The sequence below is a fragment of the Protopterus annectens genome, chromosome 2.part1, assembly GCF_019279795.1.
Source record: "Protopterus annectens isolate FY-2018-M chromosome 2.part1, PAN1.0, whole genome shotgun sequence".
Classification (NCBI taxonomy): Eukaryota; Metazoa; Chordata; order Ceratodontiformes; family Protopteridae; genus Protopterus; species Protopterus annectens.
This window is the reverse complement of record NC_056729.1, coordinates 229529160-229601248: the sequence shown is the minus strand read 5'-3', so window position 1 is coordinate 229601248 and position 72089 is coordinate 229529160.

Genomic DNA, 72089 nt, shown 5'->3' with positions numbered 1-72089 from the left:
GGGCTGGGCCAAACATCCCCCCACCATTGCCAAGGCCACCACAGGCAGGGTGACTCGGAGGAGGAACAACCTGACCTTGTCCCAGTAGGCAGAAGGAGGTGTGCCCAGTATGCCCTGGCCTTGGCAAAGAGGCAACGCATAGCACATACGCTTGGTCAGTAGGAACACTGGGACTGATACCCGATCTGACTCACTCATACAGTAACAGGGATGCCTAACATGACACAACCTGCTTCCAAACGTACAGGGAGTGTAGTATGTGTATCCGACAGAGGTGGCCCTGCAGCACCACCTGAGGCATGAATGCCATGTGTTAAGTAATGTAATATCATGTACAATATGCACACCTGAGGACCCCAACTAACATCCATATCCATGCATATGACCCTGCGGAAACAGCTGCACGTCATACAGTGATGTACATGTGCAAAAACATGGAACAAGATACAAAATGAGGGTGACTAGCAATAAATAGCATGGATAACCACACACCCATGTTTGTACCACAACAAGAAGCAACATGGAATAGCCATGGTCAAAACCAATGGCTAAAACCGACTACTACTATATAGCCTGCTGCAGACCACTGTCCTAATAGCAGGAACTGCCCCAGGCCTATGTCCATAGGTTCATAGGTTCATACTAGGCTATCTGCCCTAGGGCATTAATAAGCCTAGCCCAGAGTTTTGTGGCTTCTGCCACCCCTGCAAGTTGATGGATAATATGCCCATTATTTTGCTGTGCCTCTGTCAAGCAGTGATACTGAGGTTATCCCTGGGGTATACCTGCAATCTCCCATCCATTGGTCAAGATCTCACTTGAACAAAGCCAGTGAGGTGCTCAGCCTCACATGTACCAGGATGTTGTTCCACAGCATATGGACTCTCTGGGTGATGAATCTGTCCCTCCAGCACATCCTATTAATATCTGTGTTGAGGTTTAGGTCTCCTGCCCTTGTAGTTCTGATGGATGTAGAGGTCTTGAGGTGAAGCATGTTCATTAATTCTGGGTTGGACATAGCCTTGTATGTCAGGCACAGGTCACCTCTGAGCAGACAGTAAGCGATTGAATACAGCTGGAATTCCTTCAGTCGGGCAGCATAAGAAATATGTTTGAGACCCTTTCACCTCCTGTTGAGGAATTTGTGGGCCCATCCAATCTGAATGGGGCATTGTATGCAATCATTGGTCTGATGAGTGATGAGTACAGGGAACGATGACCTCCCTTGATCTAGATGTGAATCACTGCATGATGAGGTGGCCAATGTAGAAGGCCTTCCAAACTACCCTGGCAATGTGAGTGTCAAACAAAAGGTCACTGTCAACCTGGGTGCCCAGGTCCCTGATAACCTCGTTGTGCTTAGAGGATTGCCACCTAGATGGGAAGTAGTGGTAACCTTGTTCTTCCTGAAGGGTATGGCTATGCATTGTTTAGTGTTTAATGTAAGGCCATGGCCGTGGCACCAGTTATCTGTGTCTATGAGACCCTTCTGAAGGATGTCTGTGTCAGATGGGTTTCCAACTATGCTTCCCAGTTTGCAGTCATCTTCAAACATTGTCAGCCATAATCCTCCTGTGTTTGCTCGTACTTCTGAAAAGTAGATACTGAACAAATGTGGGCCCAGGACTGAGCCCTGTGGGACACCACTTGTGACAGCTCTGGAGTGTGAACTGGCACCAGCAACTTTGACCCTGTGTGTTCTGTCACTTAGGCAGTTTGCAACCCATGCTGTGATGTATGGGTTCACAATTAAGCTGGTGATGTTTTCAATGATACCTGAGTGGGGTATTGTGTCGAAAGCCTTTGCCAGGTCAAGGTAGGCTGTGTGGACTGCCTTGCCCACGTCAATGGCCTGGGTGAGTGTTTTGAAAAAGTCAACCAAGTTTAAAAGGCATGATCTGCCCTTGACAAAGCCAAACTGGATTGGATCCAATGTCTGCAAGTCCCCTATGTCTTAATTTAGAATTCCCATTATGATCCTCTCCATAGCTTAGCAGAACAGGCTTGTCAAGCTGATGGGATGGTAGTTTCTGGGGTTGGTGGAGGCACCTCCTTTGTGAAGTGGGTCCACCATTGCTGTATGCCACTCCTTGGGAACATATCCTGAGGTGAGGCTAAGATTAAACAGCTGCCCTAACTGCGGGTGTAATTACTCATTGAGTTCATGGAGCACACAACTGGGGACACCATCTGGTCCCATGGATAAAGTGTTTTCTGCCTTGGATTGAGCAGTTCCCACCCCAGCAGTGGAGATGTTTGGGGGCTACAATCCTCTGGTGTACATACCCCCAGTTGGGGAGGGAGAAATCTGCACTGAACCTGTCAGCCAGTATGTTGCCAATGTCTGTAGGTGCAGTGATATCAACATCATTCTGAACTAAGTCTGAGCATATCTGGGAGTTTCCTCCCAGGTTTCAAACATAGGTAAAACAACCCTCATGATTCTCCCTGGAGTCCTGAGTCTGTTTACTCTCAAATCATGCCTCGGATGATTGTATGGGGAACCCAGTGTTTTACTCACAATGAGCAGGGGTGTCTTCCCCACGGATTACGCTCTATCTTGTAGTAGCTCCTTCCTTGTGTTGTACAGCTTGTTTATGGCTAGGGTCCACCAGACTGGATGCTTGCCAGTGGTACAAAGAGTCATTATTATTTGGGATTGCCTGAACCATGCAGTCCTGGAGGTGTTGGTAGAAGGCATTTCTAAGTGATACAGTGGCTTGGGTAATGGTGTCCGCTGGCCTGGGGGCCTTGAAAGAGACCACACCAGTCCTCAGAAATGTGAAGTCGGCATTTGAGAAGGTCTTCACCGTTTCTTTTCCCATCTGGGGTGTGGGTGGGATGTGGACTCCCACTGAGAGTAGTCCATGATCTGATCTCACCAATGATGGGTATACGTCTGGTGTTGAACAGTGTGACCCCATGTTTGTGATGATGTGTTCTAGTATGTTGCCTCCACTTGAGGGGATTGGGACCAGTTGTTCCATGGCATTTCAGTGTATGAACTCTTGGAACCTTTGTGTTAGAGTGTTGTGGCATGATTAGTGATCCCAGTCTATATGCAGATAGTTGGAATCACCCAGTAGGATGGTGTTTGGAGATACATTTATCCCCTTCAGTGTTTGCAGGATAGCTGTGTGAGGTACCTGAGTTTGAGCGGGTGGCAAGTAACATGCTACAAACTGCAGAGCAGTCTTGCCTACGGTCACTGGCACCTGGATGGTCTCCGATGCATCGTGTGTTGCCACCAACCATGAGGTGAGGGTGTCCTTGATGAATATGGACACCCACCATCCTTCTTGGTGTTGTCGGGATGCTGGTGCCGGAATGCATGATATGAGGTAACACCCGATAGTGCCGGGGTGCTGTCAGAAGCTGTGAACCAGGTTTCAGGCACAGCACAGACATCAATGTGCTACATACTGAGAAGGGCATAGAGTGTGTGCAGCTTGAGGTTGAGACCTTGGGCATTGAGCAGCATTAGCCTTAGTGTCTTTCCTTTACTGTGTTCTAGGGTGGTAGGTGTAGAATCTGAATCTTGCATAAAAAGGCACAATGGGGTGGCAAGAGCATCATCTGAAATCCGGAAGCCCAGGGGTGACAGGTGCAAGTCGTCCCTTGCAAATCACCGTGGCCTGTCCAGCATGTCATCACAGGCAGACAGACATTGGACCCCCTTAGAATGACACCATAGTCTAATCAAAATACTACAGCTGATCATCTCGTCTCTGTTTATGTGGCATCATACTTGGTGAAGGTAGGATACTGCTGAAGGTCAGGGTCATACCTGCCTGGCCTACATAATCAGAGGGATCCTCTATGTCTCTTTCCATGTAGTCCAGGGAGGTACATCTCAGGTCGTTCACACCAGCATGGATTATGACTGGGTCAGACCTGTACTTGCAGTTTAGTGACCTGAGTGCTTGCATTATGTGGTGGATTCCAGTGCCCGAAAGACAGCTTACTGTGACCTCCTCTGTACCTGATCTGGTGAGTGGGACATCAGTGTGTCTGACTATGGAGTCACCTATGACAAGTGTGTCTGGCATTGTGTTTGGCCTTAAGGGCTGTGACTGTTGGCACACCGACTCTGTGGTCAATGTGTTGCATGTGCTGTGCCCTGTGGAGGCAGTTGTGTGAGTGTCTGCTGTGGTGGCCACCGCCATTCTGGTAGACTTCTGATCAGAGCCTCCGAGAGTGTCTCTGTGTGTCTATGTGTATGATCTTAAGTTGTGACAGTGCCATGTGAGACTGGATTAAAGATGTGTGTGTGGTTACCTTCACCTCTCTCTGGTCTTGCTAGTCCTATGTTGAGAGAGCTCAGCCTCCACTTTGGCTATATAGTTGCATCTCTCACATGTATGTGTGTTTTATGGCAGAAGGAGAGGGTTGTCAGTGTACATGAGGCAACTGTAACAGTGCCTTAATATTCCCAGGTTCACCAGCTGAGCAGGAGAGGACACTAGCAACTGATCCCTAGACATGCTAGAAGGAATAGACAAAACAATGTTGGAATACAGGGAGATATCAAGCCCCCCAAGCCACATCATACTGTTTGATTGACAATAGCTACACATACACCGGTGTTTCATAGTGTCATAGTGTACTACTAGGCTATCTGCCCTAGTGCATGTATAAGCCTAGCCATAGTGATGTGGCTATTGCCACCCCTTATAGTGGTAATAAGTGTACAGAATAGATTCTGAATATTGTGCCTCTGACTTAGTAGTGACACATTATGACCCCTTACGTAATTGAATAACATGACTGTGTCTCTGTCTAGTCTGTGCCTCCGTCTCATATGCAGTTGTCCAGATGTCTCCTGAAGAGAGTCAGTGAGGGACTCTGTCAAACATGAACTGGGATACTCTGCTAGAGTGTGAGATGCCTCTGAGTTATGACTCTGTCCCTCCAGCATGTCCTATACATGTATGTGCTGAGGTTCAAATACTCAGCTCTCATGGCTCTGGTGGATTTGGATTGCTTGCAGTGGAGCATGTCCACCAAATCCTGATTGGACATGGTCTTGTATGTCAGGCATAGGTCACCTGTAAGTATGCGGTATGACACTGAACAAAGCTGGACTTCCTCTATTCTGGAAGCATATGACATGTGTTGAAGAACCCTGATCTTCATGGTAGGTACTTTTCGGGTGCAAAGGTGCAAAGGCAGGATCTGCCCTGTACAAAGCTGAACTAGGTGGGAACAAGGGTCCGTAGGTCAGTAATGTGTCTGTGTAAGAGCTCCATGACTCCTCCCATATCTTTGCAGACAAGGCTGGTTAAGCCTGTGTGGTGGTAGTTGCCATGGTCTGTGGAGGCATCTCCTTTGTGGAGTGGGCCACTGTTGCCGTATGCCAGTGTTCAGGTACATATCCTGTAGCAAGACTAAGGTTAAATAGCAGTTGTATATATGGGTCCAGCCCCTTCTGGAGTTCACATAGCATGCAAGTGGAGATACCAGCAGGTCCCATGGATGCTGTGTACTTGTCTTTGCTGAGTGTGGCTCTCACATGGACATCCAAGATGACAGTGAGGTTACATACAGCAGTGATAACTATCTTGTTTTGGGGGTGAGGGAGTAGGTAAATCGCACTGAAGCTGTCCGCCGGAATGTTGCCAATATCTGTCAGGTCACTGGAATATATGTTGTTGTGTACCAACTCTGAGCATATCCGAGGGTTCACAACCAGGTGTCTGACATAACTGAAGAAAGCAGTGTGGTTACCTTCATTGTCTTTGGTGATTTATGTCCCCAAGTTGACCTTGCATGTCTTGATGAGATAATGTAGCTTTCTACTAGTGCTGATCACAGCTGTCTTCCCTTTTGGAGATGTAGCTCTGTCTTGCATTAGTAACCCTCATCTGTCATACAGTTTGTTTATGGCTGGGGTCCACCAGACAGGCCACTTTCCCTTTGTGGAGAGGGTCCTGTTTTCAGTTGTGATTGTATGGTCCATGCTGTCTGACATCTAGCTAAGGGAGGTCATTCTGGTTCTGCAGTTATCTTTCATCAGCATTAGAAATGACCACAACAGCCCTGTGGGTGTACCTCATGCACACACATCCAGCACCTGTAAAGTCCACAACAGTACCTCACCAGGAGTATGACAGAGCTGGAACACATGTAATGTGTAGTCTGATTAAACAGAGTGCAGCTCCACACACTGCCATGCTGTCCACCCAGATGCAAGCTGTGCCTGATGTAGAAAGCCATGTCCAAGCTGGAATCAATGCACATGCTGCACCTTGTACAATCTGAATGGCAGGGAGCTATGCACATGAGGGTCCTGAACCCCAGCACTGAAATATATAGAACAGGCTGTACTGCATTATCCAAAACACAGAAGCCACCCCCACACATGAGTAAACTACCAGTACAGGTTGTCCATAGAGACACTGGTTGAGTCCCCTCAACAGGAATCCTAATGAGTGGATGGGAGATGGGAGGTTTACCCTGGGTATCAATGTTATGTCACAGGTAGACAGAGGCACAGTATACTAAACAAGACATATAACATGGCAAACTACGCTTACAATGTGTTGATGGACAAACACATTCTCCGACTAGCATTAGGTCAAGATACCTCTTGAACACAGCCAGCAAGGTGCTCTGCCTCAAATGGACCAGGATTGTATTCCACAGCATAGGGAGTCTCCGAGTGATAACTCCATCCTCCAACATGTCCAACATACATCCCTGCTAAGGTGTAAGTCACCTGCACTAGTGGTTCAGGTGGATCTTCTGAGTCTGAGGTGGAGCATGTCCATTAATCTCTGTTTGGACATGGCCTCGCATGTCAGGCACATGTCACCTCTAAGCAGACGGTATGTGAGTGAATAGAGTGTGAGTGTCTTCAATCTGGCAGCATATGACAGCTGTTGGGGTTCCTTGATCCTTTAGGTGGGGGACAGTCAGGGTGTCTCCAATTGCTGCAGATGTTGGGTGAGATACAGCCAGAATAGGGCATTTGACTCGATCACCGGTCTGATAAGTGAAGAGTACAGGGGAACAATGACCCACTAGATCTGGATGTGAATCCCATCCTGATCAGGTGGGCAATGTAGAAGGTCTTCCTAGCCACTTTAGCAATGTGATTCTCAGAAGAATGGCGACTGTCAACCTGGGTCCCCAGGTCCATGATAACCTCCTCTGTGCTTAGAGGATTGCCACCTATATGGTAGCTTGGGGTCACCTTGCTTTTCCTGAAGGGTATGTCTACACATGTTGTGCACTTTGACTTCAGGCCATGGCCCTGGCACCAGCTATCAGTTACTGTGAGTCCCTTCTGAAGGATATCTGTGTGTGATGCACTGTCCACTATGGTGCCCAGTGTGCAGTCATCTGCTAACATTGTCATCCAAAGTCCTCCCATGTTGGCCTGTACTTCTGGGAAGTACATGACAAACAATGGGGCCAAGGACTGAGCCCTGTGTGACACCACCTGTGACCAGCCTGGAGTCTAACATAGTGCCAGCAACTCTAACCCTGTGGGTCCCGTCCTTAAGCCAGTTTGCAACCCATCTTGTGACATATGGGTTTACATTTCAGTTGTTAGGGTTTTCCACAATACCTGAGTGGGGTATTGTGTTGAAAGTGTTTGCAAGGCCAAGGTAGGCTGTATGGACTGCCTTTCCCAACAATGGCCTAAGTGACCAATTTGAAGATGTCAACCCAGTACAAAAGGCATGATCTGCCCCTGACCAAGCCAAAATGGGATGGGTACAATGTCTGCCTGTCCCCTATATCTTTGTTTATGAGCTCAATTATGATCCTCTCCATAGATTTGCAGACTACACTTGTTAAGCTTATGGGGCAGCAATTAACAGGGTCTGTAGAGGCACTGCCTTTGTGCAGATGTGCACAACTGGACCCTAACCAGGCTGTTGTGCACACTATGGAAATGTAAAGCAGTGATAGGACTAAAGCCCAGGATACTGACCACCACAGTGAAAGTACTGAAACACTACACTAGACAGTGCTACAGTGTTAGGTCAGTATGAACGGATGTTGACAATTGTGTGCAAAGTATCCCATGCAAAACCTGCAGGCACAGTATACTCCCTGTTTTGTTCACACAAAAAGCATTCGGACAGTAACTACACAACATGGCACAGAACACACAACCATAAACTGGAGGTATTTGTTGAAGGTCACACTCATCCACAAATGTGATGGGCTGCAGAGTTCAACATATGTAAAGCCCACACTGGGCATGCTCACACACTTAGATAAATGAGACATCTTTCACACAACATGCCATGGGAAGGCTGAACTGGGCATGCTCACACACTTGGTCCAAATGTTACCCCTAGCAAATGTGAAAACACACCAGAGGATGCTCATCTCCCTTTCTAGACACTGATCATGTAAGCACCCTATAAGTATATTGGAGAAAAGGATTCTCTCAGTAATCCAAATAGAGCTCCGTGCTAATGCGTCTGTCTGTAGTGTCATAACATAGTTAGGTAGGGGTTTGAATCCAGCAGGTGGCAAGTGTGTGTGAAGGGGGGTAAGTGTGTAAGTGTGTATGAAAGAAACATCCCTTTTGGCAACTGGGAAAACACACCAGAGGATGATCATTCCACTTTCTAGACTCTGATGATGTCAGCACCCTATAAGTATATTGGAGAAAAGGATTCTCTCAGTAATCCGAATAGCGTGCCGTGCTAATGTGTCCGTCTGTAGTGTCATAACATCATTAAGTAGGGGTTTGAATCCAGCAGGTGGCAAGTGTGTGTGAAGGGGGGTAAGTGTGTATGAAAGAAACATCCCTTTTGGCAACTGGGAAAACACACCAGAGGATGATCATTCCACTTTCTAAACTCTGATGATGTCAGCACCTTATAAGTATATCAGGGGAAAGGAAAACCTCCAGTAATGCGAATAGCGCACTGTGCTAATGCGTCCGTCTCTAGGGTCTTAACATAGTTAGATAGGGGTTTGAATCCAGCAGGTGGCAAGTGTGTGTGAAGGGGGGTAAGTGTGTATGATTGATATATCCCTTTTGGCAACTGGGAAAACACACTACAGGATGCACATACCCCTTTCTAAACGATATCACAATTATGTATGGCTTTTGATAACAGACATGCCATGTTTGTTGTGCACACACAGAATGCCCATGTGTGTGGGTTGTCCCTCACAATAATGCATGACATTGATTACACCGGTTATGGCAATGAACACATGATGTATGTGTGTGCCAAATACACATATGTACCTGTGACTTTCAATAGTTACCATGTGTGATGCCTACCACATGTGAATACATGGTATTTGCACAGGGTAACATTATGACCGTGGTCTTCTGTGCAGATGCTGCATGTGGGATGTGTATATACAGTGTGAGATGTAGATGCTATCAGCCTAGTAGTGAGGGATGCACACCTGGTCTGGGGCATAAAGTCTACATGTTGTTGATGTACAGGAGCTGCATGTTCTCACCTGTTGTGGGAGTGGTAAGACAGTATTCCATAGCAATGCAGTGACTGCATGCTAAGAACCATTCAGCTAGGGTGTTGTAGCTACACTTATTCATTAGCATTCAGTAACTTGTCGGAATCCCTGGTGAGGGTCTGATGCCAACCAAGGTCAGGGGTCTACCAGCCTGTGTCACTTGCCCAGTGATCCCTTCCATGTTCCCTATCATGTATCCCAGTGAGCGACATCCCACATCAGCTGTGGTGGCATGGACAATGACTGAGTCATATGTGTCCATGCATCTGACTGACTTGTATGTTGTTGTTACAGTTTGGCCATGTGTTTCCATCTCATACATGTGATGTACATCAATGGGTAGGGGATAGGGTTGACTGTGTACATGTGGCAGCTGTGACATTACTACATGACACACATATTCCACAACTGTACCATAGAGGTGACTGACAACTGACCTAGCACATGCTACCGGAGTATTGAGATTACATTGGTGATTGACAGCACATAGGGCCAATGGTGAAAAAGAGACATAGGTCCATAGGTTCGTACAGGGATATCTGCCCAGGGCATGTATCCACCTAGCCAGAATGTGCGTGCCTTTCAACATGCATTGTGAATCTGTCTTGCTATGCCCTTTTCCAAGGTTAGTATACTGTGCCTCTTTCTCACAGTGACACATAAGTGATACCCAGGGTAACCCTACAATGTCACATCCAGTCATTAATATCGCTCTTGAAGATAGTCACTGAGTCAGTCCGCCTAACCTCTATTGGGATAATAATCAGGAATGAAGGGAGCCTCTGAGTTGTGAATGTGCCCTCCACCATGTCCTATGTATATCACTCCTGAGGTTCCAGTATTTCCAGCGTGTATCCTGGTGGGATCTGGATATTCTGAGATGCAGCATGGCCATTACGTGAGGGTATGACCTGGCCTTCTATGTCAGGCACAGATTGCCTATGAAGAGGCAGTATGTCACTGAGTAGAGCTGCTGCTACTTTAACCAGTCAGTATGTGGCATCTGTTTGAGCACTTTGATCCCCTTGTTGAGGTACATATGTGGTAGCTCCAGTTGCTGCAGGTGTCTGGTAAGGTGCATGCCGACAGGTTCATCATAGTCAATTATGGGCATGATGAGGGATGAGTAAAGGCACAATGTCCTCCCCTGGCCTACATGTGGATCCCATGATGATGTGGCCCATATAACATGCTTACCTAACCACTTTGTCCATGTTGTTGTCAAATGGTAGAATGCTATCAACCTCATACCCCAAGGTCCATAATTCCTTGGTCTGCACTTACTGGATTAACACATATGTGGTACATTGTGGTCACTTAGTGTTTGACAAAGGGGATGACTATACTCTTTCTGTCATTCACGTTGAGGCCATGGCTGTGGCACAAGTGTGTTTGCAAGAGTCCCATTTGGAGGATGCGTGTGTTAGCTGTTGAGTTGATTATGGTGTTCGGTCTGCAGTCACCTGCGACTTGCTGAGCCACAGTACTTCCATGTTGGCCTGTACCTATGACAAATATATAATGAACATGACAGCTCCTAGGACTGTGCCTTGTGGGACACCACTTGTACCAGGTTGGAGGCTGACATGGCTCCAGCAATTCTACCATGTGTGTTCTGCCCTTGAGCTACTGTGCAATACCCATAGTGACATAGGGGTTAATATGTACACTGGTGAGCTTCCCTAGAATGCACAAGTGGGGTATTGTATCCAAGGCTTATGCAAGGTCCAGGTAGGCTGTGTGGACCTCCTACCCCTTGACAGTGGCCTTGGTGACTGTTTCAAAGAAAGCAAACAGGTTTGATAGGCAGGATTTGCCATTGACAAAGCCAAACTGTGTATGGTGACATGTCTGTAGGTCCACAATATCTAGATATGTGAGGTTCATGATGATCCTTGCCATAGCTTTGCAGACAAAGCTAGTCAGACATATGGGGCGAGTAGTGTCCAGGATCTGTGACGGCACCACCTGCATGTTGAGGGACCACTGTTGCTGTATGCCACTCTCTGGCCACATATCATGTATTAAGGCTGGGATTGAACAGTGGTGTTATGTCTGGGTGTAGCTCTTCTTGTGGTTCATGTAGGACACAGCCTGGGACACTGTCTGGTCCCATTGATGCAGTGTTTATTGCTTTGGGAAGGGCATCTCTTACCTGAGCATCTGTGATGTCAGGGGGGGAAGCACTGTGCTGCGAGACATATTTTCCCTTTTGGTGTGGTGGGGAGAGAAGGCAGCATTGAACCTGTCCACTAGGATGATGGCAATGTCTGTGTGTTTTATATTTTGTGTGACATATTGGATTACCTCTGAGCATATCTGGGTAGTACCACACAGGTTACTAACATAACTACAGGCAGCCTTGTGATTATCCTCAGTGGCTTGTGGAATCCTCTCTCAAAGATGGTCTTAGACAATCATATGGGTGCCTGTAGTTGTCTTCCAATACTCATCAGTGGTGCCTTCACATTTTGGGAGGTTGTTGTATCATGTAGTGGCGTCATCCTTCTATTGTATAGTGTGTTTATGGCTGGTGTCCGGCACCCAGGACATCTGCCTTTGGAGAATTGGGTCATGCTTTCATATGTGGCTTCATGAGCCATGCATTCCTGAATGTGTCCACAGAATGCCTCTATACAGGTATCTGCAGTCTGGTTCATATTTTCAACAGGCCTTGGGCCTTTGAAGGTTTCCACATCATTTATGAGGGGTGTGCACTTGCTTGACATGAGCTGTTGACAGACGTGCCGCCTCCAGACAGAGCAAGGGGAGGGTCACAGTCAGCTACCTGTTGGGACGTACCTCCCTGGACCACATGGAAAGAGACACAGAGGAGCTCTTACAGCACCCTCTCAAACTCAGAACTCCCACACAGCCTTCATGCTGACACAGGAGAGTTTAGATTACTCTGCAAACACCATCATACTGGGTGATGCCAGCTACCCAAACATAGACTGTGAACATTACACAAGCCACAATACCCAAGCTCTAAGGTTCCCATTGATCAGACATTCTTTGGCTATGGAACAGGTAACCAACCTTCCCACAAGAGGGGCAGATATACTAGAGCTGATCTTTACAAACATGAGTACAAACTGCTCACCACTGGGAGTATATCCCTCATTGTTGCAATCAAACCATATACTAATCACACTGGAGTTCTGGATCCCCCACATATGCAAACCTCCAACACATCGATGTCTGTGTGTGGGAAATGTCCCTATTAGCAACCGTGACAGTATTGTACAGGATGCAGATCCTCCTTTTGAAACACTGATGATGTCAGGACTGTATAACTATATCACCTGTAGTAAAGTCCTCCAGTAATTTGCATAGCACGCTCTGCTAATGTGTCTTTCTTCAGTGTCATAATGTAGTTAGGTAGGGGATTGAATCCTGCAAAGGGAATGTATGAGTGTGGTTTATGTGTGTGCACTATGCTGGGAGGGTTAACTGCCTTTTGCCAACTGGGAGAACACACTACAGGGTGCACATCTCTCCTCCTACACACAGATGATGTCAGCACCCTCTAAGTACAGCATTAGTAAAGATTTCTCCAACTACTGCAAACAGCACACTCTGCTAATGTGTCTGTTTCTACTGTCATTGCACAGTTAGGTATGGGTTTGAATCTTGCAAAAGGAAAGTATGTGTTTTACTGTTGGTGGGGTTAGTGTGTGTGCACAATGATGGGGTGGGATGTGGCTTTTGCCACATGGGGCTATGCACTGCAGGGTGGTCATTACCCTTAACAAGCAGTGATGTTGATAGCACCCTATACAAACAAAACTACAAAACAGAAGGTGGTGGTACTGATAACACATGTAAGGTAACACTTCTTCAAGTAATGTCCACAAAACGGAGTAGGATAATCAAACAATTCTTTATTCTATACAGACAACATGACAACAGACAACTAACTGCCAGTACTCAGTATAGTGTTACATGCTACTGTAACACGCACATGTACCCGAATATACCTACATAGTGTTCTGAAGCCTGAATGTGGCAAGTGTGTGGATGTGGGATGTGTCTGTGTGTGCATTTCCATGGAAACATGTTTGTTGTGGCAATCAGGGTACTACAGTACCTGATGCACATTACATCTTCCAACTGATGAGGTTGCCTGCACCCTGTGAGTACAGGTAGAGAAGGCGATGCCAGTAGTAAACAACATAGTGCACTTCTGAAATGTGTACCTGTCATGTATCAACAGCTACTCATGTAGGGTGATAAATAATGGGAATGGCAGGTGAGCGTGCATGTGTGTGGGTAGCAGGGTGTGTATAAATGCATGTGTGACAGAACAGATACATGTAGCTGAATCTACATAACAACACAAGATGCGCATTGCCATAGTCAATGTTAGCATGTGATGGTGTGCAGCTGGTACACTTTGTTAAGTAGTATGGGTGCAGATAACAATTGAGGACATTCATACAGTTACTGCAGCAGGACTGCTGGGATATACACACATTTATACTGCAACAGTCAACAGTTACCAACATGTTACTACTTATACACATCTATAGTCACCCTGTGCATCAGCAACGTGTTTACCTTTACCTGCACCGATGTTGTAGTATGCAGGAGGTGGCACAGTGTCATCATATGCACAGGGTGTGGGTTAGGTATGCCCAAGCCGGCCACTGGTAACACCAATTGACATGTGTGTGTATGTGTGTTTGTGAGGGGCAGCAGTACAGGGTGGACCGTTGGTGCAGTGTGTGTGTGTATGTGTTTGCCCTAGGTGTTAGGTTTCTGCATGTGTGTAAGCACGCACACAGTCCCACATAATGGCTGCCATGTACAGGGTTTTGTGGACAGCCACAGACTGCACCTGTCAGGTCATCCAGATCAGTGTCTGTGGGCACGGACACGGTACCTGTGCCTGGCAGGTGCTACGGGCCGTATCCGGTACTAACCCAGACTGGGTACTGTCATCGGAAGCAGGGTGTGTTGACTGGACACAGTTCCCTGTTGGGACTGTCCAGAGCCACGTGCACGGGTCTCCTGGGCGTCTGGATGACAGCACAGACCCAGCATTGCTGGGGCTGGTGCTGGCACTTGAGGCGCGCGTGGGCCCGCTGTCGCCCGCGCCACTGCCAGCTTGTGCTCTTGCTGGCATACGGCCACGCCGACGACGCAAAACGCACACCATCGCCCTGGCCCATGAGCGTCTGGTTGTGGAGCAGCTGGTTCTATGCCCCCACAACGTCTGTCAATGACATCTGTGAAGTTACGGATAGCATTCGCAACATCACGCATGCCGCCTGTCATGGCTATGCGACATGCTCTCCAGCTCCCCAGACCCTGTCTGGTGTACCTTCCATACGTGCCTGTGCCTGCATGACAGTTCTAAACATAGTGGAGGTTGACATACCTCCTGGGCACGCCGCCAGAGGCAGTACAGCCACGGATGCCCCCACGAACCCATGGGCGACTGTCTGCGTGGTACCATTGGAGGCCTCTGCACATGGCTGCCTTGTGAGGATGCATGTACCACAGGTACCACATTACCCTGATCTATGCCCACTGCTGACTGTCCATCACCTAGGGACAATGGTGACAAAGGATGTAACGGCAGGATGACTGCATTGACGGGGTTGAAAGCTGTGTACTGTCAACTGGCTGACCAATGGCGGACCCAGACACACCTTCCTGCACCATTACAGACATTTCATCATCATCAGTACCTGGGGCACAAGATTCAGGTTCCCTGCTGCAGGTCACCAGAGCAGCACCAGAACCTACGGGAGGAAAACATGGAACACAGATTACAGTCTCAATACATATTTGAAAGAGATGCACTTCAATACTAATGCACACATTCAGAAATGGACACATGCACTCATGGACACTAACACACATGCACACTTGGGCACAGGCACACTTGCACACATGCACACCCCACAGTAAACACACACATCAGTACCGTGTTACACTACTCAATTTACTACCTGTCAATTACAGTTATTGTGAACACAGTCACCAGCATGTCTACTACAGAGTTACACTACTCTTCCTAGTTTTATAAATTTTTTTACAGATAATGTTAAAAGACTCACCAGCATGTATGGCCTGCCTCATTGCTAGATGGGAGGGACCTGGAAGTGTGAAGAGAGTAATGTCAGTGGGCACATGTGTGCCATTCGTTTTGCACATGATACAGTACAGTAGTACACTAGTTCCCTTATACACATCAGCTGCACATCATGTCTGTATATATATCATGATGACAGATACATACCACATGCACACCTTATGCGTGCATGAAGTAACAGCGTACAGAACAGTCATATGTACATACCAGGTGTTAACTCTAATCTCACCCTTACCTCTCTTCAAACGTCAACTCAAACTGTACTTCCAAAACCACTGGCTTTGTTCTTCTTGGAGTCCAGGCTAACGTCCCTCTCCCTACCCTCTCTTCACCTTTAACCCCTCATTGTGCATAGAAACTAGCTTCTACATTGTTTCTTTCACATTGATGTCCTTCTATGCTCTGACCTACTTCTCCCATCCCTCCCACCTCCTCTTGACTGTCTTCCTTCTTTTCCTCACTTCCCTTCTTGACTCCTGCCTCTTCCATATCATTGTATCTGTCATACTCCTTCTACTTCTCTACCCTTCTGAGCCCTAACTATTATGTATATGGCTTTTGCCTTATTGCATAACCATTATGCTTTAGGTAGGATTGCTTTGAAATCAACGGTACATTGTGTATGACTCTAAACTGTTTGACTTCCTTACATGTATGTTGATTTAATTAACAGGCTGGTGTACAATTCTATTATGTTGGCTGTCTGTATTGACAACTTGTCTGTCTGCCTTTATTACGTTATGTGTGATGCTTTTCTCCACAGGCCTCTACTGAAAATGAACTTATATCCAGCTAGACTATCTGGGTCAACAAATGTAAAAGTAATAACAATAAATGAATATGGCATCTTACCTGCACGCTCGCTGTCTTGCTGCTGTGTGGATCCAGCCTCCATCAGGATGCATGATTGTTGCTGTTGTTCTGGGGCTGGATCCACAACACTTAGCAGTAGCCCCTCCTGCCTGGTGAGGGGGGGATGTGTGGCCACCCCCCCCACCTGTGGCAACCTGTTGCCTGCGGATATCTGCAGCACGCTGGTGGACATTTCTTATCAAATAACTGCAGTGATGTCTCACCTGCTCATATGTCCTATCATGCATGCCAACATCATTTATCCTGCTAACAAGGTTTTGCCACAGTGCAGACCTCTCCTGCTGATTCTGGGTGGTGCGTGAGAACAGGATGGCATAGTCACGCACCAGGGTCTGGTGGATCACGTCATCCTCTGCAGCAGAGTAGGCAGGATTCCTTTTTGGTGCCATGTCTATCTGGAAAGGTACACAAACAGGTTATCAGCATAGTATCTCAATAATACATGGTACACATTCTATACAGGGAGTGTTAACTTCTACTTATTACTGATTGGTTAAAACCTGATTACAGTGTAGCTATCATTCTATGTCATTTGTACTAAGTACTTGGCCTTCAGCCCAGTTGTTTTACATTAGGGAGGTTGGTGGCAAGCACTGTGGTGGCAGGACACATATCTTTCATCCATTGAAGTTGGGAACTGCTGATTGTGGGCCCAGTGTACAAGTGTATTACTTCTGGTATGGGCAGTTGGCCTTCAGGCCAGTTATTTAACATTAACAAGGTTTGTGGTCTGCACTCATGTGTGACAATAGGCTGTACTCTGCCATTCATAGCTGGGGACATCTGGTTTCAGGTTTATAGTGCCTGCATATCTGAGCTGTATCTTACTGACATTGCTACACCTTGTTTGTTGTAGCAAACACTACATCCAGGCCTCCTGGATCTACCTTTGTTTATATGCTTGTTATCTGTTAGCTTGTTATTTTACTGGTATGCTACTTCCACATAGTACACATCTTCTCAACACATCTGTGGCTCACTACTGTTATCTGCATTGCTTACTGTACGTACTTCCATGTTACACATGACAGCAAGTGACTGCTTGTCATTGTTGCATTTACTTCATTGTGACATTGCACTTAGGTTACCTGACATTTGCTCACTGACACTTTTATATCAGTCAGCAGTTGTAGGTAATGTCAGTACACCCTCACTCCCCACTGGACCTTGTTTTCATTCATTAGTGATTACAGAGTTCACAATAGTATTCTAGCATGTCCAGAGGTCAGTTGTCAGTTCCCTCACCAGTCCAGCTGGTGAGTGTGGTACTCCAGAGACAATGTTGGAACCGATGCATGTACACAGACAACCCTCCTCCTAACAACAAATTCAAACTCATGTGAGTGATGCAACCATATACCAGACTGGAGGCTAGGCTCTGTCTACTCAATACCGCCATAACCAGACACGTGGCAACGGGATCACTCACTACACTTCCAGTCTCAATGTAGACCTACCACAACAGCGACCTAACACATGATCACACATGATCATACTTGTAGGCTCAGACCACAGCTCTGCCTATGCAGCAGAGACCTCCTAAGCAGACATCCAGGCAACCACTACCACATAAACGAACATGTGCAACACATATCACACAAAGCCAATGTGCTGAACACACAGCCATTAACAGTTAACAACACACCTCATACACCTGTACTAGGTGCCTCTATCATCAGGCACACTCACATCACGTTCACCAGGCTTAACGAGGTGAGGGTCATGGTGTGCAGCCTGTCAGGCACTATGACCTGCCACATAACACAAACACTCAGGTAACCCCAAGGCAGGTACAGGTATGACTCAGTCAATGTCCATGCTGCTGTGAATGGCCTGACACATTCCTCCCTGGACTACATGACATGAGACATTACAGAGCTCTCTGAGCACGAGCCTGAGACAGTTTGACCCTGACCTTGAGTAGCATCCTACCTCACCTAGAACGATGGCACAGTATCAAGGCACAATGATCCCTTCCAACAATTGACTGACATACTGGTGTCATTCACAGGTGTGCCAATGCCTGCCATCTTGGGGTGGTATGCTTTGTTAGGGACAGCTTGCACCTGTCACCACAGTCCTATTGACATTTGGCGGAGCCTCCTGCTACACCCATAGTGCCTGTATTAGGCAAGGCTCATATGGCAAACCCACATCCATTTGTATCACAAAGGATGAGGAAGTAAGAGTGATACTACTCAACACTGGACGCCTAGACCTAAGGATGCACGACTCAAACCCTACCTAGCATTCTGACATCGATATTCAGCAGTAACATGAACCTGTTTCAGGTTTCACAGGAGCACACCAGTACTACCACGTTATAGCTGTTACCATTCTTGTCGGCCCCAACACTTGAACAAGGGAGGGGAGTATCAGTATTCAATGCAGATTCCCATGCCTCCACATTGGTGGCACAGTACAAACATAGGTGTTAGGCCATTGAGTACAGAAGACGAAGTTGGGGACCTGGGAAGAAACATGGTAGCGGTCTGTCATTTGTCTACCACATGGCCAACGGGGATTGACAGACATGTTATATAGCCCAGCTAATCATGACTGATTCACATGTATGGCAGGGGAGGTCATTGTGCCTCTGTACTCATCCATCATCAGACCTATAATTGCGTACAATGCACCTTTTGGGATGTACCTAACCAGACACCTACAGCAACTGGTACAGGACAACAGTACATCATCAAGGGATGCAATGGCTCACACAGATGTCATATGCTGCCCAGGTAAAGTGAATCCAGCTGGACTCAGTGGCATACTGCCTGTTCAGAGGCAATCTGTGCGCTACATACAGCCATGTCCTACCTAGCAGTAATGAACGGATGCACCTCAGGCAATCAGAGTACCTTACAGCCACATGCTCAGGAGAGCTGGACCTCAGCACTGACATACATGGACATGCTGGAGGGGCATATTCCTAACCGAGAGGCTCCCACTCTGTAATGAGCTCACACTACTGGTTAGGCAGAGTCCCTCATTGACTCTCTTCCATAGGAATCTGGATGAGTGGATGGAGATCATAGTTGTACCCCAGGTATCACTTCTATGTCGCTGTCAGACAGAGGCACAGTATACTAAAGTCGGACAAGGGCATAGCAGCATAACATGTGATTGGGTGGCAAAAGACAAACACATTCTACTAGGCTTACCAATGCCCTAGGGCAAATAGCCTAGTATGAACCTATGAACTGTTCATTCTCAACTGTTTGAGCTCATTACAGAGTGAAGGGAGCCTCTCAGTTAGGAATATGCCCCTCCAGCATGTCCATGTATGTTCTATTCAGTCGCCACCGCTTGCTCAGAGGTGACCTTTGCCTAACATACAAGGCCATGTCAAACCCAGATTTGATGAATATGCTTCACCTCAAAAAATCTAGATCCATCAGAGCCACAAGGGCGGGAGACTTAAACCTTGACACGGCTATTAATAGGACGTGCTGGAGGGATAGATTCATCACCCAAAGACTCCCTATGCTGTGGAACAAAATCACGGTATATGTGAGGCAGAGCACCTCGCTGGCCTTGTTCAAGAGAAATCTTGACCAATGGATGGGAGATCGCAGATATACCCTAGGGATTACCTCAGTGTCACTGCTCGACAGAGGCACAGCAAAATAATGGATATGGTTCCCCATACTAAAGGGTGGCATGAAGCCACAAAATGATGGGCTAGGGCTTGTAAATGCTCCCTCGGGCAGATAGAAGCCTAGTATGAACCTATGAACATGTGTGTACTGCTATAGTACTTCTGCCATATGTTGCATGTGTGTGTGTGTGGGGGATGCACAGGTAATGGCCAGATACTGCTCGCACAGGTGACACGCCTGACACATTCTGTGTTCATCCACATACTGGATGTGTGCTGCCATCCAACCCTGTGAGGTGGACACACACATACTCAGCCTGGATAAAAAACAATTTTTCCCCCAAAACACCACAAGGGGAATTACAAAAACCTTTTTCTATGTTTTGATGTTAAATTAAACACAGTTTTTCAAATTGTTAGACAGTTTTTGGTTTTCCCCCTTTTCCCCACTGGGCCCCGTGGAACCCCCCCCCACACCGGGAAACCCCCCTTTCATTGCAAAAAAAAACATCCCCCTTTTCGAAAAGGGACCCTTTTGGCCACATTTCAACCCCAGGAAACAACTGACAACTTATTAATCCCCGGCCATACTACAAAAATAAAAGGCCCTAAAAATTGGGAAACCCAAAAGGAGGAACCCCACTGACCCGGGCAGATTTAATGACAAGGCCTTGTTTCTGCAAAATGTTAAAATGGCCCCATTCAACCCAAATTCAAGATATTTCAACATTTTTCAACAATTTAGGGCATACCCCCCTTGTCCCAAACTTTATTAAATTACCCAGGATTAACCTCCTTTATTCCTTTTTCACCTTTTTCCAGGGGGGGCCCCCTTCTCTTGCGCCAATTTTCTCCCGGGTTCCAAATTTTTTTTTGGTTTTTTTGTTTTTTCTTCCCTTTCCCCCTGGAGGTTTTTTCCCCCAAAGAAGATTTATATTAATTGGGAACTAAGGTTTTTTATAACTGCCCTAATCCAGTGGGCCCCACCAATTTTAAAGGAGGAAACCTTTTTACTGCCCTGGGGAAAACTGCATAAATATGGAAACTTTCCCCTTTGTTTAAGCTTTTTGGAAGTGTTTTTTTATGGAATTGTACAACCAAAATTTACTTGTTTAATTATTTCATTTTTTTTTGTTCCCAATTTTTCTCTGGGCATACCTATAGATAGTAACTATATAAAAAATTTTAAGGGGTACATATAAAAATTAAATTTTTTATTTCATTACCCGTTTTGGGCAAACTTTTGGCCCGGGGCTGTTTCTGTTTCCCGTTGGGAAAATTTTGGGGTTAAAATCCTAATTTTGGGTTGTTTATTGTTTTTCTTCTTCCCCTTTCTTTCCCTTATTTCCTATTTTGTAAAGAAGTATTGGGTTAGTGGAGGGGTTAAAATGTGGGAACCCAAAGGCTTTTGGGAGGGTACTGATGGTCCCTTTTGGGTTTTTAAAAAAGGGAAGGGCCTTTCAATTCAAAAAGGGTGGGGACCCTTTGCAGTTAAACTTGTGGTTTCCCGGACCCCTGTTTAAAAGGGGTTTTGAATACTTCCCTTTTCCAGGGGTTGTAGGGGGTTTGGGCCAAACCCTTTTTTCTTTTTTAATTTTTTATTAAGGTTAGTTTCATCCTTTCCAAAGCTTCCTTCTTTTTGTAAAAATTCAGGTTGCGGGGTTTTTTCCCGTTCCCTGTAGTAGGGTGTAATTTTCCCTTAAAATCACCTACAACTTTATGTCATTTTATTGCCCTTTTTATATTTATATTTTCTGTTAATTTTTTTACATTTTCTTTGAACAAGGGTGGCTTATTGGGGCAACAACAATTTTCCAAAGGGCCCGGGGTTTCTGAAAATAATTTTTTTTTGGGAAATTTTCCAGTAAGGGGCCTTAAAAAAAGTCTGAGGCCCCCTTTGGGGGTTTGAATAAAAGGGGCCACTTTTCCAATTCAGGGTTCCAATTATTTCACTTTTCCTGTATGAGGTTATGGCTTAGTGGTTTTTTCATAAAATAATTTTTAAATTGGGTTTGTGGTAACCTACCTTAATATGTCATTTTTCTTTTTGAAAATTAAAATAAGGGCCTTTCAATAAAGTTGGGGAACCTTTTGGCCCTTAAAAAGGGCTTTGGTAGGGCTCCCAAGCCAACTGGTTTCCAATTCTGGGTTTATTTATTTTCACTGTTTCCTTTTAAAGGGATGGCTTTTGGAGGCCTACAACTAATTTTTCAATGAATTAATTTATTTTTTAGAAAATTTAAATATACAACCTTCAACAAATGCCCTTTAAACCTTTTAAGCAAATTTTAACCCGGTCGGGCTGTTTTGGGGCACCCCCTGAACTGTAAAAAGGGGGAACCCGTAATTTCCTTTAAAAAAGAAAATGCGGAAAAAGGGGAAAATTTCCAAAAGGGTTTTTTTCTGGGGCCAACTATTTCAGGAATTTTTTTAAGGGCCCCGTGTTCTTTTTGGAAACAAAGGGTGGCTTTATGGGAGGTAACAGGGAAATTTACCCCAAAAGGGGGTCGGGGAAAAATTAAAGTTTTGGGAATTTTTTAAATTTTCAAATTTCAAAACTGGTACAGGACCTTTTAAACAAAGTGGGCGAGGCCCCTTTTTTTAAAAGTTAGAAGGGGGAAGTGGTAACGGGGAGGTGGTTGGGTTAGGTTCGCAAAAGCAAGGCCGAGGGGGTGTATGGCACCTGGGGACCTTACGGGGCATTATTTCCCAAGATTAAAAAAATAAAGTTTTGGAATATAAAACCCCACCCCTAGGCATTCCACTTTTTTACAAACCCCCAAAAGGGTTGGGGGGGCTGTTTCCCTTTTTCCCCACCCCAACTGGGGAGGGGAATCCCGTTTTGGCCCCCCCAAAAACCAAACCGGGCACCGGGGGGGGGTAACCCCCCCCCAATTAAACCGGATTTCCCCACTAATTACAGGGAATTTTTGGGGACTGTGCCGGGGCAGGCCCCTGGGTTAGGGTGGGGCCCTACCGCCTTAAGGGTTCCCGGGTTTTGGGGAATTTTTTAAATTTTGGGTTTATTTTTTCCTTAGAAATTTAAAAAGATCAGGACCCTTTAAACAAACACCCTTTTAACACCTTTAAAAAAGGGTTTTTCCGCTTATTTGGAAATCACATCCCCTGGGGTTTAAATTTCAACAAGGGCCCCCCAATTTCTTTGAAAGGGGAAAAAAAAAAAGGGGGCAGGAAATTTTGAAAAGGGGACAAAGAGGGTTTAAGAAAGTTAAAACCCAAAGGGGGGTTTGAAGGAAATAGGGGGGCCCAAAAAAGGGTGCCCATTCTTTGGACAAAATTGATTTCCCTTTTTAATTTTTTAACAAATTAAATTTACCCCGGGGGGTTTCAAAAATTAAAAATTTTTTTGACCTTTTAATTTAACCCGTTTCAAAAACAACATCCATTTTTTGGACAGTAATTATCCGTAATTTTTTTGACAGGAAGGGGCCCTTTTTTTTTTTCAGGTAATTTATTCATTTAAAAGTTTTTGGGGATACCTATAAAATTTTGGGTAGGTTAACGACAAGAAAAAGGGAAAAGGACCCCCTCAAGGGCTGTAGAAAAACACTGGGGTTTCAATTAGGGGAAAATTTATTTTTCCCAAATGCCCTTTTTACCCACAATTGGGAAACAGTTGGTTTTATTCCCCCCCCATTTTGGCGGGGGTTTTTCCACTTTCCCAAAAGCCCAAACCCGTCTGGGGGGTTCAGGGGACCGGGAAAATTACTTGCCACCCGACCCCAAAACTGGGAGGGGCCCAAGGAACAATTTTCTTTGGAAACTTTTCGCACCACAAAACCGGACACCGCAAGGGGGGAAGTTTGGAACCGAACCCCTCGGCCCCATTAAACCCCAAAACCCCCGCAGGCTGGCCAAAAAACCGGAAGGGGGGGGGGACTAATGCCCGGTGGGGAGGCCCAGCCCAGGTAATTGGGTTTCCGGGGGGAAACCCGCCTTCCCAAAAAAAAATTTTTTTGGATTTAAAATTTATTTTGGTTTTGGGATTTTAAAAACCTTCAAATTAAAAAATTTTAACACTCATTGGGGTTTCCCCTAAACCCCCCCGGGTATTAAAAACCCCTTGGCCCAAAGGGCATTTCAATTCACCCTGCTTAATTTTAACAGGAAATCACAGCCAACTGGCCCCGGGTTGTTTTAAAGGCCCCAAACCGGCCCTCAGATTTGGGGGGTATGGAAAAAGGGCCAGCCCTGAACGGGCCCCCGCCCCAATTTTTGAAAGGCAAATTCCATATTTAATGAAATTTTTCACAATTTTTTCCTTTATTTATGGGGTTTTATATGGTTTTTTTTTGGGTTTTTGGGGGAATTAGAAAAGTTTTTGCCCATTCTATTTTACCCAAATTGATTTTCATTTTGGGATTGGTCACAATTAAGTTTTTTAAAGGGTGGATTGGGGGCAAAATAAAAATTTATTTTTGACGAAAAGTTAACCTGTTCAAAAACAAACATCCAAAAATTTTGAAATTTAAAACCCTCTCCGCTCCTTTGGGGGGTAACAGGCAGGGGGAACTTTGGGGGGGGAGCTGTCCGGGGTAAACCTTAAATTCTATTTCAAATTTTTTACTTGGACACCATTTTACCCGTTTGGGCCCAAAACCGGTTCTTACAACGAAATCAGTTTGGGTTTTTTAAAATTTTCTTTCCCCCCGGGGATTTGTTTTTAAAAACACTTGGGGTATATAATTTTTGGGTTTTTTTTTATTTTTTATTCAAAAATGCCCTTTCTTCCCCTTTTCAAAAAAATTTTTTTGCAATTACGTTTAGGGGTTTTTCTGGGTTTTTCAAAAAAAAAAGTTGTGGGGGTGAATTCCACTTTCCAACCACCCTAACTTTCTTCTTGGTTACTTTCCCAAAATTTTTTCCTTTTATCCTTTTAGATTCTAAACTGTACCTTGAGACACCCCCCCCAAAAACAATTAAAAATTTTGGGTTTAAAAAAAAAGGTTTTTAAATTTAAAAATTTTTTAAATTTTTCCTTCACTTTATACTGATGGAACTTGTTGGTATGGTTTTTTAATTTTCCTGGCCCCTTCCTTTTTACTTTTAATTTTAATCCGGGGGTGTTCCCCGAACTTGCCCACAGACAATATTTTTTACAAGGACGGGTGGGGGTTTCTAATTTATTGCAGCCCACCCAGCCTAGGCCCTACATCTGAATTTACAAGGGACAACCTCCGTGTAAAAAAAAATTTATAACTCTTCCAGGTTCCCTTTAAATTTCCCTTCATTTTAACAAAATGGGAATTTTATATTCTTTGGGGTTTTCCCGGGTCCGGATCCATTGCAAGGTCTTTCCCTTTGGTTCAGGTCCCAAAAGGTTGGTAGGAACCCCTTTGGAATAAACACTGGCAATGAGCCAAAAAATGGGCCCCCCTTTCCCAACTCCCCCTAACCCCCCCCCCCCCCCCCCCCCCCCCCCCCCCCCCCCCCCCCCCCCCCCCCCCCCCCCCCCCCCCCCCCCCTCCCCCCCCCCCCCCCCCCCCCCCATAAATTACCCCCCCCACCCCCCCCCCCCCCCCCCCCCCTTGGGGGGGAAGGTTTTTTTTTTCCCCCTTTTAATTTTTTTTTATTTAAAAAACCCCCCTTGATTCAGGGAACTGATGACCCCCTTTTTGTTAAAAGAATTTGGAAAATTTGGGGGTTTTTTTGGTTTTCCTTTTAAAACTTTTAAAGGTGAACCATGGTGGCACAGCTGATAGTTTGAGTTTTTAACATATATTAATACAACTACTGATTTTTTAAAATTCATATGGGATATCAGTATCGAATATATGAATTATCTAGATGTGCATCTTATGAAAAACAATGTCAATAAAATGTATACAGCCATGATCTACAGGAAGGAGTCCTATTCAAATTGTTTTCTACACTATAGCAGTTGCCATATTAAAGGTCAATTAGTAAGAGCCGCCTGTATGGTCACTGAATTTGATCAATTCCAAGAGGAATGTGCTTTTTTACATGACATGTTTCACAGTAGAGGTTATCCAGGAATGCTAGTTTAAGCTCTCATACAAGAAGTTACCATCAAAAGACAGAATGGACATTTTAAACCCATTCTTAGTAGATCAAGGGTAGTACATAATGGTAGTATTCCATCTAATATCATTAATAGTAGTTTTAACAATGATAATATTAGTGACACAGTAAGAGAAACTATGTTTTCTAAAGCACTTGTCCTAACATTCTCTCAAGAACATATTATGGTTAGAGATATTATAATGGACAATTGGAACATTGTTATGGAAGATACCTACTGTAGAAACCACATTAGTGAAAAACCTAAAATTGTTCATAGAAAAGGTAGAAGTTTTAATGATATTTTAAAACATAGGAGTAGTTCACCTAGGAATGGCGTGATAGGTATGACTAAATGTGGAGCTTGTCATTGGTGCCATAAAATAAAAACAGGGGAAGTGTTTTATGTAAGGAAAAGGAAGTATTACTTACATGGCAAGTATAACTGCAAATCTAAAGCTGTAGTTTACCTAGCTACACGTAATTCATGCCCAGTATTCTATAGATGGAAAACAGAAAGACAGTTAGTCCAAAAAATATATGAGCCATTAAGAAAAGCCTTATAATGCACTAGCTAAGCATATTAGTGAATACAAAGATCACCAGTTCTCCTTCATGGTAATCAACCACGTAGACACAGAGGATGGGAGACCTTGGGACTTGTATTTAGAATTAAAAGAATTAAAATGGCAAATAAATACACAGGCTGATATTTGGCCTGGTATAAATGAGTGCAGCACAATTACCCCCATATTAAAATTAAAGGCATTGCAAAGGAATAACATTATATGATGTAGTGACATCATTATATTTTGCTTTGACATAATTTTGGACCTCTTTCATGCCATTATTTATCTTTTTGTCATCCTTGTATTGTATTTTCATTGCATTTCATATAATATGCATAATATATTCTTTTAATATTTTTAAATATATTTCCTCCTAATGTCTGGCATTCATACTTACTAAGTGTCTCATAATATCATATTCATTAACATCTTATATATATATATATATATATATATATATATATATATATATTTTTTTTTTTTTTTTAACATCATATTTTTCATGATTCAATGAAAGCATATATAATTGTTGTTTACATATTTTGTATACATTTTATTAAGGTTATTTAATATTAATAGAATATTTATTTAATTTATGAGTTTTAACATAGATTGAATATATATAACATGCATACCTTTCAATATCGTATAATACATATATACACTTGTTTTTATAATTATCATTTAACATTATATACTTTTTTAGTCCCTTGAATATATGTTCATTCATGGTTTCAGCCAACCAGTACATTATGCATTTATGTAAGTGATTATTGCATTCAGTTATTTGACTTCATATATTTTTATGTATTTTTTTTCTTTGTTTTATGTTTTTTAAGGAAGTTGATTGAATTAATTGTGAGCAGGTATTTTTAATTTAGCATTAATTGAAATTAGTAATGGTATAAAAGGAAGTGATGTCAGTGTTTTGTAACGGTCTGAAGAAGTTTAACAGGAATTAAATGAAAAGCGCTTCACATTTGTTGTTTTTTTTTTGGTTCATTAAAGTTCCGTTTTGTGATACAATCTGCATTTGTGTCCTTCAGCTTGGTGGCTCCTCCTTTCGTTGGTTTGTTGTGCCAGTAGTGGTTTACAAGTTATTGTTTGTCAGTAGTTCATTTCTGAAAGAGTGAGGTTGTGCTTTATTGCCCTTGAATTACAGACATTATTAGTGTAGCCCTCTGCTAGTGAAAATATGTCTCCTAAGTAGAAACTTGCATAAGGGATATCATCACTAAGCTGATTGCACATGACAGTAGGCACAATCTCACTATTTAAACAATTTTGTATTCAGCCCCCAATACCTTTCTATTTACAAACTATAGAAAACACAGGGTTAGTCACAAGTACCCACAAGAAGTCTCACTTTTATAGTGAAAGATTCCTGTTATGAAAGGATGACCTCATCAGTGTGTTGCAGAGGAGATGTCTGTGGTAAAAGTGGGATAGAGTAGCCCCCCCATATAAATTGTTTGCCTAAGTGGAAGCAGATACATCAAGTCTGTTGAGGAAGCTATATGCATCTGAAATTTGACACACACACACACACACGCACACACACACACACACACACACACACACACACACACACACACACACACACACACACACACACACACACACACACACACACACACACACACACACACACACACACACACACACACACACACACACACACACACACACACACACACACACACACACACACACACACACACACACACACACACAAGTTTATCACTGTGAGATCTGAATCTACAATGTACAAGGGATCACAGTATTAATGGCAAGCATCACTGCAAATGTTAGACTTTTATTGTGAGAGAATGCACTCATGAATGAATGATACCATCACTGTGTTGCAGGGAAGATGTTTGTGGAAAAAGTGAGATGAGTGGAGTCCTGTAGCAGTGTACATGTTCCTTCAGAGTTAAATTAGATATAACACTTCTGTTGCTGAAGGTATATGCACCTAGCAATTGAGCCACACACACACACACACACACACACACACACACACACACACACACACACACACACACATTCAACACTGATGGATTTGAACCCCCTACCCTTCAAGTTACAGAGGCTAGAGAACACAATATTAACTGCAAGTGTCACTGGAGTAGTTTGGTTTTTATAGTGAGAGAGTGCACTTATGAATGACCTTATCAGTGTGTTGAAGAGAAGATACTTGCAGCAAAAGTAGGATAAGTGGAAAGTGAGTCCTCTCTCAGTTTAAATACTTCTCCTGCATGCAGTATATACAGTACAGCTGTTGAAATTACATATACCTTAAATTTAAGCCATGAATACTAGTTCACTATTGTGAAATCTGAACTTCTTCCCTATCTAGTTAGGCATTCTAGAGAGCATGCTATTAACTACAAGCACCACTGCAGAAGGCCAGCTTTTAAGGGGTGAAAGTACACATTACACTGATGAACTCTATTGTGTTGCCGAGGAGATGCTTGGGTTAAAAGTGGGATAAAGTTCAGAGGGAGCTGTGTCCAAATGTAATGTTTTCTCCTGAGTGGAGTTGGAAACAGGACATCTGTTGCTGAAGCATTACTTACCTGACACTAGAACCACACACACACACACACACACACACACACACACACACACACACACAAAGCTCACCATTGTCAAATGTGATACCACCTACCTTATTAGTTATACAATCTAGAGGATATTGAATGAATCACAAGTGCCACAAGAAAAGTCTGCCTCTTAAGGGAAGATAATGCACTTTAGACATGATGACCTCATCAGTGCGCTGCAAAGAAGATGTTTATGTTAAAAGTGGGATAAAGTGCAGAGGGAGCTTTGTCCAAATTTATTTAAAGTTTACTCCTGACTGAAAGTAGACACAGCACATCTCCTGTTAAAGTTTTACTTACGTAACACTAGACACACACACACACACACACACACACACACACACACACACACACACACACACACACACACACACACACACACACACACACACACACACACACACACACACACACACACACACACACACACACACATGTTCACCACCCACCCAACTAGTTACACAATTTAAAAAACACAGTATGAATCATAAGAACCACAGGAAAAGCCTGACTTTCAAGATATGAAAATGCACATTTGTGAGTGTTACAACTTTTTGAATATCAGCTGGTAAGCATTATAGGTTTTTGGACAAATTCATGTGTCTGTAAGGCCAACTCAACAGCACTGTGCTTGCTGCATTTAATTACATACTTTTTTGTTAACATCTGTATACTGTCCTTCATGTACATTGCATTACTGTGAGTGACATAAACTGTTTCACAGCATGGGGTGTCAGTGACAATTGTAAAACATTGCATTGTCAAGCAAGCTTTCATGACAGTGCAAACTCAGATGACTGCATGCAAATAGTAATAATATATTGTGTCACTGTAAGTTGCCTTGTCAGATGCTTAAACAATATGCATTGACAATACAAGCAGACACTTCATAAATATGACAGTGCACTTTGGAATAACAGTGATAGATTATGTGACAAAAGATTCCACATCATTGTAACAAAATTTTGAGTAAAACAGTTGAAGTGCAGGCATACATAAACAGAATGAATTAATTGAGGCAATATCATTGTGAAATACATTTTTTTTCAAAATTCCAGTAACACACATAGATGTTATACAAGTTATTCTCATAATTCTTTGTTGTAATGTTTTTTTTTTTAGTTGTTCCCCAAAAGTACACTTCTGGCAAGCTCATTTATGTGGCAGATGGCAAGGTATTAACACATGCATAATCATATCTTGAGGTTTTGAACTTACAATGGGAATTAGCACTAGTCTATGATTCTCCATGCCAGTGTCCTCACAGACTTTCTTGTAAGTCCCTTCTACCTGAATCACCCTTGATAGGTACATCAAAGAAGATTGTCTGTGAAACCCTGATTGCTCCTGCAGTCAGATTAATCCTTTACAGTTGCAAACCCTTAGCAGGTAACACTTTTCAATACTCATCTGTGTACGGCTAGGATGTGTGCATGCAATTGTGTAGGTCCTTACACTTGTATACCTGCTCTACATTTAGTGCAGATTGTAGAGTTTATGAATTATAATGAGTTCAAAGTTCATTTGTATATTCACAGAGCTCAGATATCTAAATCTCTATAATATTAAGGTAATTGTCCAGGTAAGGAACTTGCATTGTTGTGGGGTAGACTGGATCTAGAGAACTCATTGTTGACATTTGCTTTCAAACCTTTTTCTAGTTTAACAACTGACTTGCTACACAGGCATGCTTTTCTATTTTTTATTTTTTTACAGCTTGTTTTATTTTAACCATAGAGATAGATTGCATTTTGCAAGGTAACTATTTATTTACTGCCTATATTTTCTCCCTAACTCTTGGCATAGCCATATGTATCTGTCATTTATTGACTATTAAAAATGCTTGTAAGGAAGGTTACCTGACATTTAATGAAAGTTTAACTTGGACTCTGATCAGTTATTTCAGAAGAATGTTATCTTACTTATTAGCAAGGTCAGAGGGTTTTGCACTATTAGCCCAAACAATTTTGTTAAGCCTGTAATATATACCCGGTTTCCTTACATGGAAGAGGATACCTCAAAAAAGTTTTATCCATTTTTCCTTGGTAGGTGTTCATTATTTTTGTTAATGTTGCAATGCACTACAGAGGTGCGCAACTGTTACAATTGCTTTTTTTTTTTTTTTACTGGGTGGATTCTGTATCAAGTTATGTGTACTCATATGGAGTCTTACTTTTTCAATTATGCTGTGCATGATAGATGGATGCATTCACATATATTTGTTTTGTTGACAATCAGTTGTGGATTACTCATGTATTCTTTTTTTTTTATGTTTCCAAACCAAAGAGTAAAAAGGTCACACAGACAAAACAAGTAGTAAAAACTAAAAGAAAAACCTAGCCAATTTCTCACTGTGTGATGCCCTAAACCTCTCATAATAGAGGCCCATGGGGTATATGCAAAAGACCCCTTAAGGACATCAAAGAGTTCAGCTATATGACTAAGTCTTTATCGATACATTCAAACCACACTAGCTGTAGACATGCATGTTTCTGCCTTCTTATGACTTTATCAGCAAAGCAGAAATGGACTGTTTTGTTACACTTTAGAAACACAGGCTCTTTAAACCCAGCTGATGTCCATAAATATTAAGTTGCCTGTAAGATATCCCAACTAACATCCAAACCAAAGAGTGAAAAGGTCACACAGACAAACTAGTTAGTAAAAACTACAAGAAAAACCTGACATCCCCAACCAACTCTTTAGTAGTTTGAACATATATGCATAAGCACTAAACTGGCAGCAAAATAAAGTATTTCTTCAGTGAACCTTTCGGTAGTTTGTCCAAGTATACACAAGCATTCAAATAACAACACCATGTACTATTTTCACCTCATTTGAACTCTATATAAATCCTTATTTATGGTGCTGTTGAAGACTACTCATATAAGTTCAAAGTTTTTTACATGTTCTGTATGCAGATAAGGCCCTTTTCTGATTATCTCTATCAATCTGAGCATTATGCCAATGTTTAAGGCTCCCTAATCCTCATAGTATTTCTCCCTGAAACTTACACCGCAAATATATTATGATTTTGCTGTAAGGAGGCATGTTTACTAAAACAACTTTGTGTTTCCATTGTCAAGATGGTTTGCAGGATTATGAATACCACTCTAACTCTAAGCTGTGCATATCAAGGCTGCTTTTTTACTGATTTCATAGAAGTGCATAATGATGTTATGTTTTCCTGATTTCAACACGCTCTGTGTACTAAAAGTATGTTATTACTACATTATCTATTATTTATCGTTTGTTTGTGCATTGTTAGTTTTGTTCTTAAGATAAATTATCTTAGATTATGTAAAAAATAGTAGGCCATATAATGATCCCTTATGGTGCTGTATACAATAAAATTCTCATGCAGTTAGAGTTTGTAAATATGTTGCTTGCCACTCTCACTTGGAGCAAGAGAAGACCCACTTCTTGTTATAGAATGTGGAAGTTATTTATTTTAACATTCAGACTAAAGCATCATTACAACAGGTGCATAAAACTGGAGTTACTAGTCCTACCCTTGACAAACAAAATTAGAAAAAAGATCATGTGAAAAGTTTATAAAATGTTGGGTGAATGGTTGTCACATGATACATTCAGTCAGTCAAATATGCACTTGTCACACTGATCTTTATGAGTCTCTTGACTGTTCTGTAGTAAAATCCTGGTCAGAAAAAGACTTAAATTTGGTGTTGAGTTTTAGTGCACAGAGGTAAGACACAGGTAAGACACATCTCCTAATTAGAACATTTCATGGTAATAATAAGGTCAGTTTCTTTTTACTGACACTAAGGAAATACAGACTATTTGCATACTTTCCATTGTCATGTATTAAAATAAAATTAGCTTTTATACTTCTGATGGGCAGGATATGTACAGGAAGACTTAAATTCTACAAAGAATTTGAGTCAATAGTCATTGACAGGAATAATTTGGTTTATAAGTTATGTTGAAACTCTTTTACCCTACAGTCAAAGGTTATACCTTCTCAAGCAAGGGTATGTGTTAGACTAGATATGCCATTTGCTGAAAGGTGCAAATTGTCTAGTACAACAGATCTTAACATGAGGTTTGCAATTTTGTTAGATCTCAGCTTGCTAACATTTGAAATAAAGATTTAAAGGCATCCTGAAGCTCTGTCCATGGATTGTTTAAACATTTAATTATAGACAGACAGAAAAAAATATATAATCAGAATCTAGACTGTAGAATATTTAGATGAATTCAAGGAGGGGAAGCCACCAAATTTGTTTATTCAGGTTTATTTTAATTAAATTAAGAGAGGAAATAATCACTAAAACCATTAAGCAAAATAACAAAATAAATAAATACAATTAATGAACTAAATGAAAATATTTTCCATTTTTATCAGTACAGGGTAATACATTTTTTTCCAAAAAAATGCAGAAAAAATGTTTCCTTGCAATTATAGGGTCATATTTGTATAAGCTTTAAAAACTAAGATATATGCCAAGATTGTATCACAAAAACATAATGCTCCCTTTTGCACCTTGATTATTCAGTAAATAAATGTTGTTAAAGATAGATATGGAGGCCCCGCCATAAAAAGACACTGCCTTAAAATTCAGCATATGGTGGACTACACTAATTCCCTGCTATAGCAATACCATTAGATTTTTTTCATAAAATGCTCAGTATTGTAGAATGAAATTTCATATGGCATTGAATCTAGATTATTCATTGGAGTTTATTATTAAATTCCATTTACTATGCTCTTCCCTCAAAACTCTATTGCCTTTCAGTGGTGTGATTCTCTACCACGTACAAACAAAAATGACTCATTTGGATGTATATTATACCTGCATTATTTGATTTATTGGTAGAAACACTGACTTCAAGTTTAAGAGATAATTCCAGCATAATTACATGCATATTGATGCTATGTGAAGACACCCCAACTTCATCATGGCTCCCAGATGACTGTGTGATGTATATCATATAACTAGATAATAATTTAGAACCAGTACTTCAGACTTTAAATTATTTTTCACCTTTGTTTCTTTATTTTTAGATGTATACAAATGTTTTTTTTTCCTGCTAATAAGGGCTATTCTTCTATTTTTTCAGTAACACAATACAATTGTGACAGTTATTTCACATCGTACACTCTTAGGAATTACAATGTCTGTTAATTTTGGTAAAGTACTTGAAGTTAATATTAAAAATGGTGGCTTTGTCTGTTGAAAATAAATATTTCCAATGCTGTACAGACCTTAAGATTGTTCCTAAGGATTTGCACACATTTAAATGCCCTAACAGTGTTTCTAAAGAAGATGGTTTTTATGTTGAGCTTACTGAGTTCTTTAACTCAGTTGGTTTGGAGATGTTAAAGTTGCTTATTTAAAACAACTCTGACAACAAGACTAAAGAATACTATAATTGGATGAATCCATCAATAATATGTTAAGTCTGGCTGAGAATTTGTGACCCGAGTATGAGGAGATCTAAGTAATGTTGAAAAATTCGAAAAGACTGTGGTTGTAAGGAAATATAAAAAACTTCAGAGAGATAAGCTTGCATATGTGAATAAAACTGCATATCCTGTTAATTTTCAAGTTTCAAATAAATTGGATTATGTTGCACTTAATGGCACTGTTTCTTTAAAATCTAATAGCACAATCATGGTTACAAGTGAATCTTCAAGTGTTCCGTTTAGTAGTGATGTTACTTCCTGTCCTTCCACAGCAAATAAAGGTGAGCAAGACATTATTTATAGAGAAAAGGAAGCTTCTATTGAGTTACTTTATCATGTTTTAGATGGTAATAATGTACAGGACAGTTAAAAAAAACTTTATAAAGTCATAAGTCAGTTGGCCACTCAGTGAAAAAAGAAGTAGTAGACATTCAGGACATTTTGGCAGTACTTACACCTGGAAGCCTTAATACTAAAGTTGGAAATTTATCAACCTTTGATTTAAAAACTGAACATTAAATGTTCTTAAGCTGTGATTGAATTTTACAAGTACTATGTTACAATTAAAGTTTTTTAGTAAGAAATTGAATTTAAAGTACTTATTGAAAAATGCTATTTTGTTAGATGAGTTAAGAAAACCATCTACTTTTAACCCAGCATTAAATTCTACTATTAAGTATTGGAACAGACATGTGAAAGTGAAATTCATGAATGTTTGTTAAAAAATGTCAAAAAAAAATTTAATTTATCATTAAAATATGTCGGCTTTCTTAGACTTACAGAACCAGAATGATTTAAGTTGTATGAAAGCCAACAAACGGGGTTGTCTTGTTATTATGAATAACTATGATTACATATTTGCTATCAAATGAGTGTTAGACAATCAGTATGATTATTCCAAGGTGTCTATGAGTGAAATTTATAAAAGTTATAGTCTTAACTGTTCTATATTATATGAATTATTTTTAGATAATTCCACTTCAGAAAGGGGGAAACTCCACTGAACACTCAAACACTCAGACCTATAGCCATCCTATATCCCTTGGCCAAAATAATGGAAAAGTGTATACATAAACAACTTCTAGCTCACCTTACTCAGAATACTCTCCTAGCCCCCTCCCAGTACAGATTTCGACCTGCCCATTGTACAACCACAGCCCTTTTTTTCCTTTTCTCACACAATAAATCAAAACCGTAATTACAACAAGCTCTTGTCAGCCCTCTTCTAGACCTATCCAAGGCATTCGATATGGTGAATTACCACCTATTCCTATACACACTAAAATCATTTTGCTTAGACAACCTAGTAATCAACTGGTTCCACTCTTTCCTGCATGGCAGACAACAAGCTGTACTATGGAAAGACACTCTATCTCCCCTTCTACCAGTCACACTTGGTGTCCCCCAAGGATCTATATTAGGCCCCCTTCCTATTCTCCATATTCATTAATGTCCTACCCAAAGTTATCCCAGATGCAACATGTATTCAGTATGCAGATGACTCCACCCTAATCTGCTCTGCCACCAACCCCACAGAATTACAATCCCTATCCCAAATCACCTAAAACAAAATAGAGGACTGTCTCAATGGTCGCTGTCTCCTATTGAACCCAAATAAAACCAAACTACTACTTTCTCCCCTACCCGTAAGGTCACATCACCACTTATTACAATCTCATCTAACAATGGCACCATAATTTCTCCTGAACCTTGTACAAAACTACTTGGTGTAATCTTTGGTAATAATCTCAATTTTGAAGCTCATACATAAAAAAACCATGAAAACAGTTAACAAAAAACTAGGCTCCTTGTACAGGATTAAACAATTCCTAACCCCATCTGCCAGAACTGCTATAGCTCAAACACATCTCCTATCAACCCTTCTCTACACCTCACCCATCTTTGTAAACCTAAGCAAGTTGAACCTTAACAAATTTTCTAGCTGCTATAACAATATAGCTAGATTACCACAGGCTCAGCCTACAGAACCCATCACTGTCAAAATCTTCAAACACTAGACTGGCTAGAACTACCCTATCAACTCCAATATAACCAACTTATAGTTATTCATAAAATCCTCTACCAACCTAACAGTACACCCATTCTGACAAATATTATTACCCCCTACATTAACCTAGCATCCATCCGCTCATCCAACAGAATGCTAGTACAATTTGCTAAAGCCAACAACTCAGCAGGAGAATCATTATTCTCCAGCTCTGCTGGAAAAAATGGAACTCACTCGCCCCAAATCTTACTACTACATCCTCCTTATCCCAATTTAAATTATATCTAAAGAAACACCTAAAAACACATTGGCTATGTCCATGTCTAAACCCAGACTAACCCAATAAAAGCACAACTCACATAGGAGAAACACCCTATAAGAATAACTTTCTGAACCTATGAGATTAACTTTCTGAATCTTTCTCTACCCAGACTAAATATGCTTCTCAACAACCTTTAAGACATAATTATAAGGATGAAGTCTTGTTATCCTAGCCATTCTATGGCTATGTTTTAACCTTTTGCATGTAGTCTCTAACAACTTGCCTTCTTAACTAACAACCCTTTCTCTTGTTTGTCATCCTTAAAATCGATATGTTTAAATATTGAATTCTATAAACTTACAATGCTGTTAAATTTTAATGTAACCATGACTATATATTGTGACTTATTTTTGTACATGTGGAGCTTTTCTCCCTGGGCCTCCGCTGAAAATGGACATGTATCCAGTTCGACTCTCCCATTTAACAAATGTAAAATAAATAATAAATAAAATAAAATAGATGGTGATATTGATCAAGTTTTATATGCTTTTTTATATATAAAAGATTCTATGGTAGGGACTTTGGAATTCCCAAATTACCTAAGGTCACTGTTAGTCCTCCGTTTTGACCAATAGTGTCAGCAGCTAGTAATGTGTGCGAGGGAAAGGCATTATATTTAGATTCAATTTTTAATCCTTTAGTACAAGAATTGTCTTCTTATATAAGGGATTCTTGGGATTTGTTAGAAAAGTTAAAACATTTTTGTATGACTTATAATTATAGTTATATGAATGTTAGAATGTTAACGATAGATATATGTTTATTATTTACATGCATTCCACAGGATAAAGGAATAGATGCTTTAAGGTAATTTTTAATGAAGAAAATATTTCTAATATGGATATTACCTTGTACTGTATACTAATGGAATTAGTTTTTAGAAAATAATTGTTTTATGTTTGATAAGGAATATTATAATCAATTATGGGGAGTAGCATTGGCTCTTCGGTAGCACCGTCCTTTGTAAATCTTGTATTAGAAATCTTTGTTGAAAAATTGTTAAATATTTTGCTCTAATCATATTCATTACTGTAATTTTAACTGAACTGGAGCTTTTCTCCCCGGGCCTCTACTGTAAACGGATATGTATCCAGCTAGACTAGCCCGGTCAACAAATGTAAAATAAATAATAATAATAAATAAATAATTTAATGGCATTTCTGATTATTTAAAATTTACTAAAGGAGAAAATAGGCTAAGTGTGCATTTGTGGATTTATTTTTAGAATGGGATGTAGAAAATAGGTTAATTGATAGTAAAATATTTAGAAAATAAACTTTCTCAAATAGTTATTTATACTACAAAAGTGAACACACAGCATTTATGAAAAGAAATATCCCTAGAGAGCAATTTATTCAGGCACCAAGATTAACATCAAAAGCTGATGAATTTAATAAAGAGATGGCAAATATCATTCATATGTTTTAGGAAAGGGGGTACAAAGAGGATGTTTTGATACATTTGGCTTATGAAGTTATTTAAAAAAGAAATGCCATTTTAAACCTATTTTTGGTGAAAAAGAAAATAGTGTTTGCAATATGAAAAGTAGGAAGAATAATTATTCTGATAATAACCCTATTTTTTTATTAGACATGTCATGTGATAGCAGTATGTAATGAACATTGCAAGAAGAAATTGGAAAATTTTACAGGGTAATCCTGATATTTATAAAACTCCAGGACACGAAGCAAAATTTGTGTATCAATGACGTATAAATTTAAAAAATATATATTATAAAAGAACAAAACATAGATATGATCAACATGAATAAAGGAAAAGGGATGTTTACTTGTGTGATGTGTAGGTTTATATTTGTAAGTTCTTTTGTATTTTTAGAACATTATAATTATACCATATATTTAAAACACAGATTTAATTGTAAGACTTCTGGAATTGTATATATAGGCTTATGTCAGGATGCCCTACTTTTTATATGTGTTTCCTAGAGAAAAGGGTTAATGAATATTTATATGTCATTTATGCCATTAAAAATAAAGATCACAATAATGCTTTATACAAACATATTCTTATATGTGATAAATATAAGACGTTTATGTTCTCTGTTATTGCTTATTTGCCTGAAGACTTGAGGGGTTGAGATTATAAAAGTAGATTAGAGAGTTTAGAAACTAAATGGCAAACAAAAATGAATGCCAATAAATTTTCAGGCTTGAATGAAGCTATACATGTTAAGTGTTTTTTTTTTTTAATAAGAGACTGCAAATTAAAAAAATAAATATTTTTTTTTATGTCATCTGTTACTTTGTTATAAGTTGAGGTTTATAATTTTGAGTTGTATAATTTTGAAATTTATGTGTTAATTAAAATTGATGAGTGATTGGTTATTTGTTACTATTTAAACAGAGGTGTTAAATGGTTTGATGTTGATTTTCTGAGGAAGTCCTTTTAGATGAATGCGTAATTAAAGTGCTTTAAATGCTAAAGGTACATGTTTCTCATCTTTCGGGGGAGTTTCATTGTTTTAATATTATTCCTATCTTTAAACAAATGTGACATTACATTTTAAATTTGGAGAAGTTGTACTTAACCTTCATTAATAAATTACAGGTAAGTAAGAGTATAATTCTTCATAAGAATATTCCTAGTCAATCACTTCCCACATATTATCCCTTTAAAATATTTTAAACCTTTCAAAACTTATTTATAATTTCTGTTGGGATTCATCCTCTCCCAAAATTAGCCAAACGTTACACACGACACCAGAAAATTATGCGAGGAGAGAGACTTCCTAAAATATCTCATTACACAATGGCATCTAATGATGGAGAATGTATCAGAGCCTACTTGGGTATGTGTTAAACCAAAGTGTGTATATAAGCACACTAGTACTCCAAACATGTGATGGCATCATGGGGGGTACAGATTGTATGACAGGTATTGGGATAGATATTTGGAAATGCATTGTGTCAATCTCACTAAACAGGATTTGGAGCAAATCTATGCAGACAGATGAGGAAAAACAGAATCTGCTAGCCTAAATGGATTAGAAAAATTAATTAATTTGACTGATCTTTGGATTATCCAATAATATCAACCCAAGCCAGCCACAGAACAGCAGAATAGTAACTACCATTAAACCTTTATGGTATCTATGTTAAAACTTTCCAGAATGAAATGATGATTGCCGACTCATCAACTTTATAAATCTTAGTAATTAAATATTAACTGCATAGGCTATCAAACCAGACAATGAGGTGCATGAATAGTAGATTATCAGTAACTTATATAAAGCAACATAAAAATAACCTTGTGGATTTATTAATATAAAATTATACAAATTTAGAGTACTGAGTTTGAATCCCAGTCTTTATACTTACATACTGAATGACACTCAGCAAGTTACTTAGCTTTCCCATTCTTGTGAATAATTCTTAAAATCAGAAAGTTAGTACCTTCTAAAGAAAAAAAAAACTATGTAAATATAAACCCCCAGATTCACAAAAGCCTGCACAGAGTGCAAGATTGGTGCAGGAACCCACGCAGGCAATATGTCTGCTGTGTGATCCAGGAACAGCCTGCAGGGGCGTGCATGAGTGCTCCCACACTAATCTTGCACGGACTAAGCCCTGGTATGCAAATCACCCCATTTGCAGGTAAAATCCATGCAAATGAGGTGATTTTGCAATCTAGGAAGCTTGCAACAGTCAATGCAAGACTAGTGCTATGCTCAGAAATGTACTCGGTTAGTAACCAAACACATTTCTGCAAAATCCAAAACGGAGCTATGACAGCTCCAAATAAAGGCTGCATATCATTGAGGAAGCATGCCAATGGCCAAGTATAAGGCCACTGGCATTGCAAACAATACAAAAAATAAAAAATTCAACATTTTTTTTTCACCGATCTCTGCTGTTTAAGAATAAGGCAGTGGCATGCAAACAGGATCGGGGAAAACAAGAAAATAAACCTAAAATAAGCATTCTAACTAAAATCAGTATTCTGCCATGCAAGTCAGCGGCAGGTAGAAGATAACCTGGCCAGTGAGTAGTGGTTATTATGGGGGGAGGCTCAGTGTGAGATATGTATGCTATGCATTAGCAGGCAATCCTATGCAAATGAGGGGAAGGATAGTGAATCCCAGTGTTCCCCAGCATGTGAGGCAGGTCCCAACAGTGTAAGAGTATGAATAGCTGGGTGCAAGATTAGGAGGTAGGTGACATCATGTGGGGGTGTCAGGCATACTGTAAGTGGATTGGAGGCCTGTGGCTTGGGTTTTCTCCTAGCTTAGCACAGCTAAGCAAGGGGGTATGTCTAAACCTGCCTAGCCCTCTTTACAAAGTGTAAGCAGGTGTGTGTGCCACTCACCAGGTCTTACAGGAAGAAAAAAGAAGTTAAACCAGGGAATAGCAGCAGTGTGTACATTTGAGCACTCTGCACACTGCACATACGGGCTTAAACAGGGAGGGATTGGGAAGGGAAAACAGCAGTCATAAGGTATTCAAGAGGAACTAGCATAGCTGGCAGGTGAAATGTATCAGAATCAGCCAATTACACAGGCAGCAGACCAGCCCTACCCAGAACACTACTATAAACTAAGCAAACACCTTCCCCTATGGTTTTTCCCATACTGTACTTCACCGGTGTATACAAGAGGGGAAATTGTAGCAAACAAACCTATAAAATGAGAAGGGCTGCAGCAGGCAACATAGAACAACATGTGCAAGAGGCTGAAGGTGGTGAGGTTGTGAATGCTGCTGAACAACCCACACTGAGGAGACAGAGAAGAGTGTACAGACCCAGTGTAACCTACCAGGGCCTACATGAGATGAAGATAGTGGAGCGCTATAGGTTGAACAGAGACCTCCTACAGCAAATTGTTAAGCTGTGCTGGCCACACCTGACACACCAGACTGACCAAGGGGAACCCATCACAGTGGAGGCCTAGGTATACTAGCCACAGGTACCTCCCAAAGCACAACTGGGGATATGTTGGGGATCTCACAGGCTTCAGCATCCAGAGTATTCCACCAGTTCCTGGATGCCATGTCAGCACATGCCAGCGAGCACGTATATTTCCTTAACACCCGTGAGGTGTTGACCTGCAATATGCATCTCATCCACCAAATAGCAGAATACCCTGGGGTAGTGGGTGCTATAGACTGCATGCACATACACATCAAGCACCACCAAGTGAGCAGGGTAGGGCCTACATTAATTGCAGGGGCATCCTCTCCATCAATGCCCAGGGCATTATAATGAATATGTTTGCTGGATGCCCTGGATGCTATGATGATTCTCACATATGGCATCTGACACAGCTGTATCAGAGATTTGCCAATATGGACATCCCCTACAGTCACCTAGTGAGGGATGCTGGGTATACACTGGAGCCGTGGCTGACGACACCCATCAGAAATGCTCACACACCTGAACAACAATGTCATAATGAGGCACACGCACAGGCTAGACATATAATAGAGCATGTGTTTGGGATGCTCAGTTCACGGTTCTGGTGTCTGGACACATCCGGTAGAGCCTTGCAGTATTCACCAGTGACATGTACCCAAATTGTTATGGCATGTGCTATGCTACACAATATGATCCTGTGGAAACAGGTATAGCAGGAGCAGCATGTGGCAGGGCCACACAGCCCCCCCCCACCAACGTCAAGGCCTGCACAGGCACAGAGTTATCCAGAAGAGGAACAACCTGAGCCTGCCCCAGTAGGCAGAAGGAGGTGTGCCCAGTGTGCCCTGGCCTTGGTAAAGAGGCAATGCATAGCACATGCACTGACACAGTAGGGACCCAGGGAATGACACCTCTCTCTGACTCACACATACAGTAAAAGGGATACCAAATATGGCACTACCTGTGCTCAACCATGTATAGGGAGTGTACTATGTGCATCCAACATAGGCAGCCCTCCAGTACCATCCGCAAGTCTGGCACACCCTCAAAGTAAGTCAATCAACCTACCAATTGCCATATGGAGTAGAATGTGTTGTTACCTGTAGCTATGGTATGGATGTGAGTATGCAAGGGAATTGGGTGGCTGAATGTTATGGCAGCAGATAGTAGCCACCCATAGTGGCACCATGACATCTGTAACACATACTGGAGTCACCATAGTAGCCAGCACTACACAGGGTGACAAAACCCACTGCAGGAAATGTGTTGAGTGACATGCGTGTCCATATGACCCACACATGCCAGTCAGGACCGTTCACATACCCAACAACAGTCTCAGCCAGCAGGACAGGTGTAGACAATCTAAATAGAGCCTGTGCCATGGCCCCAAAATGATGGCTATGGTTAACCTCCTCCCCAGGTCTACACAGACAGACCACAGCATGGCAGGCAGTGGGATGTAAGTTCTGAAGGGTAGGAAGTCAGACAATAATATGTAGGGCAACCAAAGCCATGATCTCTGGTACACTGGTATGCCTCTAGTCATCATGACAGTTAGCAATACAGAATGAAATGGAGTACCTGACATACCAGTACAGTTATAGCAAATGTGTACATGTGAAACTTGTACACATTTGCTATGACTGTACCTGACATACCAGTACAGTCATAGCAAATGTGTACAAGTTTCACGTGTGCCCCTTGCATCCTACATAGTAATGTAATAACAGTCAGGTGTGCCCCCCAACCCTGTGTAGAAATGTAGACATAGTCAGGTGTGCCCCCTCATCCTACATAGTAATGTATTAACAGTCAGGTGTACCCCCCCACTCCTGTGTAGAAATGTAGAAACAGTCAGGTGTGCCCCCCCCTTGCTATACAGAAATGTAGTAACAGTCAAAGCCAAATGATCGATGGATACCCTGCAGACACAGCATGCTAACTGTCAGTGTACAACAGAAAGGTCAGCACTGCAGCACAAACTACCTGGACATGAACCACACATTCAGTACAGATGGCCATACTGGGCATGCTCACACACTTAAGAAATGAAGGCAATGCCAGTCAACAACATACTGAAAGGTCATACTGGGCATACTCACACACTTAAACACATGAAGGCCATGACTGCAAACATCAGTGGACCAGACATATCTGGCAGTTGCAGTTGTTAGTGCAGACACTCATTAGTATGCACCACTCATGGCTTGCACACACAGTGGATAGAAATATAGACATATATGTCAGGACAACACACTATAATAAGCCAAAGGTAGACATACATAGATGTGTGGAAGAGGGTGACTGTGACAAGGAGCCATCTAGGCCTGTCCCACCTAGCACACAGCCAAAGGTCCCCAAACACATGAGGTGCAGATGTCACTCACAGCAGATACTAGCCATCAGTATCTGTCAGCATTACAGACTATGTGGTGCACGTGCCAGCTGTGCAACATGACTGTACAAGGAAGTAGTCATATAGTAGCTGTATACATGTACCTGTGACATATGACCCCGTGTGTGCCCGCATGTGGCGTGTCAACCCCTAGATGAATGGATTATGGTCCATGCACACACCACCCTCCCCATAGCCCTACTATTACAAGCCTGCTGAGGTCAACCAATGTGAAATACACCTTTGGGAGAGTTGTAGCCCAGTAATCTCTGTGGTGCATCTCATAACTGTGTATTGCTGTAGTGTGATAAACTAGTTAGGTTGGAGTTCTAACCCCAGACTTGGCAACTGTTTGTGAGCGTGTCTGACTGTCTAGAGAGCAATGCTTTTTAGGGTACTCGCACTCCTTATAGTTCATATACTCAACTTTGGCAAGGCTGCTGATGTCACCCACCTAGAAATACACCTCTGGGAAGGTTTCAGCACAGTAATCTCTGTAGCACGTCCTGTAACTGATAACTACTGCAGTGTGATAAATTAGTTAGGTAGGAGCTCTAACCCCAGACTTGGCAACTGTGTGTGTGAGTTTGTGTACATGTCTGACTTTGTCAAAAACCATGCTTTTTAGGGTACTCACACTCCTTACAATTTGTATACTCAACTTTGGCAAGGCTGCTGATGTCACCCATATAGAAATACACCTCTGTGAAGATTGTAGCCCAATAATCTCCATAGCACATCCTGTGACTGTGTACTGCTGTAGCTAGGTAGGAGCAGCTCTAACCCCAGACTTAACAAGTGTGTGTTTGTGTCTGTCACTGACTGTGTAGAGAGCAATGCTTTTTAGGGTACTCACACTCCTTACAATTCATATACTCAACTTTGGCAAGGCTGCTGATGTCACCCACCTAGAAATACACCTCTGGGAATGTTGCAGCCCAGTAGTCTCCTTAGTGCATCCTGTAACTGTGTACTGCTGTAGTGTGATGTAGAACTGTGGTAGGGTTCCATCCCCACCCATGGCAGTTTTGGATCTTTTGTGTGTGTTTCAATGTCTGTGCATGGACCAATGCATTTTAGGCTAGTCACACACAGTACATTTCAAATGTCCTACTTTGGCAATCCTGCTGATGTCATTCAATGTGAAATACACCTTTGGGGAAGAAATTCTCCAATAATCCCTGTGGTGTGACCTATAACAGCTCCATGTTACAGTGTAATATAGACCTCTGTTAGGGTTTCTATAGCCACGCATGTTGGTTGTGGATGTTTTGTGTGTATCTCGCTGTCTGTGTATGGAGCAATGCATTTTAGGCTAGTCACACAAAACACATTTAAAATGGTCTACTTTGGCAATCCTGCTAATGTCATTCATTGTGAAATACACCTTTGGGGAAAGGCTTCCCTTGTAATCCCTGTAGTGCATCCGATAACAGTTCCATGCTGTAGTGTGATATAAACTTCTGTTAGGTGTTCTATAACCACACATGTCAGTTGTGGACGTTTTGTGTGTGTGTCACTGTCTGTGTAGGGAGCAATGCATTTTAGGATAGTCACACACAGCACATTTAAAATGGCCTACTTTGGCAATCCTGCTGATGTCATTAAAAGTGAAATACACCTTTGAGGAAGGAGTTCCCTAATAATCCCTGTGGGATGTCCTATAACAGCTCCATGCTGTAGTGTGATATAGACCCCTGTTAGGGGTTCTATACCCACACCTGTAGGTTGTGGATGTTTTGTGTGTGTGTGTGTCACTGTCTGTGTAGGGAGCAATGCATTTTAGGCTAGTCACACTCAGTACAATTCAAATGTCTTACATTGGCAACCCTTCTGATGTCATCCAATGTGAGATACACCTTTGAGGAAGGAGTACTCCAGTAATCTCCATTGTGTGTACTATAACTGCGTAGTGCTGTTGTGTAATAAACTAGTTAGGTAGGGGTTCTACTCCCAGACATGATAGGTGTGTGTGCATGTGTGTTTGTAACATGTATCCTGTGTGGAGGTGGTTATGACGTGACACCAGTAGCCAATGTGGAGCGGGTTTTGCATATTTCTTATATGGTGGCCCTACTATATAGCACAATGTCCACCATACAGGGATAACAGATGTGAAATAGCTGAGATGCTGGGGTGCAAAGCCATACCCATGCATGTGACATCAAGGCCAAACAATTACAGTTAGCAACCCCAGTATTATCCAGACCACACTCTCAACCCATGTCTCATACACACACACATGCCTAGGCAACAGCCAATATGTGGGTAGTACACTGCATATTGGCCAGTGATAATAACAATGGGGTGATAGCTGTGGGCTACAGCGTGCATGGCAGTATTATCCAGACCACACTCTCAACCCATGTCTCATACACACACACATGCCTAGGCAACAGCCAATATGTGGGTAGTACACTGCATATTGGCCAGTGATAATAACAATGGGGTGATAGCTGTGGGCTACAGCGTGCATGGCACCCTGTCCATCTGTCCAATATGCACATACATGCAGACAGTGCACCTTCCCCATGTTCCCCAATGAGCACCTAAAACACCTGTGGTGCCATCACATGTGACCCACAAAGGACATACCATGCCTGACAACATGCCCTGTATTGACAGATGACACTGACACCAGGGAATGCCATTATCATGTTATTAATTTAGGTGCAGGGTAAACCTGCTGCCCATTACCAGTTCCCACCACTTGTGGGCAAGACTGGCACATCTGATGAAAATCGGTGTTCACAACATGGGCCAGACACCCCAGGTACAGTTCCACATGTCACTGCACATGCATGTTGGAGGTGTGCACATCCCAGACACTGTCCATGTTATGGACTAAGGAATACATACATGGCAAGTGATGCATAGCATTGGCCACACACACTAGTCACACACGTGACTAGATGGGGATACAATACGCACCTGTGTGGGCAAATACAGAGACTACAGCCCTGAGCCACAATGCAGACCATCATCATGTGGCCTGATGCCAAGGTATACCCATTGACTTGCCTTGTGCAGCTGTCTGGCACAGTCATCCACCACACACCTGTGCAGACATGCACCCTTGCATGTCAGCACTGGCACACTGTGTGTTTGTGTGTATGTTGTATGGAGAATATGTTCACATCCACACTCCTTACAACCCCCATGGACATACTGAAGTATGCTGTCTGATATCAGACAACTTCCCATACCCTTTGCCCATACAACCCCTGTATGATCCATGTGGTGCATGTAATACCTGCACAGTGATGTGTTGTGGCAATCCCACTACTGATGAGTTATAATCATTGCCCTGCCAAGTGTGTCAATGTGTGTGCGTCCCTGTGATAGTATGGCTGTGTTGATGCTGGCACCTGTTCATGTGGACAGGCATGTGTATATCACCGACCATATAGCTACTGTATCCCTATTGCAGATGTCAGTCATCAACACATATATGTTCTGAGGGCTCCACAGCAGGTAACCCATGTGGCGCATCCAATAGCTGCATAGAACTGCGATAACACTACATAGTCATCAGATGTTTGATACCTTGTGCTGGTAGGTGTGTGACACAAACATTGTTAGGTTTACTCATCCACCAGTCCCTGATTTGTCATTGTCTCTCTCTGCCTCTCCCACTCCCTCTCTGGTGGATGTGCAGACCTACACCTGCTTTGCTTGGCAGCAGCATGTGTATTTTAAGTCATGCTCATGATCAGCTGATGGCCTCTGCATGAATTGCAGCCTTCCCTTAGCTGATTGCATGTGGAACAGCTGTGGTAACATTTCCATAGACAATTGCATGGAAACACACTCCAATATCTAGGAACATCATGTTGGTGTTGGCCCTTTTCATTCACTGTGAACAGGAACTAAATCTGTTGTTTGGCAAACAGCATCTCAAATGGATTGGGGATTTACCTCTAGCAACATACACTGTGGAAATGGCAACACACATGAGGAGGATGCAACTGACCTAACTACAGAATGCAAGTGCTGCTATACTGCATTTGGAGTACTGTTGGTTTAACAGTGTGTGTGTCTGTGTGTGTGTGTGTGTGTGTGTGTGTGTGTGTGTGTGTGTGTGTGTGTGTGTGTGTGTGTGTGGATATGACTGTCCTACATGTCTCAATACCTGCCATGTCAGTTCTATGTTTATGAGGAATCCCCATCTGCAGGGTCATCTGCAGACAGGGGAGTGTGTTGTGCCTTTGGTTTCATGAGTTACCAATGAAGCATCTATCTGTGGACGGCAGAAGGTAGTGTGAGGATTGCAGTTTGTAGATGGTGAAAGCCATGAGAGTTACCAGCTTCTATTCCCTCATAGGACATATGTTGCAACAAACCCTGTTACAACAGTAAATGTATGAGGTTATCGCAACAACATGTCATTATTGGCCCTGTGTATGTACTTCGAGCCACAACTCTGTCAATCTGTGTACATATGTCATGCATGAAGTGGTGCATATGTGCTGTACACCATAATTAGTGTCATCATATCTGATAACAAGCCAGTGAGATATCAGACTGCTACACGTTATGTACAGTAGGGGTTATATTTGATGACATAACCTGGACATTCTGTGACTGTTTGTACAGTACTGAGGTCTGTGTACTTATGTTGAATGTTGACAGTGTGTGTATTGTTAATATGTACTTTAGCCTGTGTATAGACTGTGGTAGATGTCGTTGTTCTAGGTCCAGTCCTATCTGATGTTACATGCTGCTCCACTGTATGGTACCGTATTGGAGTACATGTTTGTAGGGCCATACACACACATGTCCCATACCACAGACAGCCATCAGACCAAACGGTGTAGCAGCCCAGTATATGTAGGGTCAGTCTGTGAGTGGCACATATGAGGATGGTGTCGAACAGATAGTTCATATACTGTTATATTATGCTAACTTAACATATGTGGCTGTGGCTGTGTTCACATTGGCTGTAGTTATGCACTTTTACACAGGTGTATCTTACCCTGTGTTGTGACATGCCTCTAGAGCCTGCTATATATGCAGGTAAATGTGCATTCCCCCATAGGAGATGTAGGCCAATGTTGAGCCTGTTTGCTTGTGGCCTGCACAGTGCATTCGTACATGCCTAGCAGCTTAGTGTACTTACCCAGTGAGATGTCATGTGTAGATACTTGCCAGATTTACTGCTGCTGGGCCTCCCTTAACAGTCATGTATGTCAGACAGAGCAGTGGGATGCTGTACAGATGTATGTCAATATCTAGTGGGTGGTATGTGACCATGGCACCCCTGTAGTAGCGATTATTATTTGTCAGGCCAGACAGGGGGGTGTGAATGCATAACCTATGGTGGCAAATGTATTCCAGTCATTATGTGTTATACCCATCTACATGGCTGTCTACATCCATATAGTCAGGCATGGTACACGTGTCTAGCACTAAGGGGTTATGTGTACACCTCTGGACTGTACAGAGTGTCTCAGAATGTCCACATATATTGGCCAATATCTCTGCTGCAGTCCACAGGGGCATTACGTGCTAGCAGCAGTACTTTACTATGATGTCCTTAGAATGTCTGTCAGTAGCCAATGGCACACATGTTATAAGCAGATGTGACCTCCAACACACACCATGTCTGTGAAGACAATCCCAATGACAGTAGGAATAGTCTACTAATATACCTGCTATACATCCCTGACATCCCCTTGCACTATGACTTTGGGACTATAGAGGCTGGGGTAGGCCTACACTCCATATCCAGGACATATGGTGGAAATATATGTACATACTATTATCCTGATAGACATATATATATATATATATATATATATATATATATATATATATATATATATATATAATTACACATGTGTAGTACTTCCAATCACCACTGTCCCGCCCCCTACACCAACCTAACCCATGTGGGCATGGGCCTGTGTGATGGACCTGTGTGATGTGTGTGCTTCCTGTGTGTGGGCAAGCATGGTAGCAGACAGCAGGACAGAATAACCGTGCACTCAGGGCAGAACCGCACACAGGAGCAGCTACATATTTGTAGGAGAGGTTCAGGAACCAGTGTATGAAGAGTAGTGTAGAGGTGTGTTGTAGGGTGTGTGTGTTAGAGGGTGTGCTTGCCATCAGTATACTGTTGTTGTATCCCCCACACATGGGGGGGGCTGCTATATAATATGTGTGTCACCACAACCACTACACAATATGTTATGCACCCAGAGCCCAGTATGTAAAAGTGGTATATTTATATTGTATTATTGAGTCTGGGGGGGGGGGGCACTATGACCCCTATTAAAAAAAAAATGTGGGGGTCAGGGGTGAGAGCTGTCTTAAGGTATCATCAGGATGTACGCATGTGTACTACCTTAAATATATTTAATAAATTTACATAAATTGGGTTAATAATGCACTGCATCCTGCCATACAGACTGGTAGGCACATGTATATCCTATCTATCTATATATATATATATATATATATATATATATATATATATATGTGTGTGTGTGTGTGTGTGTGTGTGTGTGTGTGTGTATCTGCATATCTGTGTCTGTGTATCTGTATACTGGGGATGCTGATGTCTTCCACATTTTACATTTCCAATGGGAGGCAGCCTGTACTGCATGATATGTTACCAATACCAGCCTGACATCATACAGGTGGGATGTAGTACTGTGCCCATGTTGTGTCAGGTCCTGGTTATGGAACCTGCAACACTTGGTAGTGTATTGCAGGGTGGACGTGTTTGGCTGTGGGGGTGGGATGCCTTTTCGTACAAGACGTATAGTGTGTGGGGCCTCTCAACACCATTAACGGTGCATGTGAACATATGTGTTTTTGTTAATCTGCCATTGCTATCTACAAATGTATAGCCATATATACCTCTCTCTCTATATATATATATATATATGGCCTCTGCCAGCTGAGGTGGGACAGGTGGGTCCAGCCTTCCCAAGCGTGCTATAGTGTTTAGATTATAACATCATATATGGGTTAGTAATAGTCACATTCCAGGGTTAGGTATGACAGCATGCATAGATATTCCCATTAACCCAGATACCAGATATGAAACAGTTGTATAGCAAACAGAACACATGCATATATGGGACCACAGTGGTAATAAGAAAAGTGTGCAGGTACGTTGATGGCACCATGCCAACAATGTTGGAATAATTAAAAATGGCACATGCATGGTAACCATTAGAATATTTATCAAATGATTGACTATCATTACAGTCAGTACATACCAGTTGGGGTGGGTATGTTGATTATTGTTGGAGATAAGGTGGGGGGAGAGAAAGATGTCAATTAACAAGTAGTATGTTCCTGTACTCCACATTACTTTCCTAGTCAGTGATGTTATCTGAACCTTACAACTCTTACTACACTACCCTATACACCTATATTGGACACTGATATGGCTGTCAACATCATTACACATGAACCGGTTTCACCAGAAGTATATACCTCTTACCTGGTATACCCATGGCGGGAATGTTTGTTAACACTGACTAACTGTTTGTACACATACGGCCTGATTCTGGGTTGATGTTTTGCACTATGCTATCCAACTCTTTCTGCACAGACTCTGGTCATGTGTTAACCACATGCTGATATGCCTGGACATATCTAGAATATTTCCCTCTTCCACCTTTAGTGACCTGACATAGACATATACATGCTTTTCTACACAGTTATATTATGTAGCACAGTGTGGGCGACAGTGACCAGTCATACTTTTTTATTCAGACAAACTGCAACACTCACAATCCCCTACAATACTAGGGTGGACGGTACCAGTACAGGTTATATTGGTCTGTATTTCACAGCACGGTGTTCATATCCAACATACCTGTGGGAGCAATGTTTGTTAGCACTACCTGACTGTTGCCACACAAGGTTCCAGATTACACATTAGTATTATGCACATACATCTCACTCTGTTACTGTACCCACTCTGACCACAGCTTAACAGGTAGGGGTGTAAATGAGACATACATGGCTTCTTGGTCACATAAGGTATTGGGGAGTTGCTACTGCGCCAGGTTTGTTATCATAGATGTGTGTCAATCGGTTGTATTTCCTGTTTGCTGTCCATACGTCTGGGATCATCCTGCTGATTTCCCAGCGGGACAGGTTGATAGGCATTAGATATGGGTCACTTTAGCAGACAGTCTGGACATATCTGTACAGTTGTGGTGCATAATTCTGTATGCAGACTACTACCACTGGCAGGATTCAAACCGTGGCTGTGTGTGCTAATAAAGCAACAGTTCACATCTCAGTTGCATGTGCTATTCTGGTTTTGTTGTCTGCATTTCCCCTGTTTACTGTCTATGTGTCTCTCAGTTGTACTAAATGGCCTCTGAGGATTACACCTGTCATATACAGGCATTCCTACACATTTACATAATGGTGCATGGTGTAGGTAACAGTGCTTAATACTACAGTATTATTACATGATTGCAAATCTACATTACCATATGATATCAGAATATACACATACAGTCCAGCAGTTAGACCTGCTTTGTCAGGGTATTACACTTTTATTGCCATACAAACAATATGAAACTCTTCCTACCATATCATCTAGTGTATGCAGTACTTGCCTTGCACAATACAGGTTTTATACTAGCAATTACTTTACTACTACTTTTATTTTTATTTCCTATGACAGTAAAAGCACGAGTATTACTAACCTGCCTCACGTCGCAACCATGCCAGGCAGCAGGTGTGGGCATCCTGGTTCACGGCCCACTCCATTGCAGCTGTCGGGGGACATAAGAGGAATATTTAGCCATACCTATCCATGATATACCTGAGCTAGCGATTATTAAACAGGTAGTGGATTGATATTTACAGACGGCTGGGACATTCCCTGATGCTCTTGCCTCTTGGAGCCACTCCTCCAAGAGGTCCCCCTTCTGCCACTTCAGGTCGGCATAGTGGTGCCTGACCTGCTCACCAGTTTTGGGTATGCCAGTGGCACTGATGAGGTCACGGGCAAGATGGTCCCAGGCCTCCGCCTTATATTGCGAGCCCTGGTACTGGCCCTGCAGCAGTTTCTGTGCATGGTCTTTAACTAGGAGTCCAGCAATGACCTTGGACTCCTGAATGCACAAGTGCTGTGCCTGGAAGTGCACTCCTTCTCTCCATACTGACCTAATGCCTGCAAGGGGAAGCTACAACCAGTTATGAGTTGTATTCCTACCTCTTGGGTTTAAGTAGGGCCGATTTCCCGCACTTTTTCTTGATTGGCCGGTTTTGAAAAGGCTCAGCTATGGGCAAACCTGCTTGCCTAAATTTGGCATTGTTTAAGGGGGTATGCCACTGGACACAAAGAGTTAGCTGGTCTACACATTGCTCACACCTCCTAAGCTGGCCTGTGCAATGCTCGATGTTGCCTACAGTAGACATTCATTATAATGCCTTTTTGGCATTGTGTTATTATTCATTACACCTTATATGTATGCCTAGTATCCCTGATTGATGTGTACATACACTCTGTGGGGTCCTTGTGTTTTATTGGGGACTTCAACACTCTATTACAAGTACACCTCAATTCTGGGCTTACTACTGTACTCTAGTTCACATATTTATGTTATGTAGTCGGTTATGGCACATATGACTGTATAGTGATGCCTTTCACAGGTTCAGTTTGGTTATACTTTGGTGAAGACATGGTTACTACTACCTCATTCTTCTGTACTTCTGTGATGGCTTGGTGGATAGCTACTGGGACTATGGTGTATAGGGTCCTGGGTTTGAGACCTGCATGATTGTTTATTTTGTCGCTGGGCAGACAAAAGCCCGTTTGATACAGAGTGATTAAGGCACTTTAAAGCAGTTGTAAGCGGGTTTGTGTAGGTTTGCGTGGTGGTAAGCACTGCTTCATAGATTCATAGGTTCATAGGTAGGTACTAGGCTATCAGCCCTAGGGCCTATACAAGCCCAGCCAAAATGGTATCCTGGCTTTTGCCACCCAAGAAAATTATTTTCCTGTGCCACTGTTCAGCAGAGCAACAGAAGTGATCCCCGGGGTGAATTTCCTATTTCCTGTCGAATCATCAAGATTTTTCTTGAAGAGTGCTAATGAGGAGCTTTGTTTGATATAGATAAGTAGTTTATTCCAGAGTATGGGAAGTCTCTGGGACAGGAATCTATCCATCCAGCATGTTCTGTTTATTGTGATGACAAGGTTTAGGTCCATAGAGCATGTAGCTTGGAGGGATTGGGATTTCTTTACGTGGAGCATGTCCAACAGCTCTGGGTTTGACATAGCTTTGTATATTAGGCAGAGATCTCCTCTGAGTAGGCGATATGCGATGGAGTAAAGCTGGAGTTTTTTGAGATGGTCTGCATAGGGCATCTGTTTGAGGTTGGTAATCCTCTTTGTGAGGTATTTCTGCAGTCTTTCCAGTTGTTGCAGATGTCTTGTGATGTACATACCAAAAAAGGCATTGTACTCTATAATGGGTCTAATGAGTGATGAGTAGAGGGGAACAATGACCTATTTTCTTCTGGATGAGAAACCTTTTTTGATGAGGTGTGCCATGTAGAAGGATTTCCTGACTACTGTGGCAATGTGATTATCAAAGGAGAGACTACTGTCCACCTGTGTCCCAAGGTCACTTATCACACTTTCGGTGTTAAGTATACTACCACCTATGTTGTAGTTCATGGGTACAGAGTTTTTACCAAAGGGGATGACAATGCACTTTTTGGCATTGAGCTTGAGGCCATGGCTTTGACACCAGCATCTGTCTCAATGAGGCCCTTTTGTAGGATGTCCACATCGTTAGGAGTTTTGATTATGGTTCCTAGTTTGCAGTCATCTGCAAGCTTCATTAGCCAAAAACCTTCTGTGTTAGTCTGTACTTCAGAGAAGTAGATACCAAACAGGAGAGGACCCAGAACTGAACCCTGTGGTACTCCACTTGTCACTGGTCTGAAGTCGGATTTGGAGTCTGCTACTTTCACAGTGTGGGTTCTGTCAGTGAGCCAGTTGGCAACCTATCTTGTGACATAGGGATTTATACCTAGTTTAGTGAGTTTATCTATAATTCCAGAGTGGGGGATGGTATCGAAAGCCTTGGAAAGATCTAGATAGGGTGTGTGAACCACCTTACCCTCGTCTATGGCTTTGGTGACTGCTTCAAAGAAGTCTGTCAGGTTTAGGAGACATGATCTGCCTTTTACAAACCTGAACTGGGTAGAGTCCAGAGTTTGGAGATTACCAGTGTCTTTGTTTATAAGTTCCATGATGGTACGTTCCATGGCCTTGCAGACCAGGCTTGTCAGGCTAATGGGGCACTATTTCCAGTGGTTTGTGGTGGCTCCCCTTGTGGAGTAGGATAACCATCGCTGTGCGCCATTCAGTGGGCACAAAGCCTGAGGTGAGGCTATGATTGAACATGGTACTTAGGTGGGGTGCCAGTTCATTCTGTAGTTCATGTAGAACACAGCCTGGGATGTTGTCTGGTCCCATGGATGCTGTGTTCTTGGCTTTGAAGGGTGTGGTTTTTACCTGTGCAGCCGTGATTACAGGAACTTTGTATTCTTCCGGTATGGAGATAGGCCCTTTAGGGGGTGAGAGGAGGGTAAAGTTAGCACTGAATCTATCGGCCGGGATGTTGGCAAGATCAGTTGGGTCTGTATTTTTAGTGCCATTGTGCTGTAACTCAGAGCAGGTCTGAGTGTTGCCATTGAGATTCTTGACATAGCTATAGAATGCTTTGTGGTTGTCTTTAGAAGCAGTGGCGATTTTTTTTTGTAACTAGCTTTGGAGGATTTTATCAGGGATTGCAGCTTCTTACTGAGGCTGACCAGGGAGCTCCTCCACTCATGAGATTTTACTCTGTTTTGCAACAGTTTCTTCCTTCTGTTGTACAGTTTGTTTATGGCAGGGGACCACCATATTGGCTTCCTTTTTTTGAAGGATAGCGTCTTGGTTCTGTTTGGGATAGCATGATCCATGCACTCGTGTAAGTGCTTATAAAGTGCAATTGTATAGGATACAGTAGTCATAACTGTATTGTCCATCTGCATGGGTGTCATGAAGTTCACCACTTCTGTCTTAAGAAGCATGAAGTTGGCTTTGGAGAAATTTTTTACCGTGATTTCCTTAATGGCAGTGGGGGCAGGATGTGGATATCTAGGGTGATTAGCTTATTGTCGGATCGGACCAATGAGGCGTTGACTTCAGGTGTGGAACACTAGTCACGCATGTTGGTAATGACTAGATCTAGGATATTGTTGCCCCTGGTGGGGGTGTGGATAAGTTGATCCAGTCCATTGGAGTTTATGAATTCCAAAAAGCGTTGAGCAAAGGAGTTGGTACATGAGTAGTTTTCCCAGTTAATGGTGGGGTAGTTGAAATCGCCCATTATTAGGGTGTTTGGTTGAACCCTAATATTTTCCAGTACATCAAGAAAAGAGGAGTGGGAATCCTGGGGCATGGTGGGGGATCTGTAGCAAGCTACAATTTGGATTGCACTTTTGCCCAGAGTTAGTTGCACTTGGATAACCTTGGATGCATTATGCTGAGCAACTACCCTGGAGGTGTGGATATCCTTAATGAATATGGACACACCTCCGCCTTTGGTGTTCCGGTCCAGGTTACATAGCCAAAAAGTGTGGTATGAGTTATAGCCTGGTAGTGCAGGTGTGCTTTCTGGAGCCTTGAACCAGGTCTCAGTCACTGCACAGTCACTGCACAGATATCGATGTTTTCCATTTTAAGGAGTGCCTCGAGGTAATGGATTTTGAGATTTAGACTTCTAGCATTGAGTAGCATCACCCTCACTTTTTGCTTGCCTGTTCCTGTTACGGTGGTGAATTTGTCACTTGAACCTTGCCTAAAAAAGGCATTATAGGGGCGGCAAGAACCTCAACCAGTATCTGGAATCCCAGGGGTGACAGGAGCAGGCCATCTCTGGCAAAACATCATTTTCTGTCGACCATGTCATCCCAGGCACACAGATACTGGATCCCTTTAGAATGACACCAGAAGCTTAGCCAATTGTTGAAGTCAATTATTTTGCCCTTGTACTGGGCTACAAGATCGGAGAGCTCTTCCATGTCTCTTTTCATGTAGTCCAGGGAGATACATCTCAGGTCATTCACACCAACATGGACAATGACAGAGTCATATTTGTGCTTGTTGTGGAGTGACCTGAGTGTTGGGTTATGTAGCGGATCCTGGCACCCAACAGGCAGCTGACAGTAACCTTCTCTTTGTTTAGCCTGGTGAGTGGGACATCAGTGTGCCTGACTATAGAGTCATGTATGACTAGTGTGTTGGGTATGTTGTTTTGCCTTATTGGCTGTGGTTGATTGGCGCACTGAGTCTGTGGGCTATGTGTCATTTGGGTTGTGTTGGGGGGGTAGAGGTTGCTTGCATTTCTGCTTTGCAGGTCTCTGTTGCTTGAGCAGATTATTATTGAGAGCCTTTGTGAATGTTTTTGTGTTTCTATGTGTGGATTTTGGTGGTGTAGATTTAGTGAAACTATGTGCTGAGTGTGGTGTGTGGTGCAAGTGTTTACCTCTTGACTATCAAGTTCAGTCTTGGTTGCAGAGAGCTTTACCTCCAGTTTGGCTAGATAAGTGCATCTCTCACAAGTTGTAGTGTTGGGTGGTAGGAGGAGAGGGATGTCTATGTACATGAGGAAATTTCAACATTGCCCCAAGATGCCCAGATTCATTAGATAGACAGGAGAGAACACTGGGAGCTGACCCTTGGACATGCCTGAATAAAAAACTATTTTCCTCTAGATAAGTGAGGAAAGTGAGTACAAGAGCTGTTTTTCTCTAAGCAAGTGAGGAAAGTAAGTACCAAAACTGTTTTCCACTAGATAGTGAGGAAGGTTGAGTGCTGTAGTAATTAGTAGCTTATTTAGTGCTTACACAAGTTCTGAACAAGTTGTGATCACGAATAAGCAAATTCGAGTGCTAAAACTAAGAATCTTTATCTGGACTAAACTAGTTACAGGAAAGGGGGGAAGCAAGTGCAAATGCGGGCTTTTAAATCAGAAAGTTGAGAGAGATGGAAAAACTGCCCAAACAGCCAATAACTACATTTTCTGGGCCAGAACCACTCCTTATGTGGTAGATAGGTTACCTAGTGCTTCCCATTCCCACTGATAAGCTAGAAGTCTTCCCTCCAACACAGAAAGCTTGGGGGGCTCAGAAGCTTACATACAGTCTTGGATACAGCAAATCTGAATCTGGGCTACACTAGTTACAGGAAAGGTAGGAAACAGGCTTAGATTTTTTTTTTTAATACAAAAACAGCAGTAATAACAATTCAAATGCAGTGCAAGCTAGCACACTGGAGTATGAGCAATGTTAAATCAAACAGTTTAAAAAATTGCAATTAAATTAAAAATGACTAAAACAAGTGCAGAAGGAGTCTATTAGGTAGAATGAGGTAAAGAGATGGGACTGGGGGGAGTGCCCCAGATCAAATCTACAGTGGGGGCAGGCAACTGCAAAAGCCTTCAAATTTAAACAACAAACATCAGCAGGCATCTGAAAAATTATACAGTGAAGCAAAAATAACAAATCACAACTCTGAAGTCAGCCAGCAATGACATAAAATTAGTCAAGCAACAACTAACAGTACACAACTCTGAAGTGCCAGAAAAATATACTTAGCTCTGTATATCTCCAGATAGTTTGAAGAGCACTCTATCAGAATACAGGAGGGCTCCAGCAATGATATATCTTGCAATGATTTATCTATATAAATCTAAGCATATGATATATGCTTATTTCAGGTTATAGTTTCTTACACTCATTTAGCTTCTACTTTGCTTAATCTGTGTAGGCAATGCTTACCCCCATGCAAATGCACTTAAACACACTTACTAGTGCTTATATATGCTTACTACTGCTTATTTGTGCTTACACCTCCTTACTTCTGCCTTATTCATTATGACACTGACTCTTCACATGTGCATTTCTGGCAGTACTCCAGTTCATAAATATTTGTTATTTAGTGGGTTTTGCAATAAAAATATTGGCTCTACCATGCTTTGCCATATAAAATAGACTGTGCTGCAATGGGACTTGAACTGGGAATGCCTGCTCGTTAGGCAGATGCTCTGCCCACTACACTTTTGCTGTGCTGCTTTATTTGCATATATCTTCCTTGTTATCCTCTTCAGCCTTTTAAGCTGCTTTAACCATAGCTAAGCAAAGGGCATATCCACGCACCTATGGTTAGCTGTACTTGGATTTAAAAAAAAAATAAAGGGGTTTCTTCTTTTGATTTTTATGTCCTGTTGCTGTTGTACACATGGGGGACTGTTGATGGAGATATGTGGACACCTATGAGCGGTCTCACACATTTATTTCTACTTTCTGCTGTTCTACATTGCAGGGCCATGTTTATTATGAGATCTCTGCTCTCAGTCATGCCCCCTGCACTCATACATGCTCCATGTATGCCTGAGAGGTTGGGCAGTGTGCCTTCATTAATATGCATGGTGCGCTGCCGTCCTCCTCCTACATGGGTGCTTCCGTGCAGGACTACGCTAGTCCTGCATGGAAGATTAGTGAATCCAGAGGAAAGTCTTTACAAAGCAACAGCCTAGCCTTGAAGTTTTTGCTTTATATCACTGGATGCAGATATTGGGTTAAGATTAAAATACTGTATGCCATATTCAGCACACATCAGAATTGTTTGATGGATAGAATTTCCTCCTATACTAAGTCAGTGATGTACCTTCAAGAGATAATAGTAATGTTACAGAGGAACTGCAGTATCAGTGATATGCATACCTGTGAAACCCCCGGAAGCTGTCAGAGAAATAAATGCAAGCAGCATTCATAAATGACAAGTCTGGCCAGTGGTATTCCTTTTGGCAGGATTCTCAGTGTCACTGAGATGCCTGTTGCAAGGGGACTGAATTCTGTCAGTGCCAGGAAGATCAATACTATTGCCCTTCATTTAACTGGTGCTGTGTTAATGGAGCCGCTTTTGGTTCTGTTAACTTTGTCTGCCATCTTCAGCCTTGTGCTACTTAAGATATAGATATAGCAAATGTCTAGCAAGTATGCCTGTATACTTCTGAATATATACCTAAACATTCAGAAACTCTGTTCTTTAACGTGTGCTTTATCTTTATTTAAACTGCACCTATTCACTTTTGCTTCTTACAATTTGCAATAGTTGTTGAAAACATACTTATTTCAGTAGCTGGGTTATGGTTCTCTGATCTTTCTCTTGTAAGCTACTTAACTGGTTGCTTTCATCTCCTCTTGCATTAAGCACCCATTCTTATCTCAGAGTTTTTGATTTACTCTCCGAATAATGAGACTAATACCATCTGTATCTGCACCAATTTTTCCACTATCTCTCCATGTCAACAGTTCCAGGGATATTTACATTTTTACAATATTGCTACTAGGAAAGTGAGATGTTGCCTAATGCAAATGTTTGCATGAGCATACAGAACATCTCCAGGGATAAAGAAAATATTTTCAGTAGTGTAATATAAATAAAGCCTTGTCCCATCTGTAAGATTCTCTTTTGATAAGTGTGTCCAGCTCACCCGTCAGCCTGTGATAATGTTATCAGCTGTGCCCCCAATGGTAGCCATTACAAATTTATATTTTTCTCTATCAAGAGTAATATGATGCCTGACTTATCACTCAAAATGTAAAAGACAGAGAAACAGTCCTGAAGAGGCTATAAGACCATTACCAGATATAGATGCTGACACTGTGACACACACACACACACACACACACACACACACACACACACACACACACACACACACACACACACACACACACACATATACATATGCATAACCACACATACACAAATGCACACAGAAACACCCACACACCCACATGCATAGACATACACAGGCACACATGTACACACACACACACACACACACACACACACACACACACACACACACACACACACACACACACAGCTGTACAGTACCACAATAGATGCACAGACAACAAACTGTATTATTGCTGGAGTTGGAGTAACAATATTACATTTGTAATATCTAGGAAGGAAAAGAAGCCAAAAAATAAGTAATCACTCATATGCCTGGTCCAATGCAGAATAAGTAAATTGAAAAAGAGCAGCATTTGGAGCTAAAAGTATGTCAATAATGAGGATAATGAATACAATAACACTTTCTACTAAACAGGTGAGTGATTTCAGGCAAAGTAGTTGTGCTTTTGGGAATCAGAAATCTTGAAGTTTATTATCTGATTCATTTGTGGAATAAGTAATTTTGTTGCTTTATTTTTAAAGTTATCAGTCACTGAAAGACTGATGAGAAATTATAGAAAATGTTTGTAATGACTGTAATTTTACAAGTATATGGACGCAGAGCAAAAATAAAAGTGCAGTTTAAAATTGGCAACAGACCAGAGACAGAGATAAATAATGTTTTCAAGATAAATAAGTGGACATGGAGCCTAAAAAGTTTTGGAAGAAGATTGTGGATTGGAGTTTGAATCATAATACTTTGTTATGGAAAAAAGAGTAAATCATGTTTTATCTACGATAATTATGAATGGAAAACAGGGAACAAAAAAATGTGAGACAACTAATGGCGGATAACTTCTGCTGAGATGAAAACCATTTGATAACTGACTGTGATAAAGATGTTGCGATCAATGGGAGCAGAATGGTTATACAAGTAAAAACTGAAAAATGTAACGTACAGTTTATTGAAAAGATCACTTGCAATGGGGTCTATAATATATGAGAGTAAGGGGAAAGGGAGAATGAAAGTAATTTAAAACAAGAAAGACACAATGGAAAAGATTTCTGAAAGCGAAATAAAAGTCTGGGAGGGAAGTCTGTACTATCAGGAGAAGAATATGAATCTGAAAGTAAGAGACTGTTTTTGATTAAAAAACATGGAAAAGGTGAACAAGTTAAAGAACAGAGCAGGTTTAAGTGCTTGCAAAAGGAAAATGAAAGTGAAGAATGAGATGGCACTAAAAACTCAATAGAAGACAAAGTAAAACAAAGAAAAATAAAGATAATAGGAGAGATTAGCAGTACAAAAAAGGAAAAGGTTAAATTTCTATTATCTGTAACTATAAATAGCATTTATTCATGCTAGTTAAATGAGATAGACTGAATGGGCCATGCAAGTTCCTTTTTCAGTGTCATTCCAAGAAGAAATACTTCAAATAATGCAACATAGAAACAATTACAGTGAATGTGTGAAAACACAAAGAAACTGGAATGCAAAGATGATGTAATGCCTTAATAGAGATGTTGCAATTACTCAAGCTTTCAACCTGGCAAGAGCCCTTCATCAGGAGTTATCAAGCTAGTGATATTAGATACAGTACCTAGAAAATTATTTCAAATGGCTAACAAAAAACAAAAAAACTTTAAAAAATGCTAGAGTGGAAAAAATATGTGTGTGTGTGTGTGTGTGTGTGTGTGTGTGTGTGTGTGTGTGTGTGTGTGTGTGTGTGTGTGTGTGTCAGAGAGAGAGAGAGAGAGTGAGACAATATGCAGAAGACGAGTTCATGCCCTCCTATAAAAAATAAATTTGTTGTGTTACACTACAGTCAATATTCATTACAGTCAATATTCATTTAGCCAAGAAGATAACACTAGCACTCAGAGAGACTGTTATAACATTTAATAAGACAGTATGTCAGAATACAAGAGATGGGTAGGGAGATTAGTTAAATCCAGTGAAGGAAATCAAGAAGTTATAAGGTATGATTTGTTAGACTTTTTTTGATTAACAGAAAAATGTGAATTAGCAATAACGTTTACTTCATTTTGATGCAAAGAGCAGGGGCTATCAAGAAAACAAGATACAGGGTTAGAATGCACTGATGTGAACCATTCATAGACTATGCAGGCATTTTTTTTATCTAAATGAAAGAAAATGAGAAAGAAAAAGAGAAGGAGTATGAGAAAAAAAAATGTTTGTTTTTCAGGTTCTGATAGATACCTCTAAAACGCAGCAGTACTAGATAAGGCTTTGTTATACTGTTAAAACCATCTAAACATTAAGGTTTAATGTTATAGTCAATACTGTTGCCTTATGTGACAATTTCTCTTTTGTCTTTAATAAAGCACAGGCGCCAAAACATAGATCCAGTAATCTTATCCATTACTGTTAGCTTTCTTAGGTAGTCAACAGTTTGGGTTTATAAGTTCATCATAAAATTATGAATTACTAGAAAAAGAAACAATTGCTGATCTTTAGTACACCTTATTTGTGTGCACTGTTGGCTACTCATTGGGAAAAGGTCTTCAGTACTATAATGTCCCATAAAACAAATATCGAGGTTCAAATGACTGACTGTCAGAATGGAAAAGTGAAATAGCTTTTTCGCCATTCTTCTTCTTCTTTACAAAATTGTATGGAAATATCATATCTAGTACAAAATGATCCGACTGTCCATTGCAGTGCCCATAGTCTGAACATAATGTGCTCCATTAAAGTTAACATTGTTATTTGTCAAAATGCATTCTATAAGTTGTCTCAATATATCAGTAGTAACTGTGATAATCTCTTTTCTCTTGTAAGTGCATGAGACAGACAGCTATACCATCTTCATATGGGAAGTTTGATTAGAATGATGAAAGATTAATTGTGCTAAAACAGTGTTATGTGATAGACCACAATATCTTGATAGAATGCAAAGAAATGACTGGGGTCTTGAATATAGCTGCCACTTTAATTGATTAGTCATTTCAGACTTTTCTCAAAAAAAAAAAAACAGAAATCCACTTTGTCAGGGTTCCTTTTACTGATACCTTTGGCCTTCCTGGTTTTCCTGGCTTATGGATTTTTGGTAGCATATAAAAAACTCCTGATGTGGACTGACTTGGCATGAGATCATTTAGTTTGACATGGATAGAATTGTGGAGTTCTAAAAAGGTTTTTTAGCTCTTATATGTACTGTTCAGTTGGAGCTTCAGTTAGCTGTCAGTAATAAATGTGATCACAAAACTGTCTATTAGTTTCAGTAATAGCACTGCATACATTTATCTATCTCTTTTATTATAATGTCATGCTGGGATTTCAAGGACTTTGTTGGCAATCTCCCCACTTTTCTAAATTAATTTATGTTCCCTCCTTCTTATCTGCATCTTTTTCTTTCCATCTTTTCCTTTCCTAGCCGTTCTCTGATTTTATCATGCCACATAATTCTCCATCACTTTCTAGCAAGTTCAATACCTATTTCATCAAATACATATCAAAACTTTGTACTAGCCCCTCCATTCACCCTGTATTTAGCCATCAAACTCTAGCAGCTCCATTTCTTACTCACATCCATCTCAGCATATAACTAACTTCTCTCCTCCTACCTTGTCTTTTCCAACACCTGTGAAGCATCCTCCATACTTCATTCTACCTTCACAATTCAACCTGTCACCACTAACTTTATAAAACAAAATAAATGAAACTACTTCATAAGATCAAAGCCTGTCCTACCACTGCAGCTAACCTTCCAGCTAAACATCTAAAAATAGCCATTGAAGCCATTGCTACCCTGTTAGCATACTCATTAACAAATCCTTTTCTGAATCCAGTGTCCCATCTCATAGAAAATCATCATTCCAATTCAAAAAGGAGGTAACTATACTGACATATCTATCATCCCATTGTTATCTTATCCTCTATCTCAAAGTTCCTTGAAAAATGTGTCAGCAAAAAAAATGGATTCTCTCATCCATAATCAACAACTAACTCCCACGCACCATGGCTTCAGACAAGTTCCAGTGTCACAACTGCATGGGTAGTATTAATAAAACAAGAGGCTCTGGCAAATGTGTTTCTTCTCTATCCTTTGATCTGTCCAAGACTTTCAACACTGCCTCCCATCTTAAACTTCTGCCACAGCTATCTAGTCTTGACCTTTCCTCCCCCTCTCTCCAATAGTACTTATCAAACATACAGCAATCTGTAAAATGGAAAGGTTCTTTTTCTCCATTTCCCAAGGCTCAATACGTGGTCCTTTCCTTTTTAATGATTTCATAAATAAGTGGCATGTCTTCCTAATACAATGTACAGACAACTCTACTTTCATCAACTCTTGCAATGGTCTGACAAACCTTCAACACATTACTCAAGGTTATTTTACCTCTACTAAAATCTGGCTTATTAATAACCAACTGTTACTCAATATCCCCCAAAAAATAAGCTCCTCATTTTCATCCCCAAAACATCTTCTGTAAATAAAACTCATTTTATAGTCCATTCTCAAAACAAAATAACATAATGATCAAAGTAGTTCCCCATACTAAGATATTAGGTGCAACAATAGATGAAAAAGCCTTGAATGTTGATCTCCATATCCAAAACAGTAGGGAAAAAAGCAGTATAAGGACAAAATGATTGCCTTCAACAATTGGCTAAGCTTCTGGTGTCTTTCAAAGGGGATCCAGTGTCTGTTTGCCTGGGATGACATGATCGATAAACCACGATGCTTTGCCAGAGATGGTCTTCAGCTGTCACCCCTGGGATTCAGGTTACTGGCTAAAGCTCTGCCACCCCTATAGTGCCATTTTTAGGCAAGGTTCAAAGGTCAAAACCACCACCATAACAGATACAAGCATGCAAAATCTGAAGGCAATGCTTCTCGATGCTAGAAGTCTAATCCTCAAAATGCACTCTCTCGAGGCACTCCTAAAAATGGAGAACATTGATATCTGTGGAGTAACTGAGACCTGGTTCAAGGCTCCAGAGAGCACCCCTGCAATACCAGGCTACAACTCTTACCACACTAATCAGCCACCAAACCAAGACCGAAACACTAAAGGATATTCACACCTCCAGGCTAGTTGCCCAACACAATGCATCTGAAATTCTCCAGGAGCAACTAACACTAGATAAGACTGCAATCCAAATTGTAGCTTGCTACAGATCCCCCACCATGTCCCAAGATTCTCACCACACCTTTCTAAACACGCTGGAAAATATTAAGATACAATCAAAAACCCTAATACTGGGTGATTTCAACAACCCTGCCATTACCTGGGAAAACTACTCAGGTACCAATACCTTTTCCCAGCGGTTCTTGGAATTCATAAATTCCAATGCCCTGGATCAACTAATCCATTATCCCACCAGGGGCTCCAATATCCTAGACCTGGTTATTACCAACATGGGAGATAGATGCTCCACACCATTGGTCACTTCCTCATTGGTCAGGTTTGACCATAAGCAAATCACCCTTGACATCCACCTCCCACCCCCACCCCCCAGTAAGGAAACCTCTGCAAAAAAACTTCTCCAAAGCCAATTTCATGCTACTCAAGTCAGAAGTGACAAACTTCAAGACACCAATGCAGATGGGAGCTGAAAGTTCGACTGCAGAATCCTACACTAAGGCACTGTATGAGCACATCCACTTGTGCATGAATTGTGCCATCCCAAGTAGAACTAAGATGCTCTCCTCCAAAAAAAGGAAGCCAATCTGGTGGTCCCCTGCCATAAACAAACTATACAACAGAAGAAAGAAACTGTTGCAAAAAAGAGGACAATTCCAGGATGTAAAAACTCCTTTACCAGCCTCAGTATGAAGCTGAGATTCCTCATAAAATCCTCCAAAGCTAGTTACGAAAATAAAATTGCCAAAGATTCCAAAGACAACCACAAGGTATTCTATAGTTATGTCAATAATCTAAATGGCAATGCTCAGATCTGCTCTGAGCTACAACAGAATGGCATTAAATATACTGATCCCAAGGATATTGCCAATATCCTGACCAATTGATTTAGTGCCAACTTCACCCCCCTCTCACCCCCTAAAGGGCCCATCTCAGTATCAAAAGATTGCCAAATTCCGGTCATCACGGCCACACAGGTAGAAACCACACTCTCCAAAGCTAGGAATACAGCATCCATGGGACCAGATGACATCCCGGGATGTGTACTACATGAACTACAAAATGAACTGGCACCTCACCTAAGTGTCATGTTTAATCATAGCCTCACCTCAGGCTTTGTGCCCACTGAGTGGCGCACAGCTACAGTTATCCCACTCCACAAGGGGGGATCCAACTTGGATCAATGTAACTATTGTCCCATCAGTCTGATGAGCCTGATCTGCAAGGACATGCAATGCATTATCATGGAACTTATAAACAAAGACACTGGCAACCTTCAAACACTGGACCCCACACAGTTTGGGTTCGTGAAGGGCTGATCTTGTCTCTTGAATCTGATTGACTTCTTTGAATCAGTCTCCAGAGCTGTGGACAAGTGTAAGGCGGTCCACACAACCTATCTGGACCTCGCCAAGGCCTTTGACACCATCCCCCACTCTGGAATCACAGATAAACTTACTAAGCTGGGCATACATCCCTACATCACTCGATGGGTTGCCAACTGGCTTACTGACAGAACCCAGACTGTAAAAGTAGCTGACTCCAAATCCATCTCCAGACAAGTGACAAGTGGAGTACCTCTGGGTTCAGTCCTGGGAACGCTCTTGTTTAGCATCTACTTCTCTGAAGTACAGGCCAATACTAAAGGACTCTGGCTATCAAAGTTTGTAGATGATTGCAAACTGGGAGCCATTATTAAATCCCCAAATGATGTGGATATTCTACAAAAGGGCCTTACAGAAACAGATGCTTGATGCCAGAGCTATGCACTCAAGCTTAATGCCAAGAAATGTATAGTTATCCCCTTTGGGAAAAAACATGTACCCATGAATTACCACATAGGTGGCACTACACTAAACACTGAAAGTGTGATGACAGACTTAGGGACACAGGTGGACAGTGGTCTCATCTTCGATAAACACATTGCTACAACAGTCAGGAAATCCTTCTATGTGGCACACCTCATCACTAAGGGCTTTTCATCCAGAAAAAATGAGGTCATTGTCCCACTGTACTCATCCCTCATTAGACCCATTATAGAGTACAATGCCCTGTTTGGTATGTACCTCACAAGACATCTGCAATAGCTGGAAAGGCCACAGAAATACCTCACTAAAAGAATCACAGGCCTAAAGCAGATGCCCTATGCTGACCGTCTAAAAAACTCCATCTATACTCTGTGGAATATCGTCTACTCATAGGTGATCTCTGCTTAACATACAAGGCCATGTCAAACCCTGAACTGTTGGACATGCTCCACTTAAAGAAATCCCAATCTCTCAGAGCCACATGCTCCAGGGATCTAAACCTTGTCACCACATTGAACAAAACATGCTGGAGGAATAGGTTCCTGAACCAGAGACTCCCCATACTCTAGAATAGACTGCCCATACATGTCAAGCAGAGCGCCTCCTTGGCCCTCTTCAAAAGGAACCTTGACGACTGGATGGGAGATAGAAAATTCACCCCAGGGATCACGTCCATCACCCTGCTAGACAGGGTCCAGGGAAGTAAATATTGTGGAAAGAAATATCCAGGGAATTGTTAAGGCTAGGCTTGTACAGGCCATAGGGTTGATAGCCTAGTACCAACCTATAAACCTACGGAGAATATGTAATAGAATTTATTTATATATTATTTATTTATTTATTTGACATTTGCTGAACAGGTTAGTCTGACTGGGCTAGCACCCCTTTTCAGCAGAGGCCTGGGGAGAAAAGCTCCACAAACATATACAGTAGTTTCACACTAACAAATATAGAGAGTAAATATTTCATTAAAAAGAGAAACAAAGAGTTACATCATAAGGTTACACATTAGGTCACAAGGTTAGACAGATATCGGTTAGTACAATTAAATACACAGATTGTGTCAAATGCAGTTTGTCAAATTTATTTACAGGAAGCATTCATATGTACAATGTAAAAACTGATAGTTGATTTAGAAGCTTTTGTATGTAGAGGCTGAGTCCTGAGTAAAATACAATCGCTTTATCATCTGGTTCTATAGGTACATTTTTGATACCATAATGATAGAAATTAAAGTGACAGATTAGTTTGCTCTGGTAGTGTCAGAGCATAATAAAACAGCAGGTCATCAGATTCTGTAGAAGTAATTATCATGTAGGGATTGTTAGAGGAAATAGATGCTGTAGACAGGGGTGATATTGAGCTTGAGGAGAGGTTTAAAGAGGTAATGAGGGGTAATTATGTTTAGAGAGAAAGGATGACAGAAGTAAGGGAGGAGAAGTGAGGATATGATGTTTCAGGTGTTGAAGTAGTGAGAGGGATGTTATCAGAGTCTGTGGTGGAAGATAGCTAGGGTGGAGATACTATTAACGGGTACAAGGAGAATGTTTACAGTGGCAAGTCCAGGAGTTTATTAGGAATTCTTTGAGAGCATTTTTTAATTCTTGTGGATGCTTCTTATTACAAATAGATAGGGGAAGTTTATTCCAGGACAGGTAGGGAGAGTTAACTGTAGAGATTTTGTCCAATGAATCTTTTTGGCTTGTAAATTTCTACTAGATTTTGGTCAGAGTTTCTGAAGGTCCTCGGAAGAGTATAGAGGGAGACTTGTGAGGAGATATTGGGGCAGAAGGAAGGCTTGTAAAGGATGAAATGATCATTAGTTGAGAGAGAAGCAGTTGGTGTGGAAATTCTAACCAGTTTAAAGTGTTGAGTGAATGACAGTGGTAAGATTTAGAGATTTCACTGACAACAAATCTGACAACGTTATTCTAGGTGGATTTAAGTTTATCTAGGAGTAAGGACTGCGGATTAGTGAGGTTTGTGAGCTGTAGAAGAGAGTGGGTAGAAGGTAGGCATGGATGAGGGAGAGTTGAGACTCTTTTGCTAGCAATTTTTTATTTCTGTAGAGGATACCTAGTTTTTGATGGGTTTTCATTATGCACTGGAGTATGTGGAGGTCAAATCTGAGCTAGTCATCCATCTATGATGGCTCCCAGAAGCTTAGTATGTGTTTCAACCATAATAGTTCTATTATTAAGGGATGTAATAGAGAAAGGTGGTTTAAGATGAGTGAGGAATTTGAGGAGAAATCACAGTTTTGTCTTCTTTGATGTAAATATTAGTTGGTTATTAGAAAGCCAGTTTTCAATAGATTTGAATGTTTTTTGGGTGATGGTGTTCAGATCAGGGAGGTTGTCAGAGATAGTAATGCATGTGGAGCCACAGCATACTGCATGAAAGATGTGTAGATAAAGACAAAGAGCAGCAACCGATTCAGCTTCAGGAACCGCAGGCAAGTACGTACACACAACGAATGGTTCGCACAACGAATTGTTTACCTAGGTTTGAAGGGGTTTGAAGAACATGATGATATTCCAACAGGTTACCCCACTATTATTGCCAATGAATTAAATGATTATAGGGTATATAATTATTCATCTAAATTAATTACTAACGAACATGTTCAGCTGTTGTCTAAAGGTTTCTCCTTTGTACCAGTTACTAAGGGGAACTTAAGTGAGATTCTAATTGATTTAAAATTATTTACAAGAAAAATGAATCTCAAACTTGTTTTTCTACACAATACTGAACAGGGTGGAGTGACCATATTAAAAAAGCCTAGTAAATATAACCCCCCTTTAAACCATGTTGTTGCACTTTATGAAAAGATATGTGAGTTGGATATAAGGGAATATATGGGCAAAAGTAACAATTATAATAACCATATGTTTGATAGTGTTAAGAACTTAACTAGTGACGAACAAAGATGTTTGAGTGAGCTGATTAATGACAATACAATTAGGTTTATGAAGCCCGATAAGGGCAGTGGTATTGTTATTATGGATAAAAATGATTATATTAATCATATGATGACTATGTTGAATGATGAAACCTATGAAGAGAGTAGTTTGAATCAGCTTAATATTGCATATTCTAAAATAGATTTATTACTTGACGATCTGTCACTACAGGGACAAATTGATGAGATTGAACATCAGTATTTATTGAATAATTATCCAATGGTCAGCAGTATATTTGGAATTCCAAAAATACATAAAGGACTTGGCAACATAAAATTTAGGCCTATCATTGATGGGAAAAAGAGCAAAACATGCTTTATAAGTACATTTTTGGACTTTCATTTACAAAAAGGTATTAAAGTGTTTGATTATATTACAAAAGATTCTTGGGATTTTTTGCAGAAGTTGCAAGCAGTTAAGATCAGTGAACATACTGTCCTGTTGACCATTGATGTTTGTAATTTATTTACGGTTATACCAACTGACATTGGATTGCAATGGCTAGAGAGCCAATTAATTAATACTGGTATATTTGAGCAGGATCGAGTTAATTTATTTATAACTTTAATGGACATTGTGTTGTATAATAATTTTATATATTTTGAAGGACATTATTTTAAACAAAATATAGGGGTAGCAATGGGGGCAGCATGTGCCCCCATTTATGCCAACTTTATTATGTCCTTTTGGGAACAGGAATATGTCTTTAATAGTAGTTATATGAGATACATTCGGTACTACACACACTTTTTGGATGACATATTTATTGTATGGGATGGTAGTACCGATGTTATTGGAACATTCATAAAATACATAAACAACACTGTTAATTTTTTAAAGTTTACTTATTCCTTTAGCATGGATGAGTTGTCTTATTTGGATGTCAATTTGAAAATTGATAGAGCTAATAAATTATTGGTTTCATCGATTTACAGGAAACCCACTTTTTCAAATTCTTATTTAAATTATTCTAGTTGGCATCCTGAACATCAGAAGAGAGCCATAATTAAGGGACAGATGGTCAGAGCAGCTAGAATGACTAGTGATGATGGAGACTTCTTAAATGAGGTTGAATTTATTAAGGATATGTTCATAAAAAGAGGTCATCCAACTGCTTTGTGTCAAAATATTTCTGATGAGGTTATTAGAAAAGACAAGATGGTATATATAAAGCCCTTTTAACTCCAATGATTGAAAAAGAA